Source organism: Miscanthus floridulus, chromosome 19 (assembly GCF_019320115.1).
Source record: "Miscanthus floridulus cultivar M001 chromosome 19, ASM1932011v1, whole genome shotgun sequence".
Taxonomy (NCBI): Eukaryota; Viridiplantae; Streptophyta; class Magnoliopsida; order Poales; family Poaceae; genus Miscanthus; species Miscanthus floridulus.
In genome coordinates, this window is record NC_089598.1 from 95,846,362 (window position 1) to 95,916,389 (window position 70,028).

The 70,028-nt window shown below is 49.5% G+C and overlaps 5 protein-coding genes and 3 long non-coding RNA genes across 24 annotated transcripts; 4 read left to right on the forward strand and 4 right to left on the reverse strand.

Annotated features, from left to right (window-relative positions):
* Positions 1-9,455: 9,455 nt before the first annotated feature.
* On the reverse strand, positions 9,456-10,434 carry LOC136526421 (uncharacterized). Its single transcript, XM_066519088.1, has 3 exons — positions 10,079-10,434; positions 9,927-9,978; positions 9,456-9,839 (listed from the first exon to the last, which is right to left on the reverse strand). The coding sequence occupies exons 1-3, from the start codon at positions 10,432-10,434 to the stop codon at positions 9,456-9,458; spliced, it is 792 nt and encodes a 263-aa protein (XP_066375185.1).
* A 7,230-nt stretch (positions 10,435-17,664) lies between these two features.
* LOC136527847 (uncharacterized) lies at positions 17,665-26,984 on the forward strand. 4 transcript variants are annotated; one of them, XM_066520697.1, is made up of 20 exons: positions 17,665-18,037; positions 18,952-19,126; positions 19,220-19,301; positions 19,393-19,470; positions 19,563-19,622; positions 19,705-19,809; positions 20,183-20,293; positions 21,318-21,359; positions 21,960-22,058; positions 22,140-22,219; positions 22,338-22,417; positions 22,495-22,607; positions 22,708-22,750; positions 22,844-22,935; positions 23,731-23,779; positions 24,487-24,557; positions 25,898-26,020; positions 26,133-26,245; positions 26,363-26,408; positions 26,500-26,984. In XM_066520697.1, exons 2-20 carry the CDS (start codon positions 18,972-18,974, stop codon positions 26,530-26,532), a joined length of 1,575 nt encoding a protein of 524 aa, XP_066376794.1. In that variant the 5' UTR covers positions 17,665-18,037; positions 18,952-18,971; the 3' UTR covers positions 26,533-26,984. The 4 variants fall into 4 exon arrangements, with proteins under 4 accessions (XP_066376794.1, XP_066376796.1, XP_066376797.1 ...); XM_066520699.1 differs by having other exon boundaries at positions 25,901-26,020; XM_066520700.1 differs by having other exon boundaries at positions 22,140-22,195.
* Positions 26,985-29,925: 2,941 nt separating this feature from the next.
* LOC136527628 (uncharacterized) lies at positions 29,926-37,384 on the reverse strand. 14 transcript variants are annotated; one of them, XR_010776872.1, is made up of 8 exons: positions 36,235-37,105; positions 35,881-36,123; positions 35,156-35,439; positions 34,871-34,956; positions 34,585-34,723; positions 33,477-34,100; positions 30,098-30,322; positions 29,926-29,984 (listed from the first exon to the last, which is right to left on the reverse strand). It is a non-coding gene; the product is annotated as an uncharacterized lncRNA (long non-coding RNA). The 14 variants fall into 14 exon arrangements; XR_010776878.1 differs by lacking the exons at positions 29,926-29,984; positions 30,098-30,322 and having other exon boundaries at positions 33,413-34,100; positions 36,235-36,818; positions 36,932-37,009; positions 37,095-37,384; XR_010776873.1 differs by lacking the exons at positions 29,926-29,984; positions 30,098-30,322 and having other exon boundaries at positions 33,413-34,100; positions 36,235-37,009; positions 37,095-37,384.
* LOC136527448 (uncharacterized) lies at positions 30,602-31,330 on the reverse strand. The gene is made up of 3 exons (XR_010776792.1): positions 31,137-31,330; positions 30,874-31,047; positions 30,602-30,799 (listed from the first exon to the last, which is right to left on the reverse strand). It is a non-coding gene; the product is annotated as an uncharacterized lncRNA (long non-coding RNA).
* Positions 37,385-46,207: 8,823 nt separating the features above from the next.
* On the forward strand, positions 46,208-47,308 carry LOC136526422 (uncharacterized mitochondrial protein AtMg00810-like). Its single transcript, XM_066519090.1, has one exon. It carries the CDS (start codon positions 46,208-46,210, stop codon positions 47,306-47,308), a length of 1,101 nt encoding a protein of 366 aa, XP_066375187.1.
* Positions 47,309-48,482: 1,174 nt separating this feature from the next.
* LOC136527073 (uncharacterized) lies at positions 48,483-48,782 on the reverse strand. Its single transcript, XM_066519694.1, has one exon. It carries the CDS (start codon positions 48,780-48,782, stop codon positions 48,483-48,485), a length of 300 nt encoding a protein of 99 aa, XP_066375791.1.
* A 9,040-nt stretch (positions 48,783-57,822) lies between these two features.
* Positions 57,823-58,413, forward strand: LOC136526423 (protein MAINTENANCE OF MERISTEMS-like). Its single transcript, XM_066519091.1, has one exon. The coding sequence runs from the start codon at positions 57,823-57,825 to the stop codon at positions 58,411-58,413; it is 591 nt and encodes a 196-aa protein (XP_066375188.1).
* An 844-nt stretch (positions 58,414-59,257) lies between these two features.
* LOC136528102 (uncharacterized) lies at positions 59,258-59,624 on the forward strand. Its single transcript, XR_010776986.1, has 3 exons — positions 59,258-59,310; positions 59,386-59,484; positions 59,570-59,624. It is a non-coding gene; the product is annotated as an uncharacterized lncRNA (long non-coding RNA).
* Positions 59,625-70,028: the final 10,404 nt, after the last annotated feature.

Genomic DNA, 70,028 nt, shown 5'->3' on the forward strand with positions numbered 1-70,028 from the left:
TGGCGCTGTGCCCACGACCAGCGCCCGCACTACACTGTGCCACCTAACCCATGCCCCAAGAACAACGCGGCGTGGAGAGTCAAGTCCGGGTCACCATAGCCTCAGAATCAACGCACAGGACCAACTGCTCCCTCCAAGCCTCGGCAATCTACTTCAGGGTCTCGGCAACCTCGGGATTCACGTCTACCGAGCCTCCCACGATGGCTCGGCCTCGGTACCAACTGAGTCTCGGCTTCTCACGCAGTCAACACACAGTGACCGGCACGTCGACCGCCACGCCCTGCTTCAAGATAACACTGGAGCCCCACGACGCACAGGATCGGATGTGACTAGCGCGTCGCCCCAGTACTTCAAGGATGGGACCACTCCATCGACCACGCCGCCATAGTAATAGGCTACAGGGCTCAGACATGCCACCTTCGTTCGCACGACGCCGTGTAGCTAGCGCATGTACTATAAAAGGGAGGGACCAGGGCCGTTTCTAGGGATTGAAGGGGGACGATTTAGGCCTACGCCCACCCAACGAACTCATGCATAAATGCACGAATGAACACACGAGCTCCCCCGCTACTTGAGATCAACATTTCAAGCAACCCACACCGCTCCACGTAGAGACCTAGGACTAGCTCCCTCTCTCGCCCTGCTTGTAACCCCCTACTACGAGCATTTCGGTGCAAGGAATACAAGATCGAACTCTTAGACTGGACGTAGGGCACCCATTGCCTGAACCAGTATAAACCTTGTGTCTCTTTGCATCACCATCCGGGATCGGGAACACACAGTACAAATTTACTAGTTGGTTGAGGGCCCGCCGGTCCAAAACACCGACAGTTGGCGCGCTAGGTAGGGGCTCTGTGTGTCAGCTTCGTCTCCCTAACAAGTTCCGGATGGCAGATCACGTACGACCACTGTGTCTCGGCACGATGATCTAGTTCGGGAGCCTAGAGTTCATGTCTCTAGGATGTGAGTATGATATGGTACTTCTCACACCCCGAGCCCCACCGACCGATGATGACGTCACGCACCCACAGCCCAGGCGTAGGCGGTGCCTGGGCGGCCGCTCTCGTCGCGCTCCCTAGGCACGACCCGAGCGGGGCCACCCCAACACTACGCAAACCTAGGGCGACATGCCACGCTCCGCCGGTATCCCATACCCAGCTAATGGCACAAGGTCCCTGGTTGGGGACCTGTCTAGCCTAAGCCTGGACAAGGGAAAGACGCCGATGGCGTGTGGCGACGCCCCGTCTTCAAGCTCTGCCCCGCCACCTCCTGAGGAGCCAACTCCAATGGAGCAGAACCCGGTGATGACACCATCCCCATACCCCTTCCGGTTGAGAAATGCCGCCGCCTCCTACGCTTCCGCTCACGCGGATCCCTCGGAACGCCGCCAGCGTTTCACCCTCGACTTCAACATCACGGCTTCGACCCACATCCATGCTGACTCCTCAGAGGAGGACGAGGCGTGGGCCGGAGCAGATTTTTCTGGACTCCACGACCCTGAAACCATTCGTCACTTTTTAGCCGCAAGTGACTACTGCTTCGGCTACTCCGACTCCGATGACGAAAGCACTTACGATCCCACTTGCGAATGTTTCCACATCAGACTCGGGATGCCAAGAGCGGGCGAGGAGGATGAGGGGGCAGGCAATCATTCCCTGCTTCGCCAGGGAGCAAGCGCTGCCACATCTCCGCGCGTTGTCCCGCCAGCAGCACGGAACGGGAACCTTGCCCCAGCACAACCTCAACGCCTAGACCTAGAACAGCTCCGCGAGCTTCAGGCCAAGGTCGAACAAGACCGACTCCTTGTACAGCAGCTTCGAGACACTCTCAAGCAGGAGCAGCGAGGTCACGGCGATGGCGGAGGAGCCCGACGCAGGGCCCGCAATGTCCACCACCGCATCAACGATGACAAAGGGAGTGAGCAACCCCCAATCTTCAATCGCGCTAGTCAGAACATCGCGACTGCAGCGATGCTAGTCCGCACAATGCCCGAGCCCTCTACCACAGAGGGGCGACGGGTCCGTGGCGAGCTCTAGGATCTCCTCGAGACCACTGTGGTGTAGCAGGCCAAGAGTTCCACCTCCCGACGGCGCAGAGCCGCCTCGGACCTTCCCTCGGCACCGCATCGGTAGGATAGGGAGGCCTCGGTTCATCCTGAGCCCGCTCGAGCGCCGACAATCAACAGGGTCCCCTTGCTACACGACTGCCTCGACAACCAACGCGAGGCACGGGACGACCACGAGGTCGTCAGTAGGCGACGACGCCACGACAATGAGGGGCCCACCCATGGCTACCATCCACACCGAGGCGGCCGCTACGATAGTGGGGAGGACCGCAGCCCCTCTCCTAAACCTCCTGGCCCCTGAGTCTTTAGCAGGGCCATCCGCGGCGCTTAGTTCCTGGCCCAGTTTCGCCAACCGGCCAACCTCACGAAATACAGCGGCGAAACCAACCCTGAGCTTTGGCTGGCTGATTACCGCTTAGCTTGTCAGCTAGGCGGCGCGGATAATGACCTGCTCATCATCCGTAACCTCCCCTTGCTCTTGTTAGAATCGGCACGAGCCTGGCTCAAACACCTTCCTCCCTCACAGATCCACGACTGGCGCGACTTGGTTAGGATCTTCGTCGGGAATTTCCAGGGCACATACGTGCGCCCTGGAAACTCCTGGGACCTTAAGAGCTATCACCAGAAACCGAACGAGTCCCTCCAAGACTTCATTCGGCGCTTCTCCAAATAGTGTACCGAGTTGCCCAGCGTCGGTGACTCAGAAATCGTCCAGGCTTTCCTCTCTAGCACCACCTACCGAGACTTGGTCCGAGAGTTAGGCTAGAACGTGCCGCGCTCGGCTGCCGCGCTCCTCGACATCACCACTAACTTCGCCTCGGGCGAAGAGGCAGTTGGGGTCATCTTCCCCGACAACAACGCCAAGGGGAAGCGGAGGGATGAGGCCACCGAGGCCTCGGCTCCCCACCTCCCTAGGAAAAAGAAAAAGGGTCGCCAGGGGAAGCAGGAGATCCTCGAGGCCGATCTAGTCATGGCCGCGAAGCACAAGAATCCCCGAGCCCCCAGGAGCCCCAGGCTCTTTGACGACATGCTGAAGAAGCCCTGCCCTTATCACCAGGGCCCGGTGAGGCACGCCCTCAAGGATTACACCATGCTCCGGCGTTATTACGCTAAGCTTGGGCTCCTCGACGATGATGCCAAGAAGAAGAGCGTCGGCGACCGGGACGACGACAAGGACGAAGGGTTCCCCGAGGTGCACAATGCCTTCATGATCTTTGGCGGACCCTCGGCGTGCGTTACGGCGCGCCAGCGAAAGAGGGAACGCCGAGAGGTCTTCTTGGTTAAGGTGGCCACTCCCCGATACCTCGACTGGTCTCAGGAGGCGATCACCTTTGATCAGGATGACCACCCCGACCATGTCCCGAATCCCGGGCAGTACCCACTCGTTGTTGACCCAATCATCGGTAACACCCGACTCACCAAAGTATTGATGGACAGAGGCAGCGGCCTGAACATCCTCTATGCCAACACCCTGGAGCTCCTGGAGCTCGACCGATCGTGGCTCTGAGGTGACGCCGCACCTTTCCACGGCATCGTGCTAGGGAAACGCATGCGACCCCTCAGGCACATCGACCTTCCCGTTTGCTTTGGCACCCCCTCCAACTACCGCAAGGAGGTCCTTACCTTCGAGGTGGTTGGATTCAGGGGAACCTACCACGCCATCCTGGGGCGGTCGTGCTACGCCAAGTTCATGGCGGTCCCCAACTACACCTACCTCAAGCTCAAGATGCTGGGTCCCAACGGCATCATCATGATTGAGTCCACGTACGAACATGCATATGACTTCGACATCGAGTGCATCGAGTACGCCGAGGCTCTCGTGGAGGCCGAGACCCTCATCGTCGACTTCGACTGACTTGGCAGCCAGCTGCCCAAGCCCAAGCATCGAGCTAGGACTTTCGAGCCCGCGGAGGCCGTCAAACTCGTCCTAGTCGACCCCGCCTGCCCCGACGACTAGGCGTTGAGGATCAGCGCCACTCTCAACATCAAATAGGAAGTCGTGCTCGTCGACTTTCTCCGCGCGAATGTCGACATGTTCACATGGAGTCCCTCGGACATGCCGGGCATACCGAGGGAGTTTGTCGAGCACGCCTTGGACATCCAGGCTGGCTCCAGACTAGTGAAGCAGCGCCTGCGCCGATTCGACGAGGAAAAGCAGAGGACCATCGACGAAGAGGTGCAGAAACTTCTAGCGGCCGGATTCATCAAGGAAGTATCCCATCCAGAGTGGTTAGCTAACCCTGTGTTAGTCAAGAAGAAAAATGGGAAGTGGAGGATGTGTGTAGATTACACCGGTTTGAATAAAGCCTGTCCAAAAGTCCCCTTCCCGTTACCTCGAATCAATCAAATCATTGACTCTACTACGGGATGCGAGACCCTGTCTTTCCTTGATGCGTATTCTGGTTACCATCAAATCAAGATGAAAGAGTCCGACTAGCTCGCGACTTCTTTTATCACACCATTCGGCATGTACTGCTATGTGACTATGCCTTTCGGCCTCAGAAACGTAGGGGCCACATACCAACGGTGCATGACCTAGGTCTTTGGTGAGCACATCGAGCGAACCATCGAGGCCTATGTGGACGACATCGTGGTCAAGTCCAGAAGGGCTGGGGATCTCGTCGACGACCTAGAGATAGCCTTCAAATGCTTGAGAGAGAAGGGCATCAAGCTTAACCCCAAGAAGTGTGTGTTCGAGGTCCCTCGAGGCATGCTCTTGGGATTCATAGTCTCAGAACGCGGCATCGAGGCTAACCCAGAGAAGGTCTCGGCCGTGACCAGCATGGGACCAATCCGAGATCTCAAGGGAGTGCAGAGGGTCATGGGATGCCTTACGGCCCGAAGCCGCTTCATCTCACGCCTTGGTGAAAAAGGCTTGCCTCTGTACCGCCTCTTAAGAAAATCCGAACGCTTTTCTTGGACCCCCGAGGCCGAAGAAGCCCTCGCCAAGCTCAAGGCACCGCTCACCAATCCTCCCATCCTAGCACCACCGGCCAGGGACGAGGCCCTCTTACTCTACGTCGCCGCAATGACCCAAGTGGTCAGCGCGGCCGTGGTAGTGGAGAGGCAGGAAGAGGGGCACGCTCTACCCATCCAACGACCTATTTACTTCATCAGCGAAGTGCTCTCTGAGACCAAAATGGGCTACCCCCACATCCAGAAGCTGGTCTACGCCGTAGTCCTGGCCTAGCGCAAGCTGTGTCACTACTTCGAGTCCCACCCAGTAACCGTGGTGTCGTCTTTCCCCTTGAGAGAGATAATCCATAACCGGGAGGCCTCGGGTAGGATAGCCAAGTGGCCCATCGAGCTTATGGGGGAAGCCTTGACTTTTGTGCCTCAGAAAGCGATTAAGTCTCAGATCTGGCTGATTTTGTGGCTGAGTGGACCGACACCCAATTGCCACCTGCTCAAATTCAGACGGAGTACTGGACCATGTACTTCGATGGGTCCCAAATGAAGACCGGGGCAAGCATAGGTCTGCTCTTCATCTCGCCCCTCAAGGTACACATGCGCTACATGGTTCGGCTCTACTTCGCTGCCTCCAACAACGCAGCCGAGTACGAAGCCTTCGTCAACGGCTTGCAAATCACCATTGAACTTGGAGTACAACGTCTCGACATCTGGGGTGACTCGTAGCTCATCGTCGATCAAGTCATGAAGGAGTCAAACTGCCTCGACCCCAAAATGGAGGTGTACTGCAAGTTGGTACATCGCCTAGAAGACAAGTTCGACAGTCTCGAACTCAACCACATTGCGTGGAAATACAATGAGGCCACGGATGAACTAGCAAAGATGGCGTCGGCATGGGCTTCGGTCCCCCCAAATGTCTTTGCCAGAGACCTCCACAAGCCTTCCATCGACTACGCCTCGGCAGCGGAAGAGGGCCCACTGGCCGAACCCACCGCAGGGCTCGACACCCCCTCTACCGCCGAGACTCCTTCGGCCGAGCCCGAGGTCATGGAAGTCGACACGGAGCCTCCCCAGACCGACCAGGACACGGACTAGCGAGTCCCGTTCCTTGATTGGCTCGCTCGGGGAGAGCTTCCTAGTGACAGGACCAAAGCCCGGCGGCTTGCGCGACAAGCTAAAACTTACATCCTCTACAACAGCGAGTTGTACAGGCGAAGTCCATCTAGCGTCCTCCAACGATGCATCACCACCGAGGCAGGCTAGGCCCTACTTTGGGACTTGCACGCGGGGGCCTACGGGCACCATGCGGTGCCTCAAACGCTCATCGGAAATGCCTTCCGCCAAGGGTTCTACTGGCCGACGGTGGTTGCTGATGCCACCAAGTTAGTACGCTCCTGTGAGGGATGCCAGTACTACACGCGGTAGATGCACCTCCCGGTCGAGGCCCTCCAAACCATCCCCATTACATGGCCGTTTGCCGTGTAGGGGCTTGACATGGTCAGGCATCTATAGAAGGCCCCTGGGGGCTACACCCATCTGCTAGTAGCAATCGATAAGTTCTCCAAATGGATCGAGGCTCGCTCGATCAATCAAATCAAATCCGAGCAAGCGGTGCTGTTCTTCACGGACATCATCCACAGGTTCGGGGTTTCGAACACCATCATCACCGACAACGGGACATAGTTCACCGGCTAAAAATTTCGGACATTCTATGACGACCACCACATCCGTGTGGCCTGGTCGGCCGTAGGACACCCAAGGACAAATGGCCAAGTAGAACGTGCTAACGGCATGATCCTACAAGGCCTCAAGCCAAGAATTTACAACCGATTGAAGAAGTTTGGCAAGAAATGGCTCGCCGAACTCCCGTCGGTCATCTGGAGCCTAAGGAACACTCCAAGCCGAGCCACAGGGTTCACACCTTTCTTCCTGGTCTATGGAGCCGAGGCTATCCTCCCCACTAACTTGGAATATGGTTCCCTGAGGCTACAGGCCTACAATGAGCAAAGCAATTGCACCACCCACGAAGACGCCCTCGACCAATTGGAGGAAGCCCGAGATGTGGCGCTGCTACATTTGGCCAAGTACTAGCAAGCCCTATGGCGCTATTAGGCCCGGCGCATTCGAAGCCGAGACTTGAAGGTAGGCGACCTGGTGTTGAGGCTAAGGTAGAGCAACAAGGGCCGCCACAAGCTGACCCCACCATGGGAAGGACCATACATCGTTGCCCAAGTGCTGAAGCCCAGGACCTACAAGCTAGCCAACGAGAAGGGCGAAATCCTCACCAACACTTGGAACATAGAATAGCTACATCGCTTTTACCCTTAAATTTTCAAGCATCGTATACATTGTTTCTCAAAATACAATTAAGAAGCATTCTTCAGTTGTTCTAATTCTTCGAGAAACCCCCCGAGCCCATTGCGGGCCTCGGCATTACGATAACATCACAAGGGAGACACGACTCTGCTTCTACAGAACCGAGCCTCCCTCAGGGCCTAGATAGGGGACTCCCCCCTAAGTCCCACGCACCATCTTTTAGTCGTTTTTTGAAAAAATTCCTACGCCAAACTCTCTAGCACGCTCTGACGAATCAGTTGTGAAAAACCTAACGACTGAAAGTCTGTCTCAGGGCCAGAAGGCCGGTAGAGTCGCGAGATGGCCCACGCCTCTGGGCTACGGCACTCCCTCACCACCTTTCGCCCAAGGGGCGGCTTAGGTTCTAGAGAGGTTTTTTGCAAAAGAAATCTGATCAAAGACAACAGAGGGCAGAGGCTCGGAAATACAAGAAAAACGATTAAGAAGCATGAGTACTTTAAAAAAGGCCTCGATGGCCACAAGCGTTACGATACAAAGTTTATCCCTATTCTATTTACATGGCCTCTTGGGCCCAGGTCAAGGCTCAGGGCCTCCAGCATCGGTGGACAACGGGGGAGGGACCACCTCCTCTTCGAACAGCTTGGCCAGCGTCATGCCGGGGCCCTTCGCCGCCTCCATCAGCTTCACGACCGCCTCATCGGCCTCCTCGTCATCGTCGGGTAGGACGTAGCCATCACTGATGGCTTGGAGGTCAATGCCGATGTAGTGCGAGGCGATGACAGCCAACGCGCGCTTGACACCCATGTGCAGCGCTCCTCAAAGCCGCTCACGAACTTGGCCGCTCAACGCAATCAGGCGGCTCCCGAGGGAGCTACCCGACTGGACCCCCTTGACTTTCAGGGCCTCGTAGGTGGTACGAGCGGCACTCTTTAGCGTGTCGTCCTCCCCAATCTCGGTCTTGAGCACTGCCTGCACCGCGACAGAGGCCTCGGCTGCCCGGGTGACTTCCTTCTCTAGCTCTGCGCCAAAAGAAATGGAATGGGGTTGAGCGCAAAGGAAAACAAGCCAAATAGGGGCGGAAGCCCATGGGACTCACCCTCGGCCTTCTCCTTCCATCGTCGGGCCTCGACCCGAGAGGCCTCGGCTTTCTCCTTCTAGCACTAGGCCTCGACCCAAGAAGCCTTAGCCTTCTCCTTCAGGCGCTGGGCCTCGACCCGAGAAGCCTTGGCTGCCCTAGAAGCCTCTCTCCCCAGCTCTGCATCACACCAGGGAGTTAGGGGGCGAACATGAGAAAAGCGAATCAAACGAGGGGAATAGGACCCACCCTCGGCCTTTCCCCTCCAGACCACAGCCTCGGTCCGGAAGGCCTCAGCCACCTTAAGGGCCTCATCCAAGGCACCTTTCATCAGCTGGTGCGCACTCTACTCTGCCCCTAGCTGCCCAGCAAGGACCTTGCCTGAGGCCATCGCTTCTCTAGCCCGGGACCTAAAGGCGTCACGATCGCCAGCCACCTGGGCTAGCTCCTCCTCCAACTCCTTGACCCGCACCGCTAAGGGGCGGCCTGCTCCTGAGCCGTGGCTACCTTGGCCTTCGCATCGGCACAACGAAGATGGAGGTCCTCCACCTCCATGCTCCGCACCGACAGAACTCGTTGGCGCCGGCAAGCAGGCCCTTCTGCCGCTGGAGCTAGTCCCAGACGTTCCTCTCCCGCCGAAGAAAGACCGACTTCCTGAGGGACCGAGTCTCGAGCTCCTGGGTAAGCAGAATAGGAGGCATTCACTACAAGAAAACTCAGAAAAATGACACTGCATGAGAAAAGAAAGTGCGAACCTGGGTGACTCCGGGCAGATCGTCGGCCACCACGGACAGCGCTGTCCACAGTGACCTCTCCGCCAGCTGGTGGTATTGCTCGAAGGGGTCCCAGCGCCCGCCCTTGGCCACATCCTCGAGGGTGAACAGAGGCTCCCCCTCATGGTCGTCCCGGCTCTGCCACAGGACACGCGGGTGATCCCACCCGCGGGGCTCGAGTCGTACCCGCACGAGGGCCGAGCTTCCCTTGCCCAGGGTTGGAACCGGCTATTCCACGGCGTCGGCCACCTCGGCGTTGACCACCTCCTGCGCCTTGGGAAGTATCGTCGGAGGAGATCAGATGGACCTCCACCTCTCAGGCGCTCTCCCACAACGGCGGCGGGCCTTGGACCAAGGGTGCCACCGAGGCCTCCGCCGCCTTCATCTCCACTTCCTGGGCCGACGGCTTCACCGTGATCACGTCGGCCTCGGTGGTCTCGGGGGCTCCGGCCTCCACCATCGTGGCCTCGATGGTCCCAGGAGCTCCGGCCCCCGCCGCTGCAGCCTCGGCGATCCTAGGTGCCCCGACCTCTGTCGCCTCGGCCTCGGAGGCCCAGAGGGCCTCGACCTTAGTGGCCTCGGCAACTGAAGGTGCCTCGGCCCCATCTGAATCGTGAGCCTTGGCCTCGCGGGGCAGAGGCGCTCCCTCCCCCGTCTGTGTTGGGGTCGCCTCGGCAGCCCCTCCTTGGGCGGCCGGCTCCTTCGGGTCAGCCCTCACCGACGCCGCGCCGCGTTGTATGGTGGCTTGTGCCTCCGCCACCCAGTGGGTGGTGGAGTCGGGGCTCACCTTGAGCGCCTTAAGGGGCACCAAGGTGGGCACCTCCGCAGGTCGCTTCCGGCTAAAGACAAAACACTTATGGGGTCACCACAAGACCAAAGAACGAACGGAAAATGCTGCGACTCTACCAAAAATATGCTTACCTCGAGCGGGGCTACAACCGCTTTGGCACAGCGACCCTCTTCTGCGAAGGTGGTGGCGGCGACAGAGGCATGACCTCTGTATCCGCCGGTGCCGGCCGGTCCTCGACGGACCCCGGCGCCCCCTCGGTCCTCTGCGGGGGCAGTTGTGTCGCCCTCGCCGCCACCTGCTCCACCACGGTCGTTGAGCCCACTGGGCTGATGGCGTGCTTTCCCAACGCTCGCGCCTCGAGCGTGTCGGCCTCGGCCCTAGGGCAGGTGATTGCTGGCCCCGAGGTAGCTCCTCCTCCTCCCCTTGGGAGCACCGGGACGCTTGTCGATGCTCCAAGCACCGTCTCCCCGACGTCGGGGAGATGGTCCAGGGGACCCCGCCCCATCTCGCTCTCGTCACCTCTGCCCGTAGAGTCCACCGACAGCGACAACGACAGAGACGACTCCACTAGGAGACCGTCCTGCCTCTGCTGTCGGCGGCGCTTCTCTAGTTCCTCATGCGCGAGGATCTTCCTCTTACGCTTCGCCACCTTGGCGTCCTTCCACCTCTTCTATGCCTCGGTGTGCACCTGGTTGACCGCCCGCCGCCTTACGTCCTCGGGAACGGGCGGCAGGGAGTCTCACACATCCCTCATCCCCTACAGGAATGACGAACACGGATAAGGGAACAAGAAACGATGAGAAATGGAGAGGCCTCGGGGGCTGTGGCAGCGCGTGACTTACTAGTGAGAGGAACCCTCATGATGGGCGCATCACGAAGGGGGTCAGGCCACCGCTCCTTAGCTTTGCCTCCACCGTCTCCCTCACCCGGCAAAGAATTTCCTCGTCAGAGAGGGTGGAGGTAGACATCTAGATGCCCTCGATCGGCTCATCCGGCCTCATCTCGAACAAGCGCCGCCACCGAGCCATCAGCGGTAGCACCCTCCGACGGTGGAAGGCGGCCACGACCACAGCCGCAGTAAGGCCGTGGTCCCACAGCCTCTCCAGCCCCTCCAGGAGCGACTACAGCTTGGGCTGATCCTCCCTCGGGACGCCATACTTCCACCTCTCTGGGTAGCTCCCCACGATCCACCCGGTGTAGGGGGGAAGTCCACCGTCGTCGTTGCAAAGACAGAACCAGCTCGTGTACCAGCGGCGATTGGTTGACGTGAGCTGGGCCAGGATATAGAGGTGCTGATGGTCCTGGCGCACTTAGAGAGTGCAGCCACCAACCCTCACCACCTTCCTCGTGCCCGATGTACCCATCGGCTTGGTGGTATGCCCCGCCTAGAAGAGGTGGAGCCACAGCTCCCAATGGGGAGCAATCCCCAGATACCCCTCGCAGACGGCGACGAAGATGGCCGCCTACGCGATGAAATTGGGGTTGAAGTTATGGAGCTCCACGCCGTAGTAGTGTGGGAGCGCCCACATGAACCGGTTCACTGGAAGGCCGAGGCCACACTCGTGAAAAGACACGAAGCTCACGACATAACCGTCGTGGGGCCTCGGCTCCGGCTCGCTCGATGGAGCGATCCACTCTGGCCTGTTGGGGTCGGTAACCGGACGAAGAAGTCCGCCATCGACGAGCAACTGAAGCATCTCCACGGTGATGTCGGATGGGCCCCAAGGGTCTACCTCGATGACAACGATGTTGCTGGCCATGAGCACGGTGGAGAATTTGACTATGGCGGTGAGTCTCTCCCCCTCTCTCCTTCTATGCCTCGCCCTTCTCCCATCCTCTTCCTGGTGCTCTCTGCTCTAGCGATGGCTCAAGGGCGGCAAAGGCTAATGCAGACAAGGTAAGGGGGAGGGGCGAGGCTCATCATGTATTTATGCAGGAAGAAGGCGAAACGGATGGGCGACGAAATTGGGAAAGTTTCCCTCAAGTCCAGCGCAGTTAATCCAGATCCGATTTTACCGCCCACGTGCCCACCTTTTCCTCATTAATCGCACGAACAGTTATGTTCCATCCGCTAACATGATGTCACATCCAACCGCTGTAGCGGCAGGCGTCGTTCTGCCTCCCCAAGAAAATTGCCTCAAAAGGCGCGCCTGCCGTTGTCAAGCCAATGGGGGAGATATCCCCCACCCTATTCCTTTCAGACAAAGGAATTAGGCGCCGAGCCCGTTATGGTCTAGGGGTTCGAAGGCTGGGCCTCTAAGGGTTTCGACAGCCACCCCAAGGCAACAGAGTTAGGGACGACCGTGGGCGAGCCCATACGGGGCTGAGACCCAAGCAAGCAAAACGCTTGGGACGCCCAAAATCATGTCTGGGACCGGTAGGGAGGTCTCCGAATGAGATCCCACTGTAGGGAGGCACCGAGCCACCGGGGCCCAGTGAACGGCCCCGACACCCACTAGAGAAACCCTCTGGTACTCTTGGAGTGCGTCTCTAGACCGCTAGCCGACCCCTAGCGAACAGGGCATGGGCCTCCACTCGGACTTACCCGATAACAGCTCACCGGAAGTGTCACCGCTCGCGCCCACCGAGGGTAGCCTGGCATATTCCACCCCTCCTTCCGAACGAAAAGGAAGCGCGAGGGTCGTACAAAAAGCCAGGGAAACCCCTGACGACCCTCTTGCTCCGTGCAGAGGCTAAGGGGCTCTTCCTGCAACCTTGCTGAGACCCAGCGACCCAGGCTCGCACTCGAGGGGCTTGGCAAAATAACCCCTCCTTCCGAGCGAAAAGGACACGCGAGGGTCGTATAAAAAGCCAGGGGAACTCCTGACGGCCCTCTCACTCCATACAGAGGCTAGGGGGCTCTTCCTGTAGATATGCCAAGACCCCGCGACCTAGGCTCGCACCCGAGGGGGCTCGGCAAATAAACCCTTACGCGCGAGGGGCGTACAAAAAGCCAGGGGAACTCCAGATCGCCCTCTCGCTCCGTGCAGAGGCTCAGGGGCTCTTCCTGCAACTTTGTCGAGACCCAACGACCCAGGCTCGCACACAAGTGGGCTCGACAAACAACCCCTCCATCCGAACGAAAAGGATGTGCGAGGGTCGAACAAAAAAGTCAAGGGGACCCCTGACCGCCCTCTCGCTCCGTGCGGAGGCTTAGGGGCTCCTCCTGCACCCAAGACAAAGACAAGCGACCTAAGCCCGCACTTGAAGACTCAAAAAAACGCGATAAAGGGCATCGAGCCCGTTACGATCCAGGGGTTCGAAGGCTGGCCCCCTAAGGGTTTCGACAGCCGCCCCAGGGCAACAGAGTCAGGGACGACTATGGGCGAGCCCATACAAGGCCGAGACCCAAGCAAGCGAAACGCTTGGGATGCCCAAAGTCGTGTTCAGGACCGACAGGGAGGTCTCCGAATGGGATCCCACCGTAGGGAGGCACCGAGCCACCAGGGCCTAGCGAACGGCCCCGGCACCCACTAGAGAAACCCTCTAGTACTCTTGGAGTGTGTCTCTGGACCGCTAACCGACCCCTAGCGAACGGGGCACGGGCCTCCACTCGGACTTACCTGATAACAGCTCACCGGAAGTGTCACCCCCTCCTTCCAAGCGAAAAGGAAGTGCGAGGGTCGCACAAAAAGTCAAGGGAACTCCTGATCGCCCTCTCGCTCCGTGCAGAGGCTCGAGGGTTCTTTCTGCGATCTTGCCGAGACCCCACAACCCAAACTCGCACTTGTGGGCTCGGCAAATACGATAACATCCCTCGGTCAATGTGAGAAAAAGACCCTGGAGGAATGAATCCACTCCCCCAGGGCATCGGGGGCTACACCCGGCGGGTGCGCTCACGCGCACCCACCAAGGCCTCGAAGTACGAAACACTATTTCGCCAGGAGCTACCGCAAGTCAAGCCTCGTCAAAACCTCAAGAAGAGCGCTCACGCTCTCCCTGAGGCTTAGGGGCTACTGTCGGGTACCATAAAACGGGGTACCCTGAACGTTTACCGAAAGAATCACTTAAGCCCTATCAAAGACAGCCAAAAGGTAAACCATCGGTTGACCTCTGGCCTTGTCCGAGCCCACCGGCTCCCCGCCTCGCACAAGGCCTCGCATGGGAGGCCTCGACGGCCTGCCAAATCTCCGCCTCGCGCGAGGCCTCGCACGGGAGGCCTCGACGGGGAACTAATTCTCCGTCTCGCCCGAGGCCCGTGCGTAAAGCCTCGAACGAGACGACGATTCTCCGTATCGCTCGAGGCCGGCTCGACAATAACCCATCGCTTCTGCCTCAACCGGTCTCCCCGACAGAGCGTCACGTCCCATTAATGCACCAACCACTCCCGTGATATCAGCCGGATGACGGCTCGACACTACGGAGTGGCCAACGAGGTGGGAAGTCGCGTCAATGCCATACCGTCTAGGATAGGACGGGGCAGGGGTTACCGGCTACTGTGCTCTGGCGCTGTGCCTATGACCAGCGCCCGCACTACACTGTGCCACCTAACCCCTGCCCCAGGAACAACGCGCACGTGGAGAGTCAAGTCCGGGTCACCGTAGCCTCGGAATCAGTGCACAGGACCAACTGCTCCCTCTAAGCCTCGACAATCGACTTCAGGGTCTCGGCAATCTCGGGATTCACGTCTGCCGAGCCTCCCACGATGGCTCGGCCTTAGCACCAACTGAGTCTCAGCTTCTCACACAGTCAACACACAGTGACCGCCACGTCGACCGCCACGCCCCGCTTCAAGATAACACTGGAGCCCCACGACGCATAGGATCGGATGTGACTGGCACGTCGCCCTAGTACTTCAAGGATGGGACCACTCCATCGACCACGCCGCCACAGTGACAGGCTACAAGGCTCGGACATGCCGCCTTCGTTCGCACGACGCCATGTAGCTAGCGCATGTACCACCCTTGTCCCCCTTCAACTATAAAAGGGAGGGACTAGGGCCGTTTCTAGGGATCGAAGGGGGGACGATTTAGGCCTACACCCACCCAACGAACTCACGCATAAACGCACGGATGAACACACGAGCTCCCCCGCTGCTTGAGATCAACATCTTAAGCAACCCACGCCGCTCCACGCAGAGACCAGGGACTAGCTCCCTCTCTCGTCCTACTTGTAACCCCCTACTATGAGCATTTCGGTGCAAGGAATACAAGATCGAACTCTCAAACTGGACGTAGGGCACCCATTACCTGAACCAGTATAAACCTTGTGTCTCTTTGCATCACCATCCGGGATCGGGAACACGCAATATAAATTTACTAATTGGTTGAGGGCCCGCCGGTCCAAAACACCGACAGTAAGTAAGTTAAGTTTAAGTCATAAGGTGAGATCAAGGAGGAGAATGTTAGATTAATCTCCACTAATTGGCCCAACGACCAATTAGGCTCTTGGATTCATGCTTTGATCAGAGGCGCCAACCGCTCCATGGTTGGTGGGCCCCCGTCGCACAGCGCCATAAAAAGGGAGGTTGGAGCCGGGGCATAAGGCACGAGGTTCATCTGAGCCGCCAGACGCCCCACCTACAGTCCCTAAACCCTAAACCGATCTAGTGAGGGGGCGTTGCCAGCGACGGGAAGACCGCCACCGTCCACCGCCGCCTCTGCACCGCCACCACTGCATCTGTGACTTCACCACCGAACCTCACCGTATCACCAACAAGGATGACATGGCAAGCTTGTCTTTTACGAAGACGGCCGATGGTTTGCACATCCGCAACCTCTCTCTCTCTCTCTCACTCTATCTGTAAATCCCGTACTAGTTCATGTTGTAGGACTTACTATTTATCCTAAATATTAGTACACATGCTAGATCTATGGCTAGATGATCATGTGAATTCTATCACAAGCAACTTGGCCGTCTGTTCTTTTGGCCATTCTATGGTGGTTGTGGGATGCCAGAAACGGTAGAATCTTCAAAGGAGACGTTGTCGGCACGTAATGTCATCTCTTGCCTATTTGATTACTTCACCATTTGGGAGGGTAGGTCTTTTATTGGCATGCATGATTCCTGGGCTGCGTAAATGGGGCATGTTTTCCCGCTCTTGTATCACTTCTCAACCTTAGGTTGACCCTGAGCCTGCTATGTTACGAACTCTTTCTGAATATATTAATTTCAACCAGCGGGGAAACTCAGCCCACCGCTACTTTTCGCGGCATCCTTTCCTTCTCAGCCTTCCAGGCCGACATGCAAGGGGCAAGGGCGCAAGGCCAGTGACCATGGCCCACTAAGCCACACGCGCACACCCGTGTTCCCCTCCATTCGGGGTTCGGCAGAAGGCACTTCCGTGCTCGGCAGTGCTAGCGTCGGAACATTTGGACGGGTGCCTTCATCTGGATGTCCGCACCTGCGCTCGGTCTCCCCCCGCGGCCCGCGTATCTGCATCCTACGCCCGCTTATGTGGGCCCGTGCCGTACGACCTGCCCTAACTGAACGTGGGGTATCCCCGCTCACGCCCCTCCACTTCTCACGCGCATGCATGCGACCAAAAGCTGCATTAGGTGATTACAGCAGGTGGCTGCCTACGCTAGCATCCAGAAGAGGGGGAGGGGGCGGCAGATTCCCTACCGGCGTCGGGAGGAGGAAGAGGACAAAAAATCCAAGACAGAGATGCAACACCCAGATATACTTTTGAAATATTCGGATGCAACACTTGCAATATATGTCTGAAGATAGATGAAACATATGACACATGCATCTGAAACAGTAGCTGCAACACCACAGATCTACTTTGAAATATCTAGATGAAACACTTGCAATATACGTACGAAACAGTTGAAACGCTTGAAACATGCATATGAAACACTTGCAAAAAACACCTGAAAACACTTCATATGTGCAAAAACATATGCAACATTTAGATGAAACACCTGCAAACATATGTCTAGAAAATAAGATGAAATATTTAGAACATACACTTGAAACATACGTGTATAGCCACTGCAACATATGCAACATTTCGATCTACTTTTATAATATCAAGATAAATCACTTGCAACGTCAAGATGAAAACGTTTAAAACACTTGAAACATACTCTGCAACACGGGCTTTGCTTGGACGAATGGAGGCACGCCGGCGCGGAGGTCAACGATGGCGCATGGACCTCGCTGTGCGGCAACGACACGGGCAACTCGCCGGTGGGCGTTGCGTCACACGAATCTCGTCCCCCTCGTCTGCTTGTTGGAGCATCCGTTGTGGAGGCTCGCCGGTGGAGACGGCCGCGGCCGCGGCTTGCCAGCTCGATGGAGGTGGTCGTGGTGAGCGGGCCGGCCGTGGCGAAGAGGCACATGGAGGTGGGCGAGGCAGAGTGGGCCCAGTGAGGAATGCGGCGTGGAGGAGGCCGCATGGATGGCGCGCGGCACGACGGAGGCGCGGCGATGCGGGTGACCGGCAGCGGCGAGGCGAAGTGGGGTGGACAGATAGGCACGGCGACACGTACAAAAGTGAGCGGTGAAAGACGTCCATCGGACCGGACGTCAAAATCATATCATTATTATCATTTCGTGGTCGGTGCTCCCCTTCCTCAATCTTGCTTCTCGCCTCTCCGTTCTTCGGTCCGGATTTTGCGCTCTCGCGGTGCAGCTTCCCAACGCGGCAACGCGCGAACGACTGCGTGCCGAGCGGACCGAGAGCGAGATGCCATGCTTTTCGATCGCAGCATGGAAACAGGAGAATGCCACTAAAGTTGAGGTTATTTACCCGCTATTGCCATCGGGATACTCCCCTCTCCCTCAGTCGCTCTGGATCCCTCCCCGTTCCCGTTTCCGTTCCCCTTCCGCTTCCACATTCCTCGGTCAGGACGACGCGCAGCCCCGTCCGCACGTCCCCGTGCTCTCGCTCCTCCAGAGGCGACTAGGGTTTGGAGGCTGCAGAGAGGGTGCTACCCGGGCCAACTCCTCCGACCGCTCGCAGGAGAAGGAGCTCCCCGCTGCCTCGCCATCGTCTGGCCCTTTCCCATCGCCACCCGCGAGCTCCAGCCCTTGTGAATCGGAAGGGTTCTGGATTTGATTTGGGAGCCAAGCTACCGGCGGACACACTCCCCTGTCTCCCGGTCTGTTCCTCCCCGAGCGGCACCCCCCTGCGTCCGCTTGCCGCTTCTAGCATCGGGGAGGTACTACGTCCTCTCCTTTTCTGTTCAATAATTTAAATATTTAATAAATGGTGATATTACTGCTGAACCGATTAGGAGAAGCCGATTGGATTGTAGCATTTCGGTAGCCCCTGATGACAGTTCATACTTTCGCGCTGTGTAGATTAGATTGCAGTTGCAGTTGCACCGGTGTACAATTTTTAATCGAATTGGCAGGTCGAATGGAATTAGTATCATTCCTGGGAATAACCGAATTGATCCTGATTGATTGTGAACCGATTGTTTAGTAGCACTTTTCTGATGATAACGCACACTTAGTTTTTGTCTCAACTGATGCTTAATCAAACACTAGCCGTAAATTTTGGAAACTTCCGTTCGAAGATGGCGAACCTGAGAGTTAAGAACTGAAGATCCTTAATAGATACCAAAAGAGTTACAGAAATAGCAATATCTACGTGAAGCTAGTAACCGAAACAAAGTGACCATACTGCTTTGGGCATCAATGCATCATGGTCTTTTCACACTCAAGACAGATAATCAGCCATGTGAAAAGGACTGCCCAAACAGTGAAGTTCTCCATATAACTCCTTAAGGCTGATGCTTCTATGTGCAGCTAGCTTCTCATAAAAGCTCCTGATAAGTAAGCTGTCCCAGACAGGGCCAGTCACCTTGCTTGACCTGTTCCCTGCGGTGGGGTTTGGTTGGCTGGTTCGTTTCTTTAGTTGATTCCCAAACAAAACTTAAGATGAAATTGAGTGGTAACTATGGCATGACTTGTTACTGTTGGGATCCTTAAGGATTACTTGGATAAATTGTGTTTTTCAGCTTGGGATTGCGAGTGGATGAATTAATTTTCATGTGTATATATATTGGGGGTGTGCATATTATTTTTTCGTCCTGCATTTTACCAGGCTGTTAATTCCATATTTCTACAGAAAAATTACAGAGGAAGGATATGAGGGATCCATTTGATGCACCGGTTGATCTCATTAATGCGGACCATAATGGCGGGAATCAAGTTTCCAGGACCGGTGCAGTTTCTGCTGGGGACTATGGTCTACAAAATGGTGGACCCAAATCCTTTGCTCCAAACTCCGACACTCTAGTCAGGTCTTTAATTCTTGAACAAAAGCACCTGCTGCAGACACTTTCTTTCATTTTGTTGACTTCTTTGTGAAGTGACGCTATATCTTGCATCGGCAGGCATCAACTCCAGGGTGCATCCTTGCACAAAGACTTAGTTGTGGAAGATACCAATACTCGTATCATGGATCCTGAGACCAAGGTAAACTGTTCAGAATTTGGAAAAGTTGCAATTAGATGTTTCTTTCAATCTGTGCCAAGTCCTTTGACCCTCTGATGTTTCCGTTTTTCAGGAACTTCACTTTAGATCACAATCACAAGAGGACGAGATCTTGTTGCTTCGCAAGAAAATTGCTGAGGCATCTCTCAAGGTAGGAGGGTAAAAAGGGTAAATCCCTAACATTTGTTTCTTTTCTTCTACCACTATGCCTAATTTATAACCATGGTTACTTTATTGTGATAGGAACTGAGATTGCTGAGTGAAAAACATATTCTGGAGAGGAGGCTCACAGACTTGAGGATGGTCTCTATAATCATACATCTCACTTTGCTTGCTGTTCCATTCGTAGAACTATTTATTAATTTAAATATTTGCTATTTGCTAGGCTGTTGATGAGAAGCAGGAAGAAGCTATATCTGGTGCTTTGAAACAATTGAACCAGAAGAAAGCCCATCTTGAGGACAATATGAGACTGGCAAATGAACTAAAAGTATGGTGCTATTGTACATTTCAAGAATGTAGGCTCAAAATCTCTATATGCAATGTCCTATTTACCTATTTTATACCTTGTACGTTATTTCATTATGTTTTTTTTTGGTTCATGATCCAAATATTGCGATTAGAAAAATACCTTGCACTAAATATAACATGTGGGTCTGGACTCCTTGGCCTACATATTGATGAGGCATGGGTAAAATATTTTCTCAACCACACGCTTTAATGTGACAATTATGTAAAGCCTCGAGTTTTCTGCATTTGGCTGTTCTCAGTTTTGTTGTTGTCAACTGTTTTTTTATGAAATAGATTACATGCTTTCGATTGTCTTTCTGGGAACTTCTGGACTTACTATGGAATTTTTCTAGGTTGAGGAAGAAGAGCTATACTTTTTTACTTCTTCGTTGCTTAGCATGCTAGCAGAATACAATGTTCGCCCACCTCAAATAAATGCTTCTACCATTACAACTGGTACAAAGGTAATTCTTACTGCATCATCGTGTTTTGAATTGTCTGTTCCTTACTCTGGATCATTTACTGTATTGTGGCCTGAGTTTTTTTCTGTGGTAATCATAAATAAATGCAGTTTATGTTTATAAGCTAGAATACATTAGCTATGTTTAAGTATTGCTGGAACTATGTGCAACTGGGAAGAAATAAATTTTGTTGATGTAACTACTGGTTGACAGAGTCGAAAGTTTTGTGACATTCTTAACAGTGTCAGTATTTCTGATGAAATCATAGTTTATTTGAATTCAGTTTTCATTGTATGCACACTCCCCTTTTGCTCAAATACTACTGTAGTATCTTTGTAATGGGTTCGCTTATCAAAAGCTAAAAGCTATACCATACTCTACTAGCATGGTATTTTCTAATAGACTTTTTGTTAGCAATGGAGGAGGCTTAGGAAGCTCTCTCACTCACTCAGCAGTCACTCCCAGGAGCTGAGGCTCACTCTCACTCACTTGGCAGTCAGTTGGTAGTCACTTGGGAGGGAGAGGAGGAGAAAACGCACCAGGTTTTGAGCAGAGGGAAAGGAGAGAACACTCCAGGTTTTGAGTATTCCTCTCCCTCCCTCCCGAGTGAGTACCAACTGACTGCCGAGTAAGTGAGAGTGAACCTCAGCCTGGCCAAGTGAGTGAGAGAGCTTCCTAGGACTCCTCCATTGCTAACATTATTGGCATGGTTGCACAAACTTACCAAGCAGAATTTACTCTGACACCGTGCAACAGGTTAGTTAGTATGGATAGCTACAATGAGTACTTCTACATGGCTTCACTTTTGTGTACTTCTGTTCCATGGCTAGCTGCCATCATTTTGTTAGTTTATCTGTTATTCTTTTTTTTTTAATTTCTCCTAACCCTTAGTTACTTGCTCAGTTCGTATGGTTGCTATAGTATGCTTATTCTTAGATTAGTCTTTAAAAATCAAACCTGTTTACTAGCTTCTTTATGTTACTTTTACTCGGTGTTAACATGAGGGTGAAATTATTTCTTTTTTCAGCGCTTGTACCAACAGATGCATTGGAAGCTTAGGTCTTTAAATGTAAGTGTTTGCAATTTTGAATCCTTAAGATTGTGACATGTTTAACTTTTGACATGATGATTTTGAAAAAAAATTCATGCTGTTCTAGATTTTAAAATGTGGATACTTATGAATGCCCTTTTTTGTATTCTATATTGAGTATTGACCCACTGAAACTGAATGTGGCTCAACCGATGTTGACTCAAAAAATGTAATGAAACTGATGTCTCAATTTGGTTTAATTTGTGCGGTATTGTAATAAGCTTAAAACATTGTTTCCTCCTTTCTATTAAAGTGTGTTTTTCCTGACCGTGTGTAGTTTTGGGTGGGTGGGTCACTTACAACTTACAAGAACAGATATCGGTGCCCCCTCTTGAAGAATTTACCATTTGGGCAGCTATGCTTTATATGGTTGTTTGGGCTTACATACGAGTTTCTTGATATAGCTCCACTGTTGGTCATCAATTTACTTTGCACAAATTATGATTGCTAGATTGATGACATGTTCAAGGGTTGATCATCAATTCAGTCATCAAGATGACTTTCATTTGACAACTATTTTTTTAAGTGTGTTAATCCGTTGTATAGCTTGTGTATCATATAAACTTTATACTGATCCAGGACAATTTAGGTGATATTACTCAACCTGGAAATATATATAATCCCAATCATCAGCAAGTGACCCTATCAAGAAATGAACCTTCCCCATCTTATAATATGGTAACTACCAACATGGCCCTGCACTTAACTTTCCTAACATTTTAACTTCATACATAATTGGTTAAGTGGTCTTGTTTACAGGATTCAAATAGGAATGCTCTTCAACAGTATGCTCAAGGTCCAAGTGTTGAGCAAATGTACCACGGATCCAATTTTCAGCAGTAATTCAAGATCTTCCATTATGACATTATCTAATTATTGTTTGTAGACATCCACTCTAACCTCTGATCTGCATGAAAATATTTTGACATCTGTTTCTTGTCTGCCTCATTCTTTCAGGGATACTGGAGGTACTACTCCCTCTAATTATTTTGAAGAAGGAAGAGTAGATGGTGACTCGCAGTTATACCAACATGATGGTAAATAAATATCTAATTTTGTGATTAGACGAGATTCCAGATCATATCTATTGATATTATTGGCAATTGTAATATAGGTGATGCTTTACCTGGTATTGAGGGGTTTCAAATTGCTGGTGAACCGAGACCAGGATTTCAATTAACAGCATGCGGTTTCCCTACAAATGGTACTACCCTTTGCAATTTCCAGGTATATTGTTTTCTGACCTTTTGTTACGATTCTTTATAATTGCTATATGTGTTAAATCTTGTAAATAAAACCTTTCATCCCATTGATGTTGCTGTTCTAGTGGGTTCGCCATCTTGAAAATGGTATCAGGCAGTCTATCGAAGGTAAAGTGGGGAATTTATCCTAGATCCTGTGGCATATTATTGTTCAGATATAATTTAATTTTGCTTACTACTTCTTTATATTTTGAAATTTAGGTGCCACGATGTATGACTATGTGGTCACTGCAGATGATGTTGGCACTCTTCTTGCTGTAGACTGTACGCCTATGGATGATAATGGCCGCCAGGTTATTATTCAGAATTATAAAATATATAGGCTGTTTCTTTGGCTTTAGGATGCACTCCTATCTATGTTTTTTTTCCTGTGTATGTCAATGCTCAAGTGTCGCGGAAATGCGTATGTTGCGTTGGATTTGCGGTCATACAAGAAGGGATCGAGTTCGGAACGATGATATACGTGATAGATTAGGGGTAGCACCAATTGAAGAGAAGCTTGTCCAACACTGGTTGAGATGGTTTGGACATGTCCAACGGAGACCTCCTGAGGCACCGGTGCGTAGTGGAATCCTAGGCCAGGATAGTAACGTGAAGAGAGGCAGAGGAAGACCGAAGTTGACTTGGGTAGAGGCAATAAAAGGAGACTTGAAAGGATGGAATATACCCAAAGACTTAGCCTTAGATAGGAGTGCTTGGAAGACAGCTATTCACGTGCCTGAACCTTGATTGCTTCTGTTGGGTTTCAACTCTAGCCTACCCCAACTTGTTTGGGACTTAAAGGCTTTGTTGTTGTTGTTGTTGTTGTTGTATGTCAATGCTCAAGTCAATGTTTTTCAACTCATTTGTTGTCTATAATAGTATGTGCTAGAATTTGGAAATTTAAGACATGCATTTATGCTACTGGTTTTCCTAGTCACGCTTAATGTGTAGAACTGTAGATGAGAGGAGTGTACTTGAGCTTTTTACCTTTTACATTGGTTCAATATTGTAACCACCAATACATGAGCATCTGATACTGGGAAACTTTGAATTTAAGTCCACATACAGTGCTATTATTCTAGTATAACAAGTCTCCTTTTATGTAGGGTGATTTGGTGACAGAATTTGCTAACAATGGGAATAAGATAACCTGTGGTGAGTTTCCATTGCTGTGTTGCTGCATTTTTGGATTGCTGATCTCATGTATTACAATATCATAGCACTTTTCTTTATGGATTAGCTTATTGGACCCTATATATTCTCATGCCATGATTTAAAAAATTGAAGATATACTACATTGCAAGGGTTTCCTCTAGAAAATGCTTCCTGAAAAAGTTGACATTTACTAGGTAAATAGTGAATAGTCAGAATAATCATGTTGGCTAAAACTGAAAGGGCATCTTATATCTTCTTTAATCAGTTATTATTAAATAAGTTAATCTTGCACAACCATGTACTAAGATTAAGGAATCAGTCTTTGTGGTTGTGGCTTTTTTCATCCCTTGCATGCATGTGTCCCAAGACCCAATGTAGTGTCATGTGCTATTACTTCAAAAATGAAAATATCACTGCATTTAGAAATTTCCAAGTTGCTATGCATTTTCATTTGATATTGAAATTTTGTTTAACTATTTATGGTACTGGAGTGATGACAAGTTTTCTGGTTAAACTAATTTTCTGAGAAATGGAGTTACAGTTACCTGAATGGACATGTCATCCATTTCTCAAACATCATTCCATTTTTCGAGTCTATTTGCATGGCTTTAACGACTTGAACGAAAAGGCACAAACCTGTGTGCTGTCATATAGTATTTCTACTTGCTTCCTTACCTAACAGATGAAGTTCCATTGTACATCTGCAGATCCAGAGATGCAGAGTCATATTGATGCATATATTTCTAATGGCAGAGCTGAATTTGAAGTTTATGTCCTGGTATGTGTGAAAATGTTTGGGAAAAGACCATTTTATACCCTGAACAATCCGCGTTATCTGTTTGACCCCCTGAACAAAATTTCAGCTCAATTTGCTGTCCCAAACTATTTCAACTTTTCCAATCTACCCCCTAATGATTTTCTCGTATTTCTCTGCATACAAGTTGAGTTTTAAGTTCAAATTTCGTGGGGTGTTAAATACTTTAGTTTTTCATCATTGTTTTTAATGCAATTTTGTATCTCTAGGGTTAACTTTGTAGTAAATTCTCCCAAACTATGAATATGATCATGAAATTTCTTATTGCATTTTTTTATAATAAGTTATGATGTGTTCTCACTGAGTCACCAGGTCGTGGGTTCGAAGCAGCCTCTCCGCAGATTTTGCGGGGGAAAGGCTTGTCTCGGTTTATCCCTTCCCCAGACCCCACTCATATGGGAGCCTCCGGCGCTGGGTCTGCCCTTTTTAAGTTATGATGTGTTCTATAGCCCCTCAAAATTGGTACTTATGTGGACAAAAAAAGTACAAATCTCATTGGGGGTAGATTGGACTGAAATAGTTTGATGGGAGTAAATTGAGTCGACATTTCATTCAGGGATTAAATGGCCAAACTAGATTGTCCGAGGTAGTAAAATAGGACTTTTTTCCAAAATGTTCATTATCCTGTCAATATTTTTGTACTAACTAGCAATGGATGCTGCGGTGCTACCTATGAAGATGACATGATGTTTACTTGGAAAGCATGTTCTCCAAGAATCTTTATCATTGTGACAAGCGTTATATAGTTGTTAATGCAATTGTAATCTTAGTAGTCATGTTTACTGCTTACTACTACAATTTGTCTTTCATGAACTATTGATTTAGTTCTTGAAGACATAGATAATGTATTCTATAGCCTCAGTTTTTGGGACTTTAAGACACTCGATTAGATCTATTTACAGATGAAAGAAATGTGACATCAATTGTTGTATGCTTATTTTATTGTTTGGTTTTATGTAATATAGGTGTCTGGATGTTTCCTTTTCCCTTATGTAGAATAGGTCCTGCACCGGTGCACCCTATTGTTGAAGGAAAATAGTTGGGTAGAAGTATTGGATGTTATGATCTTGTTTGGGGAAGCAACCATGGCCGCCTTCTCTTTTGGAGTTCAGTTAGAACTTTCAGTTCATTCCAGGCAACTCCTATTATACCCCTGTCCTCCTAGCAACCATCTAGCGCTGCTAGCTTAACAGTCAATTTATTGATTGCACTATGATTGTATCATGCATATTTTCTACTGATGCTGGAAAAAAATTAATTAAACAATATCTAAGCGCTCTGGCTGATTTAGACCTTTTGTGCAGCAGGCTTATTCTCCTGAGGAATGGGAAGTGGCTACATTGGTGCTTACACGACCTAACTATCGGATTAAGTTAAAAAAGACCGGTGAAGTTATAATTGATGAGAAGTACTCACAAAGTCTACAGGTATTAATGTCCATGTGACATTGGCCATCATAGTAATTATAAATCTACAGTAACTATTTGATTAATCTCACATGTTTATTCGATTCTCTTATATTAAAATTTGTCTTTGCAGACAAAAATTCCAAATGGGCGCACAACTCAATTTGTTTTAGTAACTGCGGGTGCAACTCTTCCATTTAACACACTGGGAATATCAGAGCCAAACAATGAGGATCACGATGTTAGGTACCAACTGTGACACCTTACTTCATAGTCAGCCTTCTCTGTGGCACGATTTTGTTTTCATTTTTTCAAATAAAATAAAAAGGAAATCCATATATCTGATTATCTGACTCTTTTTAGGTTACGTGATCTAATCGTATTAGTCATGAGAACTTTCCAGAAAAAGGTATCCCTTTTATATGGCATTTTCTGATCTTAAACCTTATCTGGATTATGTGTTTACTTGTTTTTATTTGTTTGATTTTCATGTTTGACAGGCTCTAGATGCTAAAAGGAAAGGCAAGGCTTAGAATCCATGTAGATCTGTTACAAAAGATTCTAGGTAGAACCGTAGAAGATTTTCCTATTTTTGATTGTTTTGTGCAGTATTCGATAATTTTTGTACTTGAGGCAGAACGAGCTCTCTATAGAGCAGAAATTTCAAGAGTTACCTGGTGGAGGCGTGTGGGCACATAAATGGCTAGAGGAACCTAGGATCAATTCTTATCCTGCTAGGATCAATAGTAAATTGTAGGTTTGTGTAATTCTTGCCTTCTTCTCATTGCTTGCTCTAAGTTATGCCATGTCACTGCGGTCTTTGTAAATTTGAAGCAGCCAGTGCTGCAAATAAACCTATGAGATGTTCACCGCAGCTCTTGGATATAACTTCATTTCTGTATGTTTGTTGATTTTGATTATCAACTGTTCACCATGCTGTTTACAGTAAGGTTCACAAAGAATCGAATTTGCAATGTTCGTCTCACGGGCTTCCAGTGTGCCTTTCGTTCAGCATATTGCCAATTAAGATGTTTTTAGGGCACAATTCATGAAAGGATACAATAATTTTCCTGCCTCTGGATTGAATCACCTGATTACCATGACGGTGAGAAAATTGGTTACGTTTGGAAACAATTTTGTTCCCCATGGGGAACAGACGAGCAGTAGGTTCTGATGTAGTGATGTTCCATTTCCTGCATCCTGCGTGGAATGGACTTCAGGTCTTCCCCCATGCTGCCAGGTGTAGAGCACTAGCTACAGTACCAACTACAATTTTGTTGTAGTTCACTTTTCACGCAATTGTACCCAGCAGCTAGCGCTAGTGCATGTGAGGGAACAAAAGGGCAAAACACAAAAGAGCGAAAACAATGGTGCATCCCAAAGGTCCTCTTTCAGGGCCTTAGGGGCAGGGTGCCCAGGTAAATGGACCCGAACTTCTCCGCGCCGATCAGGTTGGTGTACGCAAAGCCGTTCGTGGATTTGGTCAGTTCGGCGTATGATACTCTCTGGTAATTCTTTGCTCTCGACAACACCCGGGGGCCGGGGCTGCGTCTTTGCCTGTCTCGTCGTTGTCCTCCAGCACTGGAAAATGGTGAGCATTGAGCAGTAGTATGGCCATGAAGAGTGCGACGCTTAGGACTGGCTCCAGCGCACACGCTATCCGAAGAAGCAGACGAGCAGCCGGGCACCACGGCAAGCCGAGCTGCGGGACGCCGCCACAGAGCTACCCGTTCCCGGCGATCTTAAACCCAGATATGTTCGCGAACACGCCGTGCATTGGCACACGGCCGTCGAGATCGTTGTAAGACATGCAGTTCGAGCTCGATCATAGTTGCCCCGCAGTGATCTCTAGCGAGGAGTAAGTAGGTTTCTCAAAGTGTGAGATGCGCATTTATTTTGAAACGAAAGGAGTAAACTATATTTGAAATCGGATGTGTGCAGCGCTTAGGCACAAGGCTGCACGGCCGGATGGTCTCACAAGAAGCAAAAATTTCCCAGTCCATCCACGGTGAGCAAGGATGCAGGGTCATGGTGTTTTGTAGCTAAGCTAGCTTAGTTCGTTTTTCCTCTTAATAATAAAGTATGTCAAGCCATTCTATTTTACTTTAGCAAGTGTTTGGGTTGGTCTAATGACCCAAAACTTGTACTTGCATCCTTAAAGGTGAGCCAAGATGGACCAAGTCTTTAGGTATAGCCCAAAACTGGTAGTACTTGCATCCTTAATGTAATACGTTTACACATTTTTCTTTACTAACATGTTAGATTATTATACTCTTTTAAGTTCATACGAGCTAGGAAGTTGGTTGTATTACTACTCCTTCCGTCCCAAAAATAAATTTCGATTTGGGTTCCGTGCAAGCTTGACTAGATTTATATAAAATATCAGCAACGTTTGTATCTCCAGATAAGTTTATTATGAATAAAAATTCAACAATCAATCTAATAATATTTATTATGCACCACAGATATTAATGATTTTGTGTATATATTTGGTCAAAATCGAAAGCGTTTGACTTCTCAAAAAGTGAGAAAGACAATTATTTTGGAACGGAAAGAGTATGCATTATTATGCCAATCTCAGTGAATAGTTTCATGACGTTGCTTGCAAAAATGACATATCATATAGAATAAAATGGAACTAGGATGAAATATTCACTCTCAATGCAAGTTTTATTCTATAGTTTCATAAACATTTAATTTCATAACTCGTAGAGAGTTTTAAATCCGCTACACTCTACTCTACCAATGCACCATTATTTTCTTTGCTAAACCCACCCCACAAAACATCCCCCACTGAGAAGTCCACCATCCATCCACCCTAAAAAAAATATACCCAGAAAAACAACACCTTAGAAACAAACCGGCCAAATTGCTTCTAAGTTTTCTCTCTCCTTACTCACTCAAATCGAACGGTTAAGATCGTGTGGTAATGGTTTGGTTCAGAGCCGGTTTATATGGTCTAGTTTTCTCACTGGACCAATTTAGTTTGGGGGAAAATGGGCTGACACTACTGGATTCAGGTTCTTTGCCGAGTGCCTGAGGCACTCGGCAAAGACCAAATTGCACTCGGCAAAGAACACACGGCAAAAAATTGATCGGCAAAGCCCTCTTTGCCGAGTGTCTTTTATCGGGCACTCGACAAAGACTTTGCCGAGAGCCCCGGGGGCACTCGGCAAAGAAAAGCGATCGTCACGGCGCCGGCCCAGTTGACGGTGGCTTTGCCGAGTGCCAACCCTGCAGGCACTCGGCAAATATTTTTTTATTTTTTTTAAAAAAATTCTTTGCCGAGTGCCCACTGGCCGGCGCTCGGCAAAGTTTGAATTTTTTTAAAAAAAATTCTTTGCCGAGTGCCCTCTTGCCGGCACTCGGCAAAGTTTGAATTAGAATTTTTTTAAAAATTCTTTGCTGAGTGCCCTCTGGCCGGCACTCGGCAAAGTTTGATTTTTTTAAAAAAAAATTCTTTGCCGAGTGCCATGGTCATGACACTCGGCAAAGCTGGAAAAATGGTTTTCCGAGCGCCCATTTTTCAGCTTTGCCGAGTGCTGTGACCATGGCACTCGGCAAAGGGGTCATTTGCCGAGTGCAACACTCGGCAAAGTGACCCAAAACGGTAAATTTTTTTTACATTCCATCGTGACAAATAAATTCATACAATCATATATCTCATCCATCACATATATATCTCATTCATCACATATATATCTCATCCATCACATATATATCCCATCCATCCACACATCCATCCGCACATATCACATCCATCATAATATATATCACATATATAATAATAAGTGTTCAAGTCCATCCAAATAAATCCACAAGTCCATCAAAGTCCACAAGTGTATCACAAGTCCATCACCAAGTGAACAACAAATGAAAAAAATACAACGTGCACTCATCTCGACCACTACGACTGTGGTGAAGGCACAGTTCCATCATTCGGAGGTGCATGAGGTGGATTATTCGAACCACCGTCAGATGGAGACTGCACAAAGGAGAAAAGATTGCATGTGAGACAAGATTATTTGGATAGCTAATCTATAAAGGTAGAGGCCATACAAGCAAAGCACAAGCGAAAGTAAAAAAAATCATACTCACAGGAGTAGCTGGAGCTGCAGGACGCGGAGGCAGAGGTGGAATCAACAGCCTAGGTGGCAGAGAGAAGCCCACACGTTGCCCAAGCCCTTGTAGGAACTCCGTAATGTCCGTCAGCCTCTGCGCCTGGGCCTGCCGCTCGGCCCGCTCGGCCTCCAGCTGGGCCGCCATCCTCTGGTGCCCGGCCTCCAGCTCCTGACGTTGCCTCATTTCTTGTTTCAGCCGGGCCTGCAATATTTCACTCCAATGTTTCAGTAATGCAAAGCCAATTAAGGTGTGTAAAGATCAATGTATGACGAGTAAAACAGGAATAATCTCGAGTGCGTCGACCCGGTGCTGTGTAGCGGTCGGCCGTGTGCGAATGGCCGGGCTCTCGCTCGTGCTCCGTGCTCGGATCTAGGAGAGAGAGGGAGTAGAGGCCGTGTCGATGACGTCGTCGCCAAGCCAGAACTGCCCATGCTTCTTGCCTTGCCCCGCCCTCATAACGGCCTCTCCATCGAAGTCCTGGGAGCTCGGATCGTGGTCTGACCCATGGAGTGACCTCGCCACCTCAGTGTACTCACTGATGCGGGAGTGGACGCTCGGGTTCATGTATGTCTCGGGCGGGTCCTCCAGGTTGAAGGAGACGTCGGACGTCGCCTTGCCCTTGTGGGCCATACATCATGCCTGGAAGTCCGAGCAAGCCTGGCCACTATGTGACGCCGACTGCGAGAAAGACAGCACGATGATTAGAAATCAGGCAGAACTGAGCGTCACAATAGATAAATGAATTCGCGTACCCATGCTTGTTTGTATCCGGCGAGGCTACGGCTGCCTTGATGGTGTGCTGGACCTTGCATCTGCAAACGACGGTCCCAGGCATCCCTGTGCATCTTGAGGTACTCCTCCATGAACCACCTCTCCACCATCATCGCCTAACACTCGGGATACGCTTGGCACCACCAGGGAATCATCTACACGTCATCAAGTATTGGACATATAAGAAGATCAAATTAAATCAACTTAATCTCAAAACGAATCAATATTGATGTTCTTCATTTACCTCAAGGTACTGCTCCCGGGTCAGCTGCATCTCTCTTGCGTCTTTCTTGGTTTTCCTCTCTCCAAGCTTCGTCCCGTAGTAGGTTACGATGGCCTAGATGCGCACCTCGTGATGCATGTCGGAGACGAGTTTTTTTACAGGCTTTGGTAGTCACCTGCTCCGCCCTGGCCTCAAATTCCTCCTCGCATCTGTAATAAGTCTGCATACAAAAGCGATGTATCCATTCATTATTGGGTAATTTTGCCGTGGGACACTAGAGAAACAGGAAATTGGCCAGTGAACATCGCCAACGTCGAAATTTGCTGGCGGACATTACAAATTTGTGATTCTTTGCCGAGAGACACCGCGCTAATTATTTTATTCATTTTTCAGTTTTGAGGAGAGAGAAGGTACGACAAATGTCTAAACTGCCCTCGTCTTCAACCGTTGTTCACCGGCTATTTGCTATAACACACCGCCGCCGCCGATTTGGTCGTCCTTCTTCGACGAACAACGTTTGCGACCGATGCGGCCCTCTCCATCCTCACACGAGCGGCGGTGCGGGCCTCTCCATCCTTGCGCGGGTGGCGACGAGGCCTCCCCGGCCTCGTGCGGGCGGCGGCGCGAGCTCCCCGGGCTGACTTCCTAGGCGGGCGGGCGGACAGAGCGCAGGTTGGGCGTGGAACGACCGGCGTCGTGGCCTAAGCAGGTGTGGGTGGCCTCGCGCGGAGCTGGCCATGGTGGGCGTGGTCGGTGTCGGGACCGGGCTCGTGGCCTGGGCAAGCGCGGGCTGACGGAGCATGGGTTGGGCGCGGGGCCGACGGAGGTCGCGGCTTGCGTCGCGGCCTAGGCAGTTGCGGGCGGCCTGCGGCCTCGCCGGAGTTGGCCATGGTGGGCGCGGGCACACGGCCTAGGTAGGCACCGGTGGATGGAGCACGTGCTGGGCACGGGGCAGATGGAGGCTAGCGCCCGGTGTTGCGGCCTGGGCATCGATGTCGGCCAGGAGGCACTGGAGTTGCGCGAGGTCCGCCTCGGACTGCGCTGCTGGGGCTGCGAAGGCACGGGCACAGCCGTCAGATGCAGCGGCGACGGAAGATTCGGATGTGGTGGTGGCTAACTCGGCGGACCAGGTGGTGCTGGAGTTGGCCAGAGCGATTCCTGCCCGCCGGCGATTGGAGGACATGGACGGACCTCATGGGGTGGAGCCTGAGGAGGAAGATGACCACGGGGGCAATATGGTCTTTTCACTGCCCTTTCTCGATCCCAAACTGTGAAAATTAATATTTTAATTGCTGCGGTGTCTGGTGGCAAAGAAACGCGATTTCATAATGGTACTGGGCATATTTTCGAGTTGGCGGTGTCCACCGGCAAATACCACGTTTGTCCGATGTCCCACAGCAAAATTCCCCTTCATTATTTCAAGAAAAGTCCAATGAATACGACGTATTGAGCAATGTTGTGCGAGGGAGACTTACCCAAAGCTCTGCCTTCACCCGCGCCGCCTTGTTGGGGTACTCCGCATCGGTGGATTTGTCCAAATGGCTGTGTTTTGTTTGCGTGTTTTTAAGCCCCTGCTTCTGTTTCGGTACCCGTCTAAGCGGGTTGCGACCTGTACATAAACTTCATTCTTTCCTTCCTTAATTGAGAGACAGAGCTCCTGCCGTTTGTTTAAAAAAAAAAGTATTTGCATGTTATGATCTTGTTTGGGAAATTAGCCATGGCAGCCTTCTGTTTTGGAGTTGTTCTGTTAGGACTTTCAGTTCATTTCTGGCAATTCCTGTTATACTCCTATCCTCCTAGCAACCATCTGGCGCTGCTAGCTGAACAGTCGTTTATTGATTGCACTATGATTGTATCATGCATATTTTCTACTGATGCCGGAAAAAGTTTAATTAAAAATATCGAAGTGCTGGGGCTGATTTAGACCTTTTGTGAAGCAGGCTCATTCTTCTGAGGAATGGGAACTGGCTACATTGGTGCTTAGACAACCTAACTATCAGATTAAGTTCAAACACACCGGTGAAATTATAATTGATAAGCGGTGAAATTATAATTGATATATCTGATTATCTGACTCTTTTTAGGTTACGTGATCTAATCGTATTAGTCATGAGAACTTTCCAGAAAAAGGTATCCCTTTTATATGGCAATTTCTGATCTTAAACCTTTAGTTATCTGTATTATGTGTTTACATGTTTTCATTTGTTTGATTTTCACTAGTTGAGTGCCCGTACGTTGCTACGGGAGCTAAAGATTAGAACAAGGCATACAATTAACAGACTCAAACAAAATTGTCAAAATGATAGATTATTAGATTATGTGATTAAGTTACAAAAGCTCAAGCTGTTTCTATGTACCTACCTTTTATGCAACAGATAGATGACTTCGGATCAAACCGTAGCAGTGATCACCACGAGATTATGTACTCACAACTCAAGAAAAGCCAAATTGGTCTAGTGCTCAGCTTAACTTGCTTCGTCCACCAAACAAAATGCTTGTGGGAGGCTGGAGAAACCACTGTCAACTGCAAATGTATGTGCCATAATTTGTTGTCAAAACAGACACCAGGTGAATGTTACTCAAACCCAGCACGCCATTTATCGTCCACATCTTTTGCTTAAGCAATGCTCTGAAATTTGGTTGAAAAATAACATCGAAGTAGCAAAATAATCTGCTTAAGACCAACCAAACCAATGTATACCTTCTTAGCGATTTGTCAAACCCGAGACAGTCTATACCTGCTCCAACTCCAAACTCAACATCCTGAACAAGCACCTCCCCTCTGGCCTGGTTATAGGATATTGCTGTTGTTATCAAAAGGCCCACTGTTACTCCCTCATCACTTCCTCCTCTTCCTCAGCCGTGAAGTCATTCTTGATGTTGAACTTTTCGTGGATGTCCTCTGGAGTCTTCCCCTTCATCATGTCCGTGACGCTCAGGCAGGTCAGGTTCAGCAGGCCCCTTGATGTCCAGGTAGTTTGCAGCCTGCGAAGACCAATTACATGAATGTGACAGTCATGCAAACTATTCAGTGACTTTATGATCTATGAAGGTACACAATAGAGTCGTACAATGTATTTATTTCTTTTGACACTACAAATGGCAAAATTACAAACCAATATCAATTCTGTAAAGCTAGTATTATCACTAAACATTGACCATTACCAAGCATCCAAGACTTCGACTATACATGTGCACCAAGCATGGCAGAACCATAAAACTGCCCCAGCTTATCCTAAATCAGCAGCCAAACCTTTCGGAATAATTTCAAATATCTATGGATCCAAGTACAACATTGATCATGAGTAGAAAGGTATAAACCACTCCCAATTACCAAGTGAACAATTTCAAATGCCTCATTTTTTCTGGTTATGCTAGAGCAACTTAATTGACACAACCTTAGTATATATATAAGAGCAAACTTTACGCAAGGGTAATTTTTTGACTCATACTATCAAAGAAGACATACCAACCCTGCACATCTTATCATAAGCACTTTGCCACATCCTACAACTTCATCTTCTGTTTGCCAGAGCAAGGCTGAGGTCCCATAGTTGTGGTCTCCAGTACGCTCCAGGGTTCACTAAATCAGCTCCCTTTCTTGCAGTCTGGCCAAATGGAGGATGACACAGAATCAAAAGACAAAATGAATTGAAATAAATTGTCTGGATGGACAAGCATCGCAGCTTCTTGATAAAGATCAATAATAGCATAAATAAAATATGAAGAAAATCTGGAGCTGTCATGTTGTGGACCTGGGTACCATGAGTCCTGCGCTTGCACACTGGCCTCCTGACGGCAGAGTCTCACCAGGAGCATCAGTGCCAACTCCAGCTTGCCACTGCCGTACAAGAAAAGAAGCTAGCATAAGTAATCTGGTCTAAATTTCAGTCAAGAACGGCATTAGTAAATAAGAAAGAACAACTGCATAAACATCTCACATTCATGTATGCATTAAATGGTTATCTTAATTGTTGCAAATAAAGAAATCATGTAACATATAACCAGCATAACAATGGAGCCTGGCGGTAGAGTCTTACCGCCTGTGACCGGAAGGTCCTAGGTTCGAGTCGCGGTCTCCTCGCATTGCACAGGCGAGGGTAAGGCTTGCCACTGACACCCTTCCCCAGACCCCGCACAGAGCGGGAGCTCTCTGCACTGGGTACGCCCCTTTTATAACCAGCATAACAACAAAGGTATGACTGGTGGCTCTGAAATCTCGCAAGTAGTCTGATGAGTGGTGAAAAGGGACTGGACCTCTGAACATTCTTGTACAGAAAAAAAAAAGAACACAAGAGGAACCTAGTTCCAGATTCCAACAGATCTATAAATGGATAATGAGATTTATATGAGATTCATAAGCTTCCAACAAACTTATAAACTGAAATCCAGACTGAGAGTACAGACTTAAATGCTACATTTGATCACTGAACCCAGATATAGTATTTGAACAATACCTAAGTGGCACGCTCTAAAATTATGACAGCACAAAAGTGGTCATTTAGAGGTTAAACAATAGCAAGGACACATTTTGATTGAAGCAAGCTCCTTTTAAGAGAGCTAAATTGCACAAAGCATGTACATGGAATAACTATTCTTGATGCTTCCACGGATAACAGAGACAAGTAGTTTTAAAATTTAAAAACAACTCCCTCTTAAACCTTGTCCTTCCCTCCTCCCTCTCTCCACTTCAAGATTAAGATCGATACAAATGGAAGCGTTTAGCTAAAATAATTAATTTAAGATAAGTAGAGAGGTGATATACCTTTTCCAAACACCTTGGCTCACAATTAAATTGATCAGCAACTTCTTCTCAATTCAAAAGACAAACTGAAGAGCAATGTTTCTTCTTTCCAAATGAGAATGGAAAAAGGAAATCATATCTTTCCAATTTTGATGTCATATGGGGATTGATGGAATTAGGTTGCGGATGCTGCTGCAATAGCTGCTGTTTCAGAGCTGGTTGCACAGGAGCAGAAGGTGCAACCTTAAGTTCCTCCAGAAGTCCCTACACAAGGTATACAAATAACATATAATCTTTTAGAATACTGGCAGACTTAGAATGCATATAGCAGACCTAGAGGCTGTGATGGTTGAGGCGCTTAACAGCGAGGACGACCTTGAGCCGGTGGAGCAGAAGAAGGCACGGTAAACGGAGCCAAAGCCGCCCTTGCGGACCTTGAGCATGCAGCTGAAGCCGTTGGTGGCTTTGATGAGCTCGTCAAGATCAAACATCCACAAGCATTGTGCTCCCCGCTCCTCCGACAGCTCCTGGATGCTCCGTGTGGGTAATTTCTGTCATTGCAGAATCCCTGTACTTCATGCCCCTGATGATCTTGATAGCCACCATTTCTTCCTTTTCCCTATCCCAACACTCCAACATCTGACCAAAGCTAGACACATTCAGTTATGAATATAAGCAGGACGAGTAGATTATTAACTACAAATGGTATAATAAATAATGACAAAACAGTATGATTATACATATTATAATCCTCGTAACACTCTGCAAATAATCAATAGGCCCCTTGAATGAGATTTTACATTTACCAGACTCCTGAGAGAAGCAGCCATGACCTACGTTAGTTTCAAGCACAAAATAGTGATAATATTCAAGCTTGTAACGCTAAGAGCGAATCCCACTCACTGCCTGCCCTCACTACCATTCCTACGACCAAGCACATCAGCGGTGCATGATTTGACCTGTACAAAATAATGATTTCAATATTGTTTCAACTTAGAATGTAGGATCACCAAGAACGAAGAATCAATTAAAGAAGTGGGTATGAAAAGGTAAATATCCAAACCAGCTCAACCTCCATGGTGATGGGCGCATACTCCTTATCCTAACCACTGGATATTGCCATACTGGAGATGATATAGAGTGACACTTTCTAAAAGCATTTTCACAAACGGGTGTTGAGCATGAGACATTGGTATTCATAGATTCAAGCAAAGTGAACCAGATTAAGCGCGGACCGGAACTGGATGTAGTTGATGACCTGCGCATGAGCCGGGCCAGGAGGAGCCGGAGCGAGATGGGGAAGCAGAGCTGGAGCCGGAGTCAGGGAGGGCACGGGCGGTTTGGCCTCCACGGGCTGCTGGCGCCGCGGCGGGGCAGCGGATTTGAGGCGAGCGCGACGCGGCGGGGTGGCGGTGTGGACGTGAGGTCACTGCTCCACAAGTACCAACACCTGGCGGCGAAGGGCGAGGAGCGGAGGCCGGGTCCGTGTGCAAGGGCTGGGCGGAGCTATTACAGCGGGGGCAGGCGGAGCTATTACTTCTGGGTCTTTTTAGTTTTATTTCTCGAATATGCAAAAGATTTATGTACCATTGTATTAAGAAGAAGAGTCTAAATAGACATATAACACGCTTTTATCGAGCGATAAGGAAGTCAACCTAACACAGCGGTAGCTGGACCATCCTAGCAAGAGACCTCTTATTTCACTATTAAATAAAAGGAAACAACCAATACAGACGCAGCGGTGCGACCTAGGAGGTGGCCCTGCGTCTTCGTGGCCGACCGGACAAGCCCTTTTCAACGGCCGAGAAGAGCGCTTCCAACGTCTTGGCGTTGGACGCAGTCAGGTTGCCGTCGAAAAGCTTGTCAAAAGCCTCTAGCTCCGACGCGGATGGCACTGAAGGGCCCTTAGTGTAGCCCATATGCTGCATGATCAACACCTCTCCTCGCTTGGAAGCAGGTACTCGGGAGAGGCTCTGAGCCGCCTACCGCCTGCTCCGCCACGACAGCACCGACTTAGCAGGAGGCTGCTTGGGAGGCTCATGAATCATCGGAGAGTCCCTCTTACGCGTCACTTTGTTGATGAAGCTGTCGAGGCGGCATTTGGCGGAGCCGTCGTTGTCCACTGCCTGGTGGGTAACCACCGACGGTGAACTAGGAGGGCCACCATCCACAGTGAGGTCAACTGGTCCAAAGCCTAGCAGGTAACTGTGCTCCGTGTGTGTCATCAATGAGTCCACTGCCCACTGAATGGGGGCGTGGGGGTGGTGTCCGCAGCTCGTAGGAGACCGCTGCTGGGTCCACATCCTTCATCTGGGGGCCCGCCACCCTCATTCTATAGCTGAGGGGGCACCGAAGGTGACAACAGGCGGTCAAGGGAAGGCGACGCGATGATCCGACCGCCGACAAGCGAGGCTGCGAACTCCTCTAACATCGGGTCCTCCGTGATGTCACGATCGCATGTGGCGTCCGAGTATAACGTCAGCGTCAACGGGTCAGGCTCAACGATGCTCATCTTGTTAGGCAGCTCGCCGTGCCCCGCCTAAGCTCCAACAACGACCGAGGTGAAGTCCGATGCCCGTCTGGGCGGCCCCTGCTGACCGCCCATGACTGTCGGTGGCGACACTCGTAGCTACGGTGGTGTCATCCACCTTCAGTCATCGCCGACTCCTCCGACATCTCTGACGTCGCCGCCCACTGCCGCCGCGCGTAGTCGCATTCGGCACAGCTGCAGCCGCACCTAGCACAACTCCAGCCAAGGTCGGCGTGTTGCCGTGAGTACGTGGCCGGGTGCCCGGGGTACGCTCCCGGTCAGGTCATCGTGGCCGTCCTTCTTTGGCACCAGATGTGCCGGAGGCAGAAGGAGGTACCATCCGCCGTCGCTTGCAGTCCCACGTGAGGTGTCCGAACCCCTTGCACTGAAGGCAGCGTGGAGGCAGATGGCAGGTTGCCACCCTGTGCCCGGAGGAGAGGCAGTTGAAGCACTTCCCCCGCAGGTCTGCCGAGTAACGGGTGGGGAGGTGATGGACTTCCCCCGCAGGTCTGCCGAGTAACGGGTGGGGAGGTGATGGTTCGCCGAAAATGCAGCGCGAGCGAGCTGTGCCCCACTTGCGCCGCATGACGACCCCTGCGACAGGACCTCATGCCAGTCGTCAGCATCCGGAGCGGACATGCGCTGGCGGGCAGCGAAGCGTGGACCAGGCCGCCTGTGAACTTCATGTCCGGCCACCGCTTCCTTGCCACAGTTAGGAAGTCCATGAATGAGTCGCGAGCGTGGCCGATTGCGCTTGCGCCGACGGCCTACGCATGCCTGACCGGCTGCTCGGCCACCAACGTCAACAACGATGATGGAGCGCGGCCGCTCTCTCTCAAGCAGTGGCGACATCCTCGGCGCCTGCGGCTCACGAAGAACAGCGTCGAGGTAGGAGCTTGGGTGGACAGACGGTGATGCTTCCACATCGGAGTCGCCATGGTCATCGTCCGCCAAGTGACGATCCTTGGAGCGCCCTGCCGAACTCCCCCAGACTGGAAGGGAGCGGCGTTGGGGGAGAGGGTGGACGACGGCCTTGGGGACGAGCTGCTTCTGTTGGTCTGGCGCCCATCGTCCCGAGGCCCAGACGGGTTGACAAGGAAGACATCGAGGGGGTCAACGACGAACGCAAAGGCGACCTTAGAGGACGCGGACCCAGGGGCGGGCCGCACGGGTCGAGATCCATCCCCACCGGGGCTTCCTGGCGCTGGTTGGTGCTGCCACGGCGAGCAGGGCGCCGTGGTCGCCGGCATCGGGGTGCCCATCAAGGGCACCTCCCCAACCGCGGGCGAGGTCGTGGCTTCCCCTGTCTCCGGTAGTGGCGGCTCCACATGGTCTGGCCTTCTCCAGCACGGCCGGCGGCGGCGCGGCCGCGCCATCATCGACAGCGGCGGATCTGCCCGCACGGGCCTGGGTGGTAGCGTCGGGATCCTGCGGTGGCGATGTTGGGGAGGCGGGAGCACGGCAGGTGCGGAGAGATCTGGCGGTGGCGACACTGAGGAGGCAGACGCATGGTCGCCGGCGTCGACATTCGGCGCTGGCGACAGCCGCACGGCGGAGCCACCTCCCGCTCCTGTTTGGGTCATCTCAGGGGCTGTAGGGAGGGGGAGGAGAGGTGGAGGGAGGGGCTGCCGGGATGGCGGCCGCCTTCGGCGGCATCGGGCTGGGGGCGGCCGCCAGGGCGCCGCTAGGGCAGTGCTTGGGTGCTTGGTTGGGTCTTTTTAGTTGTAGAGATTCATGGTTGGTAAGCTCTTGATGCTTAAAGGAAAGGAAAGGCAAGGCTTACAATCCGTGAAGATTCTAGGTAGAACCGTAGAAGTTTTCCTCTTTCTGATTGGTTTGTGCAGTATTCGATAATTTTTGTTCTTGAGGTGGAATAAGTTCTATATAATTTTTGTTCCTGAAGTGGAATAAGCTCTAGATAATTTCAAGAGTTACCTGGTGGAGGCGTGAGGGGACATAAATGGTTAGAGGAACCTAGGATCAGTTCTTATCCTACTAGGATTAATAGTAAATTGTAGGTTTGTTTATTTCTTTTTTCTTCTCATTGTTTTGCTCTAAGTTATGCCACATCACTGTGGTAAATTTGAAGCAGCCAGTGCTGCAAATAAACCTACGAGATGTTCGATGCAGCTCTTGGATGTAACTTCATTTCTGTATTGTTAGGCCCATTTGGCAGGGCTTCTCCATCGGCATCAGGAGCCGTTTGGAGCCGTTTTCTACCAAACGGAGTAAAGTAAAATATCTTCACTTGTGAAGCCTCTAAAAACATGCTCTCACAATGATTTAGGGTGTGATGGAGCCAAAAAAAAGTGGCTTCTCCTAGCTCCTCCTCCAGGCCCCTAAAAACATGCTCTCACAGGGAAGTCATTTTGCCAAATGGTTTACCAAAACCGCTTCAGCTCCACCGGTGGAACTGTTCGTGGAGCTGAAGCCAAAAAAAAAATGGCTTCACTAGTGAAGTGAAGCCCTACCAAATGGGGCCTTAGCAACCATGATCACCACGTTCCATGGCTCTCCTTGATTGTAGCTAGCTAGGCAGTTATACTACCGTGATGTACATGTATATAGGCATAAGCCTCTGAGCAATACAACTTGAGTTGTCCAATCTCTCTCTGCCTATCGCTTACATGGTATCAGCCGATCTCCGATCCTCAACTTCCGCTGCTCCTCCTCCTTCATCCCCCGGCATCGCCATGAGCTCCTCGTCCTCCTCCTCTCTGGCCTCCGACGGCAACTCCGACACCGAGTCTCAGCTCCCCAAACGCTCCATGTCTAGACCAAACCGGCCACTCCGTCGGTTGTCCACGGGATCAACATCCTCAACCGCGTGCCGATCGTCCTTGACTTCAACGAGTCCAACTACATCGCCTGGGTTCGATCCTTCTCCGCCATCTTCGGCCAGTATGGCCTCCGCGATCACATCGATGGCTCTCGGGCGAAGGACGACAATGACTGGGTCCAGAACAATTGCGCCATCGTTTCCTTGTTCTACAACCGGATCTCGCCCGAGCTCCTCTCCATGGTGTCGGAGGACACCGACACCGTGTACTCCCTCTGGTGCGCCGTCCGCAATCTCTTCCACGACAACAAGGACACACGAGTCGTCTACCTCGGCGCCGAATTCCAAAACTTCTACCAAGGTGACCTGTCCGTTCTTGACTACTGCTCTCGCATGAAGGTCATGGTGGATCGGCTTGCCGGCCTCGGCGCTCCGGTCAACGACAAGGATCTCATCTACAACATCGTCCGCGGCCTCAACCCTCGTCTTCATCATGACATCCCGCACATCACCCTCCGCCGCCGTCTACCATCGTTCCTCAAGACCTGATCCATGCTGCAGCTTGAAGAACAGCGCATTGCCGAGTCCGAGAAGATGCAAGCCGCGGCGGCATTGGTTGCCCAGTCGACACACGGCGGCACATCTGCTGCAACTCCCACGACGACCGCACCCGCACTTCTCCAGGCCGCGGCCGCGTTCGTCACCCACACCGCTCCGGGCACGCCCGCTCAACCAGGTGCACCCGGACGCCCGCCGACTCCACCGTCTGCACCACCGACATCCAACACCGGCGACCGATTCTCCACGAACACCCACGGCGCGAAGAAGAAAAAGAAGAAAGGCGCTCCCTCTGCACCGGCTCCACCACCGGGCTTCTAGCCCTCGACGAATCCGTGGACGGGGATGGTTCACGCGTGGCTGTTCCAGGCACCACGCGCGCCCGTGACCACGGCTGTCGTGCTCGGTGCGCGTCCTTCTGCTCCAGCGCCCCAAGCCCACATCGCGGTGCCTCATCTTCGATGGATCCCCAGCTCCTCGCCACCCTAAACATCATGTCCTTAAATCAGCCTTAGTCCGACGAGTGGTTCTTTGACACCGGCGCCTCATCTCACATGTCTCAAGGCTTCGGTAACATCTCTTCTCTCTCTCCCAACTCTTCTTCCACACAGATCATTGTTGGCAATGGAACTTCTCTTCCCATTACCCACACTGGCTCCTCCTCTATACCCACCCTCTCACATTCTCTTTCCCTAAATAATGATCTTGTATCTCCCTCTCTAATCAAGAATCTAGTTTCAGTTCGTGCACTCACGCGCGATAATCCTATCACTGTTGAATTTGACGCTTGTGGTTTCTCTATCAAGGACCGACATACCAGGGAGGTGATACTCTGTAGTGACAGCAAGGGGGACCTCTATCCACTGCAACCGATGGCTTCCAGCTCCACTCACTGCCTCACCGCCCAGTCCGCCGATCTATGGCACCAGTGACTTGGCCACCCCGGGACCGAGTCCTTCCGTCGTCTTCTTCAGTCTTATGACTTCTCTTGTAATAAAGATCTTACTGATACTTGCCATGCTTGCCGCGTTGGCAAACACGTTCGTCTTCCTTTTTCTGCTTCACAACATAGAACAATTGCACCATTTGAATTGATTCATTGTGATGTCTGGACATCCCCTGTTGCAAGTTTCACTGGTCTTCAGTACTATCTCGTTCTTCTTATTGATTTTACCCATTTCGTCTGGACCTTTCCCTTGCGGCACAAGTCCGAGGTTGCCAAGCACATCATGGCGTTCCATGCGTTTACCCGCACGCAATTTGGGAGCACAATTCATGCCTTCCAAACTGACAACGGGCGCGAGTTTGATAACTCTACACTTCGTCAGTTCTACAATGAGCATGGCATCTTACTTCGGCTTTCATGCCTCTACACATCCCAACAGAATGGGAAAGCGGAACGCGTTCTGTGCACCTTGAACGACGGCGTTCGCGCACTGCTCCTGCACGCCGCACTTCCTCCAGCATTCTGGGTCGAGGCCTTGCACACATCCACTTACCTACATAATCGCAAACCGTGCAAGCCACGATCTCTATCCACCCCCTATTCTCTCTTATACAAAACTGACCCCGACTACACATCCCTACGCGTGTTCGGGTGTCTTTGTTACCCAAGCACGACCGCTACTTGCCCAAACAAACTCTCCCCACGATCTGTGGCTTGTGTGTTTATTGGTTACTCGCAGGATCATCGCGGCTACCGTTGCTACAACCTGTCGACACGGAAGGTAATCACCTCACGTCACGTCTACTTCGATGAAGGTGTCTACCCGTTCTGATCCGGGCCATCCGCTACCTCACCGAACGGCTGCGCGTATAATCTGTGGAGACCGAATCTCAGCACCGTGGACGCAGACGTGCCGCCTCCTCCAACAACCTCGGCACGCCTGGTCCCGCGCGCGAACAATGACTGGTCATGAACTCCGTCTCCCCCTCGACGCCGCGGTCTCCAACACCGGCAGCAGCAACTGGCACTTCTTCACCGCAGACGACGCCCTTCTCCATCACAACGTCGCCATCCGCGACGCCCAACAACGAGCCGACTGCATCCACATCCAGATCGTGGTTACCATCGCCTCTGTCAGCGCCCGGCCCATCCTCACCGCCCTCATCATCCATGACAGCCGACGCCCCCGCGCCACACCCCATGGTGACCAGGGCTCGCATGGGGACCTTCAAGCCAAACCCACGCTACGCTGCCACGGCAACAACGATGACCATCTCCCCGATCCCTCGAACAGTCCACCAGGCGCTCAAAGACCCCAACTAGACAAAGGCGATGCAGTCGGAGTTCGACGCCTTGAACGCCAACAACACCTGGGAACTCGTCCCCCGTCCACCTAGAGCGCACGTGGTCAGCGGCAAATGGATCTTTCGTCACAAATTCAAGGAAGACGGGAGCTTCGATCGATATAAGGCCCGTTGGGTGGTCCGCGGCTTCACACAACGCGCGGGCGTCGACTATGGCGAGACGTACTATCCCGTTGTCAAACCGGCAACCGTTCGGACGGTACTCCATCTCGCCGCTGAAAGGTCCTAATGGCTAGAGGGGGGGGGGTGAATAGCCTAATAAAAATTTCTACAACAACACTTAACACAATGGTTAGACAACTATGAGGCAAAGCAAGTGTTGCGCTAGCCTACTCAAAATGCAAGCCACCTACCACAATTCTAGTTTATATAGTGTCTATTCACACAATAGCTATGACACTACCCTATATTAGTGTGCTCTCAAAGTCTAACTAAAGAGCCACACCAACTAAGCAAGCAAGCTCTCACAACTAGCTACACTAAAGAGCTTGTCAACTAGTTTATGGTAAAGTAATGAGAGTGATCAAGAAGATTATACCGCTGTGTAGATGAATGAGTCAATCAATCACAATGATGAATAACAATGAAGACCTATCACCTCGGAATCAAAGGACGAACACAATGATTTTTACCGAGGTTCACTTGCTTGCCGGCAAGCTACTCCTCGTTGTGGCGATTCACTCACTTGGAGGTTCACGCGCTAATTGGCTTCATACGCCAAACCCTCAATAGGGTGCCGCACAACCAATACAAGATGAAGATCACACAAGTCACGAGCAATCCACTAGAGTACCTTTTGGCTCTCCGCCGGGGAAAGGTCAAGAACCCCTCACAATCACCACGATCGGAGCCGAAGACAATCACCACCTCCGCTCGACGATCCTCGCTGCTCCAAGCCGTCTAGGTGGCGGCAACCACCAAGAGTAACAGGAGAAATCCGCAACAAAACACGAACACCAAGTGCCTCTAGATGCAATCACTCAAGCAATGCACTTTGATTCACTCCCAATCTCACTATGATGATGAATCAATGATGGAGATGAGTGGGAGGGCTTTGGCTTAGCTCATAAGGTTGCTATGTTAATGAAAATGGCCAAAGATGTGAGCCATAGCCGGCCATGGGGCTTAAATAGAAGCCCCCACGAAATAGAGCCATTGTACCCCTTCACTGGGCACACTGCGCTCTGACCGAACGCTCTGGTCTTACTGACCGGACCCTGGACTCAGCGTCCGGTCCACTGATGGACGCCACGTGTCACCAGCTTCAAACGCTGTTCGTCAGATTTCAACGGCTACGAACCTGACCGGACGCTCCGGCAAAACTGACCGGACGCTGAAGCCTCAGCGTCCGATCGAGTATAGTAAGGGTCGAAAACTGGTTTTCCTCGACCGGACGCGTCCGGTCCACCTCGACCGGACTCAGTCCAGCGTTCGGTGCTTTTGGATCCAGCGTCCGGTCACTTGACCGACGCTGGCATCTCCTCTGTTTTCACCTCTAATTTCTTCACCCTTGCTCCAATGTGCCAGCCACCAAGTTTATCACCTTGTGCACATGTGTTGGCATATTTTCACAAATATTTTCAAGGGTGTTAGCATTCCACTAGATCCTAAATGCATATGCAATGAGTTAGAGCATCTAGTAGCACTTTGATAACCGTATTCCGATACGAGTTTCACCCCTCTTAATAGTACGGCTATCAAACCTAAATGTGATCACACTCTCTAAGTGTCTTGATCACCAAAATAAAATAGCTCCTACAAGTTATACCTTTGCCTTGAGCTTTTTGTTTTTCTCTTTCTTCTTTTCAAGTTTAAGCCCTTGATCATCGCCATGCCATCACCATTGTCATGCTATGATCTTCATTAGCTTCTCTACTTGAAGTATACTACCTATCTCATGATCACTTGATAAACTAGGTTAGCACTTAGGGTTTCATCAATTCACCAAAACCAAACTAGAGCTTTCAGCCGCCCAGCGTGACTGGCCGGTGCACCAACTCGACGTCAACAACGCTTTCCTTCATGGCGTCCTCGACGAAGAAGTCTATGCACGATAGCCGGCCGGGTTCACCACCAACCCTGATTTGGTGTGTCGTCTCTCCAAAAGCCTCTACGGTCTCAAACAGGCGCCCAGGGCATGGTACATGCGCCTGGCTACCTTCCTCGGCTCCATGGGGTTCAAGCCCATGCGCTCCAACAGCTCGCTCTTTGTTCTTCGGCAAGGCAATGAGTCCATCTACTTGCTCCTCTATGTTGACGACATCGTCCTCACGGGCTCCTCCACCGACATCCTCCACCGAGTCATCCGCACCATCAACGCCGAGTTCAAACTCAAGGACATGGGGCCGGTGCACTTCTTCCTCGGCATTCAGGTGCAACGATGCCTAGACGGCTTCCTGCTCCAACAACAGCAGTACGCCATCGACCTGCTCGATCGCGCCGGGATGGCCGACTGCCGGCCCAGCGACACGCCGGTTGACACGTCCGGGAAGCTCTCCACCACCACCAGGACTCCCTTGTCCACCGCGGACGCTTCGGACTACCGGAGTCTCGTCGGCGCGCTCCAGTACTTGACCATGACGAGGCCGGACCTTCAATACGCCGTCCAGCAAGCGTATCTACACATGCATGCTCCCACAATGGCGCATCAAGGTCTTGTCAAGCGAATTCTCCGATACATCCGCGGCACTACGGAGCTCGGACTTCATCTCCGACGATCTTCCCAGTCCGACCTTGTCGCATACTCGGACGCGGATTGGGCAGGGTGCCCCGACACACGGCGTTCCACCTCCGGCTACTGTGTGTTCATGGGGGACTCGTTAATTTCGTGGTCCTCTAAACGGCAAACAACAGTTTCCCGCTCAAGCGCCGAAGCCGAATACCGAGGGGTTGCCAATGCTGTGGCCGAATGCACCTGGATCAGACAACTGCTCAGCGAGCTCGACTGTCCCCTGAACAAGGCAACGGTCGTGTTCTGCGACAATGTCTCCGCTTGCTACATGAGCTCCAATCCAGTGCATCACAAAAGAACGAAGCACATAGAGCTTGATGTCCACTTCGTGCGGGAGAAAGTCGCTGTTGGCCAATGCAAGGTTCTACATGTACCCACGATGCAACAGTTCGCTGATGTGATGACCAAGGGTCTACCGACGGCGAGCTTGAAGGAGTTCCGAAACAGTTTGTGCGTCGCCGGCAACGACGCTCACACTGAGGGGGGTGTTAGCGACCATGATCACCACGTTCCATGGCTCTCCTTGATTGTAGCTAGCTAGGCAGTTATACTACCGTGATGTACATGTATATAGGCGTAAGCCTCTGAGCAATACAACTTGAGTTGTCCAATCTCTCTCTGCCTATCGCTTACATGTATGTTTGTTGATTTTGTTTATCTTGCTGTTCACCATGCTGTTACTTACAGTAGGTTCACAAAGAATCGAATTTGCAATGTTCATCTCACGGATTCCACTATGCCTTTCGCTCAGCGCATTGCCAATCCAGATATTTTTAAGGGACAATTCATGAAAGGCTACAATAATTTTCCAGCCACTGGATTGAATCACTATTACCATGACGGTGAGAAAACTGGTTAGCATGCAGTACATTTGGAAACAATGATGTTCCCCATGCGGGAACAGTCGGTTCTGATGTAGTGATGTTCCTCTTCATGCGTGGAGTGGATTTCAGATGAGGACTCATGTCTGCCGCGGTGCCATGCCGCCAAGTAGAGCACCCAGCTATGGTACCCAGCTTTAGTTACTTACCAGATGCAGTTACTGTTTTCATTTTTCAACCAGGACTAGCAGTCTGCTAGTTGGTTCTGGGAGGCGCATCTTACGCTTGTAAACTCTATTCCTTTTTATTATTGTAAGCCGATACCCAACCCGTGTCTTTCAAGGGAAAAAAGAAGGCATTCTGCATGGAATGAACTCCAGATGAGGATTCGGCTCCGACGCCCAGTAGAGCACCTAGATGCAGTTTCTGTAGTCTGGACCTTGTTTCTTTGCTGTTTAGATGCATGCGGTTTTTTCCACAATAACCGAATTTCATTACTGAGGCAATTAAATTACAAAGTTCAGTTTTAGATGCAGATTTGGGTCATGTTTTCCCATAACATTGCCCTTTTGTCCTAGTTTTGACGCATTGCACCAAAAAGGTCGTTGAAGCAGCCAGACGGGCGGGTGAGAACAAACGATACAAGCACAATATAAAATACTACCACTCTGCGGCGTGTGCTGTTTGAGGTTGATTAAAGCAGGATAATCCTTTCTTCGTTTAATAGCGAACACATACAAAGCACCCATAACTAAGACCGTCTTCGACGACCGTTATTCAAAACACAAGACCTATTCCACGTTTGGGTAACGGTACAGGTAAATGGTTCAATACTTATTTTTTTGTCGACCCAAAAAAACTTTTTTTTTTGGGTAACGGTACTGCATGGTGGAGCTAGTTGCACGGAGCAAGGAGGTGCTTTAGGACGGCGATGGCCCTGGCGGCGGCGATGGCCACTGCGGCTTGCAGGAACCGTCCTGCTGCCACTGGCACGAGGACGAGGAGAGACACGCCGAGCAGCCAGAGGAGGAGGCCAACGAAGGCCTGCGTCGCACTGGCGGCGGGGTTGTCGAAGCCTGCATAGAAGATGATGGCCACGCCCAGCAGCATGAGCACGCGCGCGGTGTCGAGGAGAAGTGGCTGGAGACGAAAGTCGCGGCGGCCCGGGACCACGGCATCCCGTCGCTCGTCCATTGCAGCTGGAGTGCTGGTGCTGGGCGTCTCGCTTGGACGACCTGCGTGGCCGGGGCTGCGACTTGGCTCTGGAACTCTTGGAAGGGATGTGTGCTATGCTAGCACCTCACACTAGCTGTCTAGCTGGGCGTGGGGCTAGAGACGAAAGCTCGCTTCGTTTTATAGGGCCTTCAGAGAGCATTGCGAGGCCAGACATGCCTGCCCACACATTCTTTCTCGATCTCGAAATGAAAACACCCCACGTCGCTATCAGAGTGCAGGGTATGAGGGTCTGGTGGCCGGTCTTCCCTTAGCTGCCACTACGCTAGCTATCAAAGTGCAGAGTGCAGACTGCACACTGCAGACACAGCGCTTTGCTTTGAGATCGCTATCAGAGAGGGCAGAGAACTTTATCTTGCCTTCTCTGAGTGCAGTTGCGTTGCGATCGCTGTCAAAGGGCATAACACTTTATTTGCCTTTCTCTGCGCTACCTCAGTTTTGACCTCCGAGAACGCTATATATGCTTTGGCGTTATCTCAGAGTGCAGTTGGGTTGCGATCGCTATCAGAGGGCACAACACGTTTTGGCTTTGTCTGCTCTACCTGAGTACCGAGAGCGCTATGCGTTGCGATTACTATCAAAGGGTGGAACGCTTTGGCCTTGTCTTGGCGATCAGAGTGCAGAGGAGCGCTTTGCGATGCTATCACATCACTATGAGAGGGCGCAACGCTTTCGCCTTGCATTTGCGATCAGAGTGCGCAGAGCTTTTGCGTTGTTGCGATCGCTATGTCTATGTGAGGCCCGAACGCTTTTACCTTGCCAATTTGCCACTGCATGCAATAGAGAGGAAAAATGTTTGCGGGCATGCATATTTTAACAGGTGGGCATAGGATTACAGGATGTCAGTGTCCGAGTGATAAGGAAACATTGAAATAAAGCACACGGGGAGTAAGAACACAACACGTTAAAATGTTGATGGCTTGATGCAACGTGTCCTAACGGTGGTCAGCTCCGACATCAAAAAAAAAAATGATGCTTGCTAAGTTGCACTGGAAATCGATTGTCAAAAGAAGCATCCATCTAACTACTGGATCCGAGCTATATATTAAACTACGAATCAACTTTTAGAACAGGTGACATGTGACAACCCTAGCTCCTAGTACAAGTTGGTGACATCACAGGCAGCCAACTGTGGACAGAAGGCGGTGGGAGATTGCCGGCAGAGGAAGGTGACATGGCGAAGTCGGTGGGAGATTGCCGGTGTGGAATGGAAGATGGGGAGGTGGGCAAAAGGGACAGCATTTTCCACCTATCAGGTTTGAGTTTTTAGCAAGTTGGATTTCTCTTTTGAAATCTCTCCAATAAGATTTTGTCCATGCGTGCTTCCCCCTTGGCTGGTTCCTCCTTGTTAAAAGTGTATTACAGATCATCCCTCCGAATCGGTTAAGCTAGTGTTAGGTTTTGCTGAATACACTAACATGGTAACCAAAAGCTCTGCTTGTTGTTAGGGTATTGTCCATCTTAGCTCACCTTTTACATGCGCTGTGGCAAACAAGCGCCTCAAAAACATATTTTTTTTCATACGTCTGTGACGTCAATCACTACCACACGGCGGATTGTCATTGTCTATGTAACCCTTGAATGGAGAGATACGGAACAACAAGAGGCTGATGGGATGGGACCTACAAGAAAAATTATATGCTCCATCTGGGTTGGAAAATGCAATTCGAACGTGAAAGGTATACCTGAATAAATCAATTCTAGAGTTTAAATTAATTTCTAGACTTATTAGTTTTTTTATATTTAATCAAGTTTATAGAAAAGAACATAAATGTTTATGATACCAAGTATATTATAGAAATATATTTAATGTATCTAGTGATAATAACTTGGTTTCATAAATGTTGGCCCTCGTTTCTATCCTTTTTTTATTGGAAAGACGGGAGACGAAAAGTCAGCAGCTCGTTCAGATTTCCGACAAGCCAATGATGGTAAAAGGAGTTCGCCAGTTACACCATCCATGTCGGCCATTTGCAAGGAGAAAATAAAATATTTTTTATAACTAAAAAAAAAGCATCGGGTGTGTCTATGAAGTTACTCCCTCGGGTCCAAAAATACATCATTTTATTTGACTGTTCGTCTTATTCAAACTTTTATATAAATATTATTTATTTTGTTATGACTTATTTTATTATTAGAGATGCTTTAATAGTAACTTATTTATTTTAGTATTTGCAAAAAACCAAATAAGATAAATGGTCAAACATGATATCTAAAAGTCAAAGGCGTCATCTATTTTGAGACGCAGCCGCTGCCTACTCGTACGAGAGCACGTGTGCTGCTTCCTACACCCGCTCCTCAACCCAGCCCACACCAACATAATTCTGTGCTGGATTGAACTAGATAAGAACCACTATGACAAACGCGTGGTTCGTTCCATGTTCGATCATCATAAGCTTGTAGAGAAACACAGATGGAGACAAAGTTATCGATACGTTAGGCGATATGGACAAAAAGATTAGTTAGGGGGGCTAGTTAGATCAGCCTTCTAAATCAAGAAATGGGGGCAAGTTGGGCTACATATTGTATGCAAGCAAGATATACACGTTAGTTGTGGGTGCTAATATTTATAAAACCGACTACTGTCTAAGGGTTGGGTTTGGATACATGAGGTATCTCATAGCAATCAAGAACTGAATTAACAAGTACCGGATTAGTTGAGCTGCTAGATCACCCTGGTCCAATCACGAGAATGGACAAACAAAAGGTACAACACTGCTTGAAAAAGCATATGCAGCTAGTACAATCAGTACTCGTGCACACATAAAAAAGAAAAGACCTTACGCACAGAATTATTGGTGCGCACTGCAAATGGTGAAAGAATCATGGAAAAAGTACACGTGCTCCCGTGATTGGACACGTGTGCTGCCAGTAGCCAGCTATGCCGCCGCATGCGCTGCTCCCTGTCCCCGCACCTTGCCGCTGCGCTGCTATCCCCGTCGCTCCTTACGGGCATCCTCTCGGACCTCGCGGAGATCGGCAGCTCCTTCTGTCCGTCGCATGTGGCCAGGCGCCGAAAAGAGGGGTCATCGCTGGCCGAGCCCAGGCCAGGCGGAGGCGCAGCTGGCTACTGGCAAGGCGCACCACCATCGTCGGCCGTCGGCTTGCCGGACTCAGCCGTTTCCTCGCTATGTGTTGTGTTGTACGGAAGAAGGGTGAAACCGTATGTTTCAAGAGCATGTTTTATGTGTTTTAGATATTTTAGAGACATGGTGCAAGTGTTGTATATCAATGTTGCAAAAATAGGCAGGGATATTGCACATGTTGTAATGGCTATACACGTATGTTTGAAATTATGTTCCAAATGTTTCATCTGGTCCAGACATATGTTGCAAGTATTTTATCTGGATGTTGCATATACACGCATGTTGCAAGCATATGTTTCAAGTATTTTTAGGTGTTTCATATGTATGTTTGTAAGTGTTTCATCTAGATGTTGTATATGTTTGCAATGATTTTGAAATGTTTTTCAGACGTTTTCTCAAGTGTTTCAGTGCTTGTATCAAATGTTTCATCTGTCTTTTTTTTTATGTTGCAACTGTTCTAGCTGGATATTTGAAAAGTAGATTGAGTATTTATATAGGATGTGGGAAGCTGCTGGCAGTGCGGATGATGTCTGTAGTGGCGTGGACCCACTGCTGATGTGTTTGCTCTCGAGTCCGATACGCTAGGCGCTTGCTCCCTTCCTATACGGGTAGCGTCCATACGCTAGCACCCGGATCAGACGTCCAGACGGTAGCAAGTCTGATCAAAAATTGAGGGCACTATGGACGTTAGTGATCCTTTTCTCCGCGTTGGGGAGCGGCGTCTCCGTGCCAAGCACCCATCACACGGCCACGGCCAGAGGCCAGGGGGGAGACCAAATACTCATCACTTCTATATAAGGATTAAGGACCCCCAGCCCTTCCCCACCAAACGCACCCAACCGGAAGGTGACCAATTTTCCCCCGCGCACCAATGGCCGGCGAAGGAGAGGCCGTCGTCGTTCCGGAAGGAGACCGCGAGCCTCTCCCGAGCCAGGAACTTTTCCTCAACGCCGCTCGCGCGCTGATGCTTTTCGGCGGCGCCGCCAACATCATAGCCTCCTCCGAGGACCCCATGCAGGCGTTCCTCAGCCTTCGATCTGCTGTGTTTGCTAGGCGCGTGCCTCCTCGCCCTGGTGCCAGCGGCAGAACATTTCCCGCGAGCCGCACTGGCTGCCGTTGCCATCCTGAACTTGAAGCACTTGTTCACTCTGTGCAACTAGCTCGACGGCCTCGGTCCTCGGAGTCGGAGTTGCATGGTGCAACTGGACCACTCGTTGCTAGTTTGCTCTTTGGCGTGGTTTTGGCATTTTGAAAGTCAATAAGGATGATGAACTTTTTCTTTCTTTGCTCCCGCGCTTCGGTTTCTTCCTTACGCGAGTCTGGTCCTGTTATATGCTCTGTGTTGGCCTAGAAGAAGCTGTGTTCTGGAGTGAAGCCTTTTGTATTGTGCTATGCTGTCCGGCGTAAACCAAACGAAGCAGAGTGCTCCTATGTCAGTCAGACAGGTGCCACGTATCCCCCGGTCATGTCTGTTCTTTTTCTTAACAGAAGATCTGTCTTCCCTTGTTCTATTTCTTAACAATAAAAATCTTTCTGTCACCCAGTGCCGTCTGATCCTCCGGTTGCAATCAGAGATTTCTAATGGAATCCTAGCAGGTTCATTCAGGTTGGCTGCCACTGTCTGAATCTCGAACGCAGCTCCTGTCATATGATGCAAAATCGATGCATAATAGCAGGACAAGGCCATTCACATGCAGCGAGTGCGACAGGTTGAAGAAACCTGGCGGGATCTCTCCTTGCACTGCATGGTGAAATTTTCGTATTTTGATGTCTTTTGAAAACAATTTCTAGAAAAATACCAACGCCAAAACAATTTCTGAAAATAGACCATTTTTAGGCGTCTTAGCACATGACGCCGAGATATGAGGCTCGGCGTCGTGTCACTCCACGCCGAGGTACTGCCACGTCACGGGAGACCGGGGTCGTCGTCGCCACGTTGGCGCGTGGGTCCGAGACGTCGGCGTCGTGTCAGCCGACGCCAAGTACCCAACATCGGCGCGGTCGGACTCAGCGCCGAGCTCTGGCCCCATCCGGAGCGCGGCCCAGGCGGCCCAACAAAGCACGGTGGCCCAGCAGCTCGGCGTTGGGTCACTTAACGCCGAGCCTCCAGACCTCGGCGTGACCCGACTCAACGCCGAGGTCTGGACCCTTTAGGCCGCGCCGAGGCCCCTTCTTCTTCCTCCCTTCATTCTGAAACCGCCGGCCTCCCTCTCTTTCTCTTCTCCCCCGCGCCGCCACCAAACCCTAACCCCAAAATCGACCCCCGGTGCCACGATCTCGGCTCCCGAAGGTTCCTCGAGGTAATGGTCCCTCCCCTCCTCCATTCTATCCGCGTAGATGTGCTTACATTGTCCCTAATCATTTGGAATCATGGTTGTTTGGTGATTTGGTATATTTGTGTTTGCATTTGCAAAATGTATGGCTTAAGATGATTGAGTGCATTGTTGTTTAACTGTTATATGTGATGAACATGTTAGGTTAGTTTGGTTTCTAGTTATTTTGGTCATTAGGGTTATTTGTTTATTGTAGGTGTCATTAGGGTTAGTTATTTGTTGGTCATTAGGGTTACTATGTATTTTATTAATTTGTTGGTCATTACATTTGAATTTGTTATGACTAGAAATGATTATGTTGTTGGGGTTGAAAAACGATGAAATGATATATTTTAGTTTCTACTTATTGGATTGAAATATATTCATATGTTACACTACTTGTTGTGTGATGGCTGTAGATGGATAAATTAGTGAGGTTGCATCATGGAGGCCGTATTGTTAGGACAAGAGATGATAGTTTGGAATTTCTGGACATGTGTGAGGAGTTGTTGATTTTTTCTGAAACACCATCTTTGACCCAGTTAGTGGAGCGAGTGAAGGTTAAGTTAGGCTGGAATGAAGGAGACGTGCATGTTCAGTTTGAAGGTGTCATAGATGTTGGGTCGTCGAAGGGTCCTCGGATCAAGCGGTTGCTCAAAATTACAAACGAGTCTGAATGGAATGATTACAAGGCAGTTGTATTGGCCTCAGAAGTGCGATCTTTGGATTTAGTAGTAAGTAAGGAGTCCGGCTTAGGAAATGATAACTTCGAAGCATGGCCATCTTCCCCCGCTCACATAGGTTATGGTCCTTTGCCTGAAGAAGAAATACTTGTCACACAACTAGGCTACGGTGGAGATGAGGAAGAGAATCCGGTTGCCGATGGTGAGGGCAATCATGATAGTGATGAAGATGATGATGATTATGTAATTGTTGATGCAGAAGAAGGTTTGGACGACGCTAGCAGAGACTTTTCTATTGAGGATGAGCTTAGCGACGAAGATGATCTTAGTAGTGAAGAAGACTTTGGTGATGCTAGGGCTACGAACCGTTTTGACATGGAGATAGCTGGAGATGATGAGTCCTTCTTAGAGGAGATAGCCGAAGACTCTGATGACGATCGCCCTGTTGGTCGTCTGAATTTAAGGGAAATAGAGATATTGTCTAGGGTCTTGCCTTGGAGAGATCCACTAGTTGGTGATTTCGAGGACCTTAGCCATGGTCATAGGGCAGTAGCTGATGGTGGGCAAAGTGATACAACTGTGCCTGATGTTAGCGGTTGCCTCATCATACGGAAGGGCATATTGTTTGCTACCATGGATGAGTTGAAATCATGGTTGCAAGAGTACTCCATTGTACACAACCGACCTTTTAGGGTCATCAATTCATTCAAGGAGAAGAGGTACACTGTTGCTTGTGAAGAACAACAGTGTGGTTGGAGAGTATGTGCTAGGAAGACGAAGGCAGGCAAATGGAAGATTACCTCAGTGAAGCAACCACATGTTTGTGCCACTGCTGAGGCAGAAGAGAACCATCTGCAGCTCAATTCTAGGTTCATTGCAAGGCAATTATGCCCCGTGGTGAAGCATATGCCAACCATTACGGTGTCTGCATTGGTTGAGATCATCTTCCAACGGTATAATTACTATGTCAAGTATGGGAAAGCATGGAGGGCAAAGCAGCGTGCACTGGAAATAATATTTGGAAATTGGGAAGAAGCTTATGAGCGCCTCCCTGTAATGTTGAACGCAATGAGGGCCGTAAATCCTGGGATGCACTTCGAGTATTTACCTAAGGAGGGTGAAACAAGGAATGGTAGCCAGGTATTTGGAAGGGCGTTTTGGGCGTTCGGGCAGAGCATCGAAGCATTCAAGCATTGCAGGCCCGTCGTCTCAATTGACGGGACCTTTCTTACAGGGAAATTTGAAGGCACAATGCTTATTTGTATTGGGACAGATGCAGAGGACCAGCTTGTGCCATTGGCCTTTGCGATTGTTCGGAAGGAGGACATGGATAGTTGGTGTTGGTTTCTCAGGCTAGTAAGACAAGTGGTAATTGGTCTAGGACGTGATGTTTGTGTGATATCCGATAGGCATGCTGGCATTCTGAATGCCGTAGAACAAGAGATTCCTGGTTATGGCCAAATACATCACCGGTGGTGCACCAGACACCTTGCTCAGAATCTTATAAGGCATGATCACACAAAGGACAACTTCAAATTATTTGAGGAGGTTTGCAGGCAGCAAGAGGTTCAATTATTCAAAGACAAGTTAGATGCCCTGAAGTTAGCCACAAATGTTGATGGCAGGCTATTCTTGAGCGAGTTGATGGCGTCGAAGGATAAGTGGTCACTTGCATATGACACGGGTGGTTGGAGATGGGGCTTCATGACTAGTAACATGGCAGAGATGTTCAACAGCCTTCTAAGAGGTTGTCGTGGTCTGCCTGTGACTGCTATTGCCTCATTCACCTTCTACAAGTTGAATTCTTGGTTTGTTTCGAGGAAGAAGCATGCGAGGTCTCTATGGACAGCAGGCAAAGCTTGGCCACTTTTAGCATCTCAGGAACTAGCTTTCTCAAAGAAAAAGTCTAAACGACAGAAGGGTTCATGTTTCGATCCGATCAACCATGGATATGAGATTCTAGAGGGTGGCGGAACTAACATTGGTGGTGAAGATCGTGGTGCTCGAAAACATAAAGTAGTGATCAATGAGAACAAGTGTACGTGTGGAAAACCGATCATATACCATAGGCCTTGCTCCCACATGATTACAGCCTGTCGCCTTAGACGTGTTGACCCTGAGGTCCCTCCCCGTATGGCCGCGGAGTTCTCTTTGAGGAACCTAATGAGCACCTGGAATCCTCAGTTCGAGCCATATCTTGACGAGAGTCAATGGCCTACTTATGATGGCCCCAAGTATGTGGTTGATCTTGGTTTACTCTGGAAGAGTAGAGGACCTAGGCGATGGAAGCGGTTCAGGATGGACATGGACCGAGCCACGAAAGGTAGATCAACCACGAGTAAGGTTGGGAGACATTTTGTAGAGGACACCCAAAAGAGCCGTTGCTCTGGTTGCCATAAGCCGGGCCACAATAAGAGAAAATGTCCTGAACTACTTAGACAACAGGTATCCATCAAGCTAGCTACTAGAATTGCTTTGTGTAATGGTACATTGGTTTACTTTTGTTTTTTTATTTTTATGTTACTTCATACCACATACACATGCTTTAACTTACACTAATGGTTTGTCATTGCTTATGTTGCAGGATGGATCGGTTCCCCCTTCTTGATCCAAGGTTCGATGAGCACCACCGGGCTCGGAGGATCGAGAACGGAGAGGTATATTCAACAATTCGTATGAAAACACTGCATTGTTCATGTTTTGCTCTATAGTCCATGCTCTTTATAAAGTGACATGCACTAATACTTTTTCATGCTTGTTTTTTTTGCAGGTTTTGAATGTGCTGAGGCCAATGACACATGAGGCCTCTACGACCATGGTCTACGATGAGAGGTACACGCCCCTCCTAAAGGTGGCGAACCTTGCTACCGTTGCTCGTGTTTGTCGTCGAGGCACGCCACCTTTCAACCCAGCGGCGCTGATGGCATTGATAGATCGGTGGCGTCCGGAGACACACAACTTTCACCTACCATGCGGGGAGATGACGGTCACTCTCGAGGATGTTGCCATGATCCTTGGAATCAAAATCCAAGGATTCCCAGTGATAGGAGACACGGAGTCTGAAGGATGGCAGCAGCGGGTTGAGCACTTCTTGGGACAGCCCCTAGCGGCAGTTGAGGCTGGCAAGAAACGGCGCAGCAGTGGGGTGTCCCTGAGGTGGCTTCGTCAGCAGTTTCGGGAGTGCCCACCCAACGTAGACGCCGAGACCATGACATACTACTGTTGGGCCTACGTCCTCCACATGTTAGGTACGGTTCTCTTCCCTGATGGCACTAGAGACACGGCGTCCTGGATGTACATCCCGTGCCTTTTGAACTGGGAGGATGCCGGCAATAGGAGTTGGGGCTTGGCTATACTTGCCTTCCTGTACCGTCAGCTTTGCGAGGCTTGCCGCCGTCCTGGAGGCTCGCACGCTACAATGTCAGGCTGCATCACACTGTTGCAGGTAATAAAGCAAAGTTGTACAAGTTACCACTACAATTCAATGTATTTTCTTAACAAAAGTGATTAACATTCATGTTTCCACTCTTTTTTTTGCAGATTTGGATGTGGGAGAGGCTTCCAGTTGGGAGACCGCATCAGCTTGATCCCCCACAACCTTGGTTTCCTCAAGGAGACGCAGTTGTCGCCCCTACCGTGGCACACCTCTACGAGCGAGCCCATGGAACATACCATGTGTCACGCCACGCGTACATCAGCTTCACCAACGAGCTAGACACCCTTTTGTCACAGCATGTAAGTTTCCCACCCTTTTGCCCTAATCGAGGATATGTGCACAAATTGAGCGTCGACTAGTTGATGACGACGTTGTGTACAGGTTCAATGGAGCCCATATCGGCGGAGGCAAGTAACGGATCTCAACTTGAGCGCCTTGTGCATGGCAGACGAGGACGTCTGGATGATGAGGACCCCCCTTATTTGTTTCTATGCAGTTGAGTACCATCTCCCTCACCGTGTAGCACGGCAGTTTGGTAGGCTGCAGCCTTCTCCGCCCGATGATTTCTCCACCGGTTGGCAGCTCCACAAGTACGTAACATACAATATTTTGTTCGTTTCACATGAAAGAATCATTGAGTAGGCCTTCATATTGCCGATTTGGTGTAAAATTTGCAGGTTCAACAGACAAAAAAATAAGAAGATCACCAACTGACAGCTGGAGCACCATCGCTACATTGATGAGTGGATGTTGATGGAGCAGAACAACATGGGCATCCACGCCGTCCATCGTGACAAGGCATTCCATGATTACCTTGTTTGGTTTGGTCAACGAACAAGGCTTCAATTGAGGCCCGCTTGGACGGAGCAAGACATTGCTGACATTGCGAGCGAGGATGAGGGCAACAACCTATATGACCAAGCTACCCGAGAAGGCAGGCAAGTTGAGATCGCCCCTGCGTTAGCCAGAGCTGTAAGTGATACAACTATTTCAATCTCTGAGGTCTTTACTATGATAGAGACTTAAATTATTGTTTTTGTTGCATAGAGCATGGAGATAATGAGGACAGTGGCCGACCAAGGAAGGGCATTGATGATTCCTGTGGGCGATCCTGATGAGGCCTCCATGTTACGACAACACATTCAGGTAGTCTTCTCTCATTCAGTTGATATTACATCTTTATATAGTTTTGCGACCAACCCCACTTACTAATAGTGCTTTCAAAATGCAGCGTGCCATGCATCGCCTACGAAAGGTAGCTGCACGCCTTGGATGTAGACGTTCCCCAGATGTGGCAGTCCCACAACAGCTTGGTGCTGGACCTTCTACTGCACATGTTGGAGGGACTTCATCTTCACATGGTGCACATGGTGGCATGACTTCTTCTTCACATGGTGCAGCAACTACTGCAGAGGGTGGTCAAGGACATGGTCATTATGATGATGAAGTTGATGAAGGACAGGGAGAGTATGATCATGAGTATGATAAGATTGACATGTCCCAGCTTGGAGATGCACCCCAAGGAACTCAAGGCCCCTCCGGTTCTGGACGTCCACATAGGACGCTCAGACCAGTGGACAGGTACACTCCAGGTACCTATCCGTTTGGGAGGGGAAAGCGTTACGCTCGCCGTCCACGTTAAGGTACAAGGAGCGATAAAAGATCCAAAGACTTCATATGCTTTATTTTGTGCATGGACTATGTATGCATTGGACCTTGTACTATGTTTGGACTATGTTTGTTGATTGATGAAGCATATGTATGGACTATGTTGGATGTTGAATGTGTTGGACTATGTTGGATGCTTAATGTGTTGGACCTTTTGTATGTACGGATGTTGAATGAATGTGTCTGTCGGTGTGGTCATGTGTTATGTGAATGTGTGGAACGTCGCCATGTTTGAATGTGTCGCCAGGTTGTATGTCGGGGAGCTAGCGAAGGGGACGCAAAGGGGACGAAGCACGCAAAGAAGAGATGATATATTGGTGAACCCAGGGGCTCGGCGTTTAATCATTTGACGCCGACCCCTGGTGCTTACTGGAAACCCTTGCATCGAAGCGCCGAGGTGCCCAAGCTCGGCGTGTTATGACTAAGCGCCGAGGTTCGGCCCAAACCGGGCCACGGCCGTTTCCAAACCCTAGGGTTGGCGTGGGCCGCCTCGACGCCGAGCCTCAGCCCAACTCATAGAAAGCCGCGCCAAACCCTAGGGTCGGCGTGGGACGACTCAACGCCGAGCCTCAGCGTGCCCTAGGGTCGACGTGGGCCGACTCAATGCCGAGCCTCAGCCCACCTCACACACGGCCGCCAAACCCTAGGGTCGGCGTGGGCCGACTCAACGCCGAGCCTCAGCCCACCTCACACACCTCAAACCCTAGGGGAGCCTCAGCTCAACACGTAAACGCCGACCCAAACCATTTGGTATATGTTGCGATCCTATTTGCATGATTCAAATGAAAAATCTTTCTCAACGATTCCTCTTCGACTAACACGAGTTATACTAATAAGAGTAGACAAGTTATATTTATGTTTGTATATTTGTTCCTGCAGGAAAAACCGATTGTTGGTTCGATTTCAATCCCCTATTTTTAGGGAGACTCAAATCTTTTTTTCAGTTTGGGAATCAACCATAGTATATGAAACTTAGAGGTAGGTAAACTGTAATTTATGAAATAGCGGAGGCACAACGATTACACTCACATCAAAAGTAACAATGGCATGTCGCAAACTAAACCTAGCATGCCTTAGGGGATTGAAAGAAACAAGTGATACAGACATTACAAAGGGAACACACTCAAATAAAAATTAACAATGGCATGTTGCAAACTAAACCTAGCATGCCTTACGAGATTGAAAAGAACAACTCATACAAGCATTCCACATTCGGATTGACTAACAAATGTTGGTCCTAATAATGCTCCCACATATTGAACTGAGTTGCGCCTTCCCCATAGTATCCTCCAGTTGACGGAGGCGGTGGTGGTGGCGGTGGCGGTGGCGGTGGAGAAGGAGGTCCGTCCTTCTTATGGTTCGTGCACTCGCAGTACGGATTATTGCATAGTGCCTCCTGTGCATCATTGCTGTTGTCGTCGTCCGACTTGTCCCTGTTACCACTTCCAGGGCCATACTCTAGGTCAAAGATGCGTCCCTGTAGATATGTGATGTACTGTTGATGGGGATAGATAGGAGGAGGGTCGACCCATCTAGTGAAGCCACAGTTATCTAGACAGCTTGAATCCTGAAAACCCATCTACCAATAAGTACTACTAGAAACTACATGCAAATCTAAAAAAGGAGAGAGTTCAAAGGCAATACAAATCCTCGTGGGCATCTGAAGAAACGACGGCCTCCACCGTCACAGTCGTTGTACATCTGCACAACGCAATCCAAACCGTGGCGGCATGTAACACCTCGGGTGTTAGCCTTGTATAACTTGACTTGCATAACATGAGCATGAGCATCAAGCATTCCTAAATCATCATTTACAATTGAAACATTTAATCGAAACATATGAAACATTACTTGTTATCTCGTGTTTCTTAGAACATATGCATATGATCTTGTACAAATGAATGCAAGTGGGTAATGTTGGTCACTAAAACACCTTAGCTATACTTAGGTTAACAAAAAGAATCTTGTTCATGAAGGCCACATTTCATGATCCAGCACTTAAGTGATATTTCATGTGTTGACCTGAATGGCCATATGAGTGACTACTACATCAAATGCTAAAATGACCTTGCAAATTGTTTTAACATGCTTAGGATATCATTAGGAACAACTTTGGTATTTAGTGCTAGGGCTAGTTTGGTCATTTAGCCATGGTTTGTTTATGTAGCATGATTTCAAAGTGACATGTTTGACTAAAGTTGAACTAGGTGTTAGGGACCTTGCATGGAGGAGTTCACTAAAGCAAAGTTGTAGTGTTTGGCATAAGGAACAACTTTTATTTTTGGGTCATGGACTGATTTAGCTTCTAACATGCTTGAATGGGTCCCACAAAAACCAGCAAAACCCAGCTTTCAACACTTAACAAATTTTCTAAGTGATGGATTGACTGACAGCCTGACAAGCTGACCTTCAGGGCATTATAACTTGAGTTCGGGTGAGAATTAGAACTCGATCATTGAACAACAATTGTAACTGGTACTTAGGTCTACAAAGTTGGTTTAGTAACCTAGCGCTAATTCGTCATGGATTAGAAGTTAAGTCATCACCAAAACTCGCTGTCAGGCTGTTCCGATCGTGTCTGATCGAACTGAATCGCGCGCGTTCAGTGGCCGACACCGGCAGACCCTGCGCGCCGCGTGTCCCCGGCGACGGCCGCGCGTCGCCAGCGCTCTGTCCGCGCAGGCCACGCCGCGCCCGAGCGCGCCTTCATCACGCCAACACCCGCCCGCACTCAACCACGCTCCTTTTTCACTTTGCCTCGGTCTCCTTCGCCGTCCGCAGCACCCGCAAGCACAGCCGTCGAGCTCCCGCAGCGCCACCGTCGTCGTTGACGGCACAAGCCTCGCCTAGCCGCTTCTCCATCACCACAACTGCATCGCCCTCTTCCCCGTGACTCCCTGCGCCAGCCAGTGCCCGCCGTTCTAGCTCGGTGAGCTCTAGCCCCGCACGGGAGGTCGATAGGGAAGCAACAAGGCATGGAGGTCTTGGGTGTGGACTTATCCCCGTCTGTGTCGATTAAGGACCGTACCATTGTTGGCGCTTCTGACAAGATTGAACGCATGCCTCTCACTTAGCTGGCCGGATAACTCGTTCCGACCGCGAAGCCGAGTAATTCAACTCAGGCCGGGAACCGTTCTGTTGTGCGCTCCTTCCGGGGAACGATCAGACTGAGCCCAAGGGCAGGCTTGGCCTGAGCATCCTAGCATCTGGTGTTCCAGATTGTGCGGCGCGGTACGGACCCGCGAAATGTGTACCTGAGTTGTACCAAAGGTGACCTAAGACTATCGTGGCTGATAGATCTGGGTTTGTGTTAGGAATAAATTCCCAGCTGGTTGAAATCGATTCGAATCGCCGTCTCTCCCGGATAGTGAGAAACTTGGCTAGTCCCAACATCGTAGCAACTATATTATGAAACATGACGGTTCAAATGAATATGGAATTACAATACCTGCTATGGTTACTATTGTATGATTCTAAATAATATACCACATGTTTGGCATAGGATAGTTGCTAATCTAGAAATGGATAGTTACAATTAACTTGATAAAAGAATCACAATTGTACAACGGTTAATTGCCTTTTTTCGCAAAATATTGTCAAGTTACATCCACTTATACAGCCTTGCATAATCCTTGGAGTCATTTTATTTCTGGTTCATGACGGGTAAGTCTAGCTGAGTACCTTCTCGTACTCAGGGTTTATTTTCCCATTGTTGCAGATGGCACTATGTATCATGGTTATTGCAAGAGTTGCTTCTATCCCGCTGTGGATGAGGAGTAAGCCTTGGGCAGGCTTCTTTAGTAATTCCTATCTTTGCTTTTGTGGACCGTGATCTGGTTTGTCACTGTATCAAACTATGTTGGAAACTTTATCTTCGAACTTATTTGCTTCCGCTTTGTTTACCAAACTCAGTTTGTAATAACTTTTTATTCGTACTCTGATGATGAAAAGTATCTGCGAACCGTATGTAATATGTGGCATGTATGTTGAATCCTGTACGATCTTGGTTGTTGTAAATCGTTTATCGAGACCCGTCGTGGTACTCGACGGACTACCGGGTTTATATGGATTCAAGTATGACAGTGCGACCGCTTGCGGATTGCCATTGTACTTGTATTCTTATAAATTGGTCGGTTCTGCGACAGCTGGTATCAAAGCAAGATTCAACGTTAATTGTCACAAGTGTATTTAAAAACAAAAGTTTTTGTTTTCCAAAAACCCTTCTCTAGCAACTATGAGTTATATAATAGGTATTTGAAATCTAAAGTGTGCCAATGATCACTTTCCTTATGCCCAAATTAAGGACTATTAGGTGGCTATTTAAGTACTAACATGGGGGTTTTTACTTCGTCGTCCATACGGCGTGCTATAGTATGGATGCCATTCACTTGAGTGGTAATGTATGGATCAAATGCCTCTACGCCAAGGTAAGATGAGTGTATGACTGCAAGATGTGAGCGTGCGGTCGGGAAGAGTTAGCTTTGGTACGGCTATGTATGCATGCTTGCATGTGTACATGGTACGTATTTAATTGTGGGTTTAAATTATTGTTGGGTAGATTGATACGGAAGTATATGTATAGGTATACATATATGAAAGTATTTACAATTACATTCTGCATATTTCATTATGGGTTTAGGGCTGAAATGAAATTTTATGCAGGTACACTAACAACGAAACGTGTAGTTCGACTAGTTACGATCTATATGAGAGAACGTATGTATGCCACCGTGTCTACCGTTAGAAACAAATTTTTCCTAAGTTTGTAAGGACGTACGGAACGAGCATGCATCATGTTAAATTACCATTCACAAAACTACATGGTTCCTCCCCTTATAAAATTCTTACTCGGTTATGTAACTCTTATCTATTATGGCATTGTCTCACAAAAGGGTGCATGTTGATGGTGCAGATGGCACGCACCAAGCAGACTGCTCGCAAGTCCACCGGAGGTAGAGCTTCTAGCCGTCAGCTTGCTCCACGTACCCGTCAACGTCACACGTTCCTTGGAGAGTCTGGGATGCCTACACTTTTGTGGAGAGTGCTCAGCTATGTAGGTTATCCCGATGGAATGGAACCCCGCTACTTCTGGGCGAATGAGCGATTGGGAGAAGGTCTCTTAGTTACAGTGGAGGCCATTGTCCGTCCCCGAGGTGACGATTCTGAGTGGACAGGTTGGTGTTATGAGTCGACTGGCAGGACTGCTGAAGAAGCAGCTGGCAGGGCAGCCTTTGGGATCCTGAGGGATATCATGGATCGTTTTCCTCAGGAGCTGGCAGCCGCTATGGTTGGAGTCTTTCCAAGAGGTAATCCCTCCACTGACTCATGGCAGCAGGCAAGAGGAAGACCTTTGGAGATTGGTGCAGCAGAAGGGCAGAACAGCGATAACCCTGCCATGAGCGCCATGTTCACAGTGATGAGAGTGTTAGATGGAGTTGAAGGTAGCCTCAGACGTGTGTCTGGTGCTCTTGGTCATGCCCGCGAAGACCAACGTCAGCTTCAGAGGGAGCACGACGCCGAGATAGAGAGGCTCACTGAAGAAATAACTCGGTTAACTCACCAGCAAAATGCAGCTTGCTCCAGGGAAGATGCCCTGAGGGCTCGACAGTTTGAGCTAGGACAGCAGTTGGCCAATGCGGAAGAATACAACGATAATCTGCATGAAGAGGTTCACCTACTGCACAATCAGCTCCACCCTTATGTCCCACCTAGAGCCGTAGAAATGGATCTAGAAGGGTACGAGGAAGAAGAAGAAGTGGCACCTGAAGAAGAAGTAGAACCTGAGGAAGGAGGTGATTCTGCGTCTGACCTTGATAGTGATCATGATGAGGATTAGGTCGCTTAGCACTTAGTAGGACTCATGTATCACCTTCATTCATGTAATGGACCTGTAGTTCCAATTTGGCATTAGTAACTAGACTATCATGTAATGTTAATCGCACGTTTGGTTGAACGTCAATGCAATTCCAGTACTTGGTCGGTAATCGCGCTTTAAATTGCATGCGTTATGAGCACGATAAGTGGTCAAATTGGCGATGTCATGTTGCGAGAATGAATTATTATGCCTCTGTTTTTATTGTGCTTTTGAGAATTTTCTCCAGTAATTTCAGTTTGGCATGAGTACCTAATTCATCTGCAATCTCTTGGCATCGACCAATAATCGCTTATTGTTGCAACTTCGCAGATGACGCGCACCCGTGCTGGAGCTAGCAGCAGCCAGGATGGCAACCATGATGACTTGCCACCCCCACCGCCACCATCTGCTCAGGAATTCTTTACCCAGTTCCTAGGAAGCCAAAGGACAATGGAGGAAGCCTTGCGCCTTATCGCGCAAAACACTGCTCATGGCCACCCACAGCAACCAGGGGCCGAGCCAGATCAGCACAGTTCATTCAAGGAGTTTCTGGACACGAAGCCTCCGATCTTCAAGGTGGCTGAGGAACCACTACAGGCCGATGAGTGGCTGAATACCATTGAGCAGAAATTTCGTCTGCTAAGGGTCACAGAGCACCTGAAAGCTGAATATGCTTCTCATCAGCTGCAAGGACCAGCAGGAATCTGGTGGACGCACTTCCTGTCGTCTCTGCCTGCTGATGCGAGAGTGACCTGGGATCAATTCAAGCTGGCTTTTAGGGGACACCATATTCCCTCGGGCCTGATGCGCATGAAAATAGCAGAATTTATGAGGCTCACTCAGGGAACCAAGTCACTCACAGAATATATGCACGCATTCAACAACTTGTCAAGATATGCTCCAAGTTTCATGGATACTGAAGAGAAAAAGATTGAGAGTTTCAAGCGAGGTTTGGGTACCAAATTAATGAAGACTATGGCAAATTCTCGATGTGCCACGTACAATGAGTTTATTAGTGATGCCTTGACCCAAGAAAACCACAACAACATGCATGTAGTTGCTAAGGGTCGCAAGAGGGCATATGAGGCTAGTGCATCTGGATCTTTCCAGTCAAAAGCGCCTATCGCAGCTAGGCCACCATTCCGTCCACCTGCATCCAAGTTCAGGCCTCCACCACCGAAAGCTCAGAATAACAGGCCACAGAAACCGTTTCGTAAGGCGTTCACTATTGCCTTACCAAAGGGGAATGGTAATCAGGACAGCTCCACCGGATTTAGAAGTAATCAACCTTGTTTCAACTGCAACCAACTGGGTCATTGGTCCAAGGAGTGCCCCCACCCCAAGAGGAATGGCAACCCAAGTCAGAACAATCAGAGGCAGGTGAATGCCAGGGCACGTCAGGGACAAGTGCATTATACCGCTGTGGAGGAAGTGCCCGCCGGAGAAGTTGTCACGGCTGGTATGTTTCTTGTCAACAAGCATCCCGCTGTTGTTTTATTTGATTCGGGAGCTTCTCATTCATTTATGAGTCAAGCATTTGCATCTAGACATGATCAAGAAATAATAGAAGTAAGTAAAGGGGGTTTTAACATAAGTTCAGCAGGGGGTACTGTTACTACCAAAAAGATAGTCAAAAACGTACTCATCTTGATACAGGGGAGAGAGTACACAACAGATTTGATAATATTGCCGGGGTTGTCGATAAGTGTAATCTTAGGCATGAATTGGATGAAGGATCATGGTGTTCTTATTGACACTAGCACCCGTACTATTATGTTGAGAGAACCCACGGGAGGGAATGCTTTTCTAGTTCCACTCTCCCGCGATTTCCAACCCCAACATTTAGCCTGTGCTATCCAAACCACCACCATATGTGATATTCCAGTGGTTTGTGAGTTTCCGGATGTATTTCCAGAGGAATTACCAGGTCTACCACCGGATAGGGACATGGAATTTAAGATTGAATTAGTGCCAGGTACCGCACCCATATCCAGAAGGCCCTATAGAATGCCACCCAATGAGTTAGCAGAACTCAAGGTTCAATTGCAAGATCTATTGGACAAAGGTCTTATCCAACCTAGCTCATCTCTGTGGGGATGTCCAGCACTGTTTGTGAAAAAGAAGGATAAGTCACTGAGGATGTGTGTAGATTATAGACCACTCAATGCTGTGACCATCAAGAACAAATATCCGTTGCCCCGCATCGACATCTTGTTCGATCAGCTAGCGAAGGCAAAGGTATTCTCCAAAATTAACTTGAGATCAGGGTACCATCAGATAAAGATCAGACCGGAGGATATACCTAAAACCGCTTTTTCTACTAGGTACGGCTTATACGAGTATTTGGTTATGTCTTTCGGACTAACAAATGCCCCAGCCTATTTTATGTACCTAATGAACTCGGTATTCATGCCTGAACTGGATAAGTTCGTGGTCGTGTTTATCGATGACATATTGATTTATTCAGAAAATGAGTCAGATCATGAAGAACATCTGAGGATTGTCCTATCCAGATTGAGGGAGCATAAGCTATATGCTAAGTTTAGCAAATGTGAATTTTGGATGAGCAAAGTGCCTTTCTTAGGTCACATTTTATCGAGAGATGGAATCTCAGTAGACCCATCAAAAGTACAAGAGGTCATGGAGTGGAAAGCCCCAACTTTGGTGCATGAAGTTCGGAGTTTTCTAGGGTTAGCAGGATACTATCGTCGGTTTATTCCAGACTTCTCAAAGATAGCTAAGCCTATGACCAGACTACTTCAGAAAGATGAGAAATACAAGTGGACACCAGAATGTGAAACAGCTTTTCACACCCTCAGAACTTTGTTGACTACAGCACCAGTGCTAGCACAACCAGACATTGAAAAGCCTTTTGATGTATTTTGTGATGCATCAGGAATAGGTTTGGGATGTGTACTTATGCAAGAAGGGAGAGTAATTGCATATGCCTCTCGGCAACTGAGAAAACATGAAGTCAACTACCCTACACATGATTTGGAACTTGCAGCCGTTGTCCATGCATTAAAGATATGGAGACATTACTTGTTGGGCAATGTATGTCATATCTATACTAACCACAAAAGCCTCAAGTATATCTTTACCCAGCCAAAACTAAACATGAGACAACGTAGATGGTTGGAATTGATTAAGGACTATAATTTGGAAGTGCATTACCATCCGGGTAAAGCTAATGTGGTAGCCGATGCACTTAGTCGAAAGTCCCATTGCAACACTATGGAAGCACTATTGGAAGATGGATTCAACTTGCTACATCTTGCCGTACTCCACAATATCACAATCAGTTGTTCGCTTGAGGGCAAAATCATAGAGCTACAGCAGACAGATGTAGGAATAAGTCACATCAAGAGAAAAATGCTAGAGCAAGAAAACAAACATTTTAGATTGGACGAAAGAGGTGTATTATGGTTTGAGGACCGGCTAGTGGTGCCAAAAGACCATGAGCTAAGGGATCAAATTTTAGAAGAAGCTCACTCCTCCAAATTGTCTATCCACCCGGGTAGTAGTAAAATGTATCAAGATTTGAAAACCCATTTTTGGTGGACTAAGATGAAGAAAGAGATCGCAGCCTATGTTGCAAGGTGTGATAACTGCAGTAGAGTGAAAGCCGTCCATATGAAAACCGCTGGATTACTTCAGCCACTGCCTATTCCAGGATGGAAATGGGAAGAGATCAGTATGGACTTTATTACAGGCCTTCCAACAACGCCACAAGGTCATGACTCCATCTGGGTCATTGTTGATCGTCTTACCAAGTCAGCACACTTTATACCCGTGAACACGAGGTATATAGTTGGGAAATACGCTGAGATATACGTATCCCAGATCGTGAAGTTGCATGGAGTACCCCGGACCATAATCTCGGATAGAGGACCGCAGTTCATAGCTCGTTTTTGGGAACACTTACACCGAGCTTTGGGAACCAAGCTAATCAGGAGTTCAGCTTATCATCCGCAAACTTCAGGGCAGACAGAGAGAGTAAACCAAATCCTAGAAGATTTACTTAGAGCTTGTGTTATATCTTCAAAAGGGTCATGGGAGAAATGGTTACCTTTAGCTGAATTCTCCTATAACAACAGTTATCAAGCGAGTATCAAGATGGCTCCATTTGAAGCCTTGTATGGCAGAAAGTGTAGAACTCCATTGAATT

Coding starts and splice junctions, on each gene's coding strand:
- LOC136527847 (XM_066520697.1), top strand. CDS start 18,972: ATGAGGGATCCATTTGATGCACCGGTTGATCTCATTAATGCGGACCAT. Junction 19,623..19,704: donor GGCTCACAGACTTGAGGATG/GTCTCTATAATC, acceptor GCTATTTGCTAG/GCTGTTGATGAGAAGCAGGA. Junction 26,021..26,132: donor AGTACTCACAAAGTCTACAG/GTATTAATGTCC, acceptor TTGTCTTTGCAG/ACAAAAATTCCAAATGGGCG.
- LOC136526421 (XM_066519088.1), bottom strand. CDS start 10,434: ATGGGGCGGGGTCCCCTGGACCATCTCCCCGACGTCGGGGAGACGGTG. Junction 9,979..10,078: donor AGGGTCGCTGTGCCAAAGCG/GTTGTAGCCCCG, acceptor TTTTGTCTTTAG/CCGGAAGCGACCTGCGGAGG. Junction 9,840..9,926: donor TGCCCCTTAAGGCGCTCAAG/GTGAGCCCCGAC, acceptor GCTGACCCGAAG/GAGCCGGCCGCCCAAGGAGG.
- LOC136526422 (XM_066519090.1), top strand. CDS start 46,208: ATGGGGTTCAAGCCCATGCGCTCCAACAGCTCGCTCTTTGTTCTTCGG.
- LOC136526423 (XM_066519091.1), top strand. CDS start 57,823: ATGGCATTGATAGATCGGTGGCGTCCGGAGACACACAACTTTCACCTA.
- LOC136527073 (XM_066519694.1), bottom strand. CDS start 48,782: ATGGACGAGCGACGGGATGCCGTGGTCCCGGGCCGCCGCGACTTTCGT.